Below are 72,089 nucleotides of genomic sequence, written 5' to 3' on the forward strand. Positions count from 1 at the left end.
CTCACTTTATCCATTGAGGTTCAGAATGATTGGCATCTATAGGAACTCAGAGTTCAGATGGTGTTATTGATTCTCCTAGTTCAGTATGATGATTCTTGAACACAGCTTCTTTATGAGTCTTGGCCGTGGCCCTAAGCACTTTGTTTTCCAGTATTACCACCAGATACATAAATGCCACAGACACATAATTGGGTGAACCTTTTCAGATTGTGACTCAGCTTTGCTAAAGTCCCCAATTAGAGGTGTCCAGGGTTCTTAAGCACACTCTTTTTTTTGCTTTGGACCTTGACTTTAACCGCTCAGTCTCAAGTTTTCACTTGACACTTACACGCCACAAGCACATGGTTAGGGACAGCTTGGTTTAGCCGCTTAGACCAGGATTTTATTCCTTTTAGGCCCTCCTATCCACTGATGCTCAAAGCCTTGGGATCCTTTTTATTGCCCTTTCCTTTTGGTTTTAAGGGTTATTGGCTTTTTGCTCTTGCCTCTTGGTTTTAAGAGCTTTTGGCTTTTTCTGCTTGCTTTTCTTTCTATTATTTTTTTTCTGCAAGCTTTGTTCTTTGTTGCTTTTTCTTGCTTCAAGAATCATTTTTATGATTTTTCAGATTATCAAATAACATGTCTCCTAGTCATCATCCTTTCAAGAGCCAACATATTTAACATTCTTAAACAACAACTTCAAAAGACATATGCACTGTTCAAGCATTCATTCAGAAAACAAGAAGCATTGTCACCACATCAATATAATTAAACTAAGTTCAAGGATAAATTCGAAAGTCATGTACTTCTTGTTCTTTTGAATTAAAACATTTTTTCATTTAAGAGAGGTGATGGATTCATAGGACATTTATAACTTTAAGACAAAGTTACTAACTACTAATGATCATGTAATGAAGACACAAACATAGATAAACACATAACATAGAAAACGAAAAACAGAGAAAGTAAGAACAAGGAATGAATCCACCTTAGTGATGGTGGCGTTTCCTTCTTGAGGAACCAATGATGTCCTTGAGTTCTTCTATGTCTCTTCCTTGTCTTTGTTGCTCCTCCCTCATTGCTTTTTGATCTTCTCTTATTTCATGGAGCATGATGGAGTGCTCTTGATGTTCCACCCTTAGTTGTCCCATATTGGAACTCAATTCTCCTAGGGAGGTGTTGATTTGCTCCCAATAGTTTTGTGGAGGAAAGTGCATTTGAGGCATTTCCGGGATCTCATGGTGATGAGCTTCATACGCCTCTTGAGCTCCATGAATAGGCTCTCTTGCTTGCTCCATCTTCTTCTTGGTGATGGGCTTGTCCTCTTTAATGAGGATATCTCCCTCTATGTCAATCCCAGCCGAATTGCATAGGTGGCAAATGAGGTGGGGAAAAGCTAACCTTGCCATAGTGGAAGACTTGTCAGCCACCTTGTAGAGTTCTTGAGGTATAATCTCATGAACTTCCACCTCTTCTCCAATCATGATGCTATGGATCATGATGGCCCGGTCTATAGTGACTTCAGACCGGTTGCTAGTGGGAATGATTGAGCATTGAATGAACTCCAACCATCCTCTAGCTACAGGCTTGAGGTCCAATCTTCTTAGTTGAACCGGCTTGCTTTTGGAGTCAATCTTCCATTGAGCTCCTTCCACGCATATGTCCATAAGGACTTGGTCCAACCTTTGATTAAAGTTGACCCTTCTAGTGTAGGGGCGTTCATCTTCTTGCATCATGGGCAAGTTAAACGCCAACCTCACATTCTCCGGACTAAAATCTAAGTATTTCTCCCGAACCATTGTAACATAGTTCTTTGGATCCGGGTTCTTACTTTGATCATGGTTCTTGGTGATCCATGCATTAGCATAGAACTCTTGAACCATTAGGATGCCGACTTATTGGATGGGATTTGTTAGAACTTCCCAACCTCTTCTTTGAATTTCATGTCGGATTTCCGGATACTCATTTCTTTTGAGTTTGAAAGGGACCTTAGGGATCACCTTCTTCTTGGCCACAACATCATAGAAGTGGTCTTGATGGGCTTTGGAGATGAACATTTCCATCTCCCATGACTCGGATGTGGAAGCTTTTGTCTTCCCTTTCCCCTTTCTAGAGGATTCTCCGGTCTTAGGTGCCATCAATGGTAATGGAAAAACAAAAAGCTTATGCTTTTACCACACCAAACTTAGAATTTTGCTCGCCCTCGAGCAATAAAAGAAAGAATAGATGAAGAAGAAGAAGGAATGGAGGAGAGGGAGAGTGGGAAGTATTTCGGCCAAGAAGGGTGTAGAGGGGTGTGTTGTGTGAATTTGATGAAGAATGGAGGGCTTTATATAGGGAAGGGAGGGGGGAAAGGTTTCGGCCATATGGGTGGGTTTGGGTGGGAAATTGGTTTTGAATTTTGAAGGTAGGTGGAGTTTATGAGGTAGGTTTATGGGGAAGAGTGGATGGATGTGAGTGGTGAAGGGTTTTTGGGGAAGAGTGTTAATGGGGTTGTGTGAAAGAGAGTGGTGAGAAGAAGTGAGTGGAGGTAGGTGGGGATCCTGTGGGGTCCACAGATCTTGAGGTGTTCAAGGATTCATCCCTGCACCCATTAGGCATGTAAAAATGCCTTTGCACACAACTCTGGGCGTTCAGCGCCAGGTTGGTGGCCATTTTGGGCGTTCAATGCCCATTTGTGTGCCATTTCTGGCGTTGAATGCCAGAACCATGCCTGTTCTGGCGTTCAGCGCCCAGAAGCTGCCCATTTTGGGCGTTCAGCGCCAGAACCATGCTCTGTTCTGGCGCTGAACGCCAGACAGATGCTCCTCCAGGGTGTGATTTTTCTTCTGCTGTTTTTTATTCCGTTTTCAATTTTTATATTTATTTTGTGACTCCACATGATCATGAGCCTACAAAGACATATAACTAAGAAAAATATAGTTAGATAAATAAAAATTGGGTTGCCTCCCAACAAGTGCTTCTTTAATGTCAATAGCATGACAGTGGGCTCTCATGGAGCCTCACAGATGTGCAGAGCTTTGTTGAGACTCTCCAACACCAAACTTAGAGTTGGATATGGGAGTTCAACACCAAACTTAGAGTTTGGTTGTGGCCTCCCAACACTAAACTTAGAGTTTGACTGTGGGGGCTCTGGTTGACTCTGCTTTGAGAGAAGCTTTTTCTGCTTCCTCTCCATGGTTGCAGAGGGAGATCCTTGAGTTTTGAACACAAGGGAGTCCTCATTCCATTGAAGGACTATTTCACCTCCGTCAACATCAATCACAGCTCTTGCTGTGGCCAGAAAAGGTCTTCCTAGGATGATGGATTCATCCTCTTCCTTTCCAGTATCCAGGACTATGAAATCAGCAGGGATATAAAGGCCTTCAACCTTTACTAATACGTCCTCTACTTGTCCATACGCCTGTTTTCTTGAATTGTCTGTCATCTCTAGTGAGATTTTAGCAGCTTGCACCCCATAGATTTCCAGTTTCTCTATTACAGAGAGGGGCATGAGGTTTATCCCTGAACCGAGGTCACACAGAGCCTTAAAGATCATGGTGCCTATAGTACAAGGTATTATGAACTTTCCAGGATCCTGTCTCTTCTGAGGCAATGTCAGTTGATCCAGATCACTTAGTTCATTGATGAACAAGGGAGGTTCAACTTCCCAAGCATCAATGCCAAATAATTTGGCATTCAGCTTCATGATTGCACCAAGAAACTTGGCAGTTTGCTCTTCAGTAACATCCTCATTCTCTTCAGAAGAGGAATACTCATCAGAGCTCATGAAAGGCATAAGGAGGTTCAATGGAATCTCTATGGTCTCTAGATGAGCCTCAGAGTCCTTTGGTTCCTCAGAGGGAAGCTCCTTATTGATCACTGGACGTCCCAGGAGGTCTTCCTCCTTGGGATTCACGTCCTCTCCTCTCCTCACAGGTTCGGCCATGGTGCTTATGTCAATGGCCTTACACTCTCATTTTGGATTATCTTCTGTATTGCTTGGGAGAGTACTAGGAGGGATTTCAGTGATCCTTTTACTCAGCTGGCCCACTTGTGCTTCCAGATTTCTAATGAAAGATCTTGTTTCATTCATGAAACTTACAGTGGCCTTAGACAGATCAGAGACTAAATTTGATAAATTGGAAGTATTTTGTTCAGAGTTCTCTGTCTGTTGCTGAGTGGATGATGGAAAAGGCTTGCTATTGCTAAACCTGTTTCTTCCACCATTATTAAAGCCTTGTTGAGGCTTTTGATCCTTCCATGAGAAATTTGGATGATTTCTCCATGATGAGTTATAGGTGTTTCCATAAGGTTCACCTAAGTAATTTACCTCTGCTATTGCAGGGTTTTCAGGATCATAAGCTTCTACTTCAGAAGATGCCTCTTGAGTACTGTTGGATGCAGCTTGCATTCCATGCAGACTCTGAGAGATCATATTGACTTGCTGAGTCAATATTTTCTTCTGAGCCAATATGGCATTCAGAGTATCAACTTCAAGAACTCCCTTCTTCATAGGCGTCCCATTGCTCACAGGATTCCTTTCAGAAGTGTACATGAACTGGTTATTAGCAACCATGTCAATGAGTTCTTGAGCTTCTGCAGGCGTTTTCTTTAGGTGAATGGATCCACCTGCAGAAGTGTCCAGTGACATCTTTGATAGCTCAGATAAACCATCATAGAATATATCCAGGATGGTCCATTCTGAAAGCATGTCAGAAGGACACTTTTTGGTCAACTGTTTGTATCTTTCCCAAGCTTCATAGAGGGATTCACCTTCTTTCTGTCTGAAGGTTTGAACATCAGCTCTAAGCTTGCTCAGCTTTTGAGGAGGAAAGTACTTGGCTAAGAAAGTCGTGACCAGCTTATCCCAAGAGTTCAGGCTGTCTTTGGGTTGAGAATCCAACCATAATCTAGCTCTGTCTCTTACAGCAAAGGGGAAAAGCATGAGCCTGTAGACTTCAGGATCTACTCCATTAGTCTTAACAGTATCACATATCTGCAAGAATTCAGTTAAGAACTGAAAAGGATCTTCAGATGGAAGTCCATGAAACTTGCAGTTCTACTGCATCAGAGAAACTAATTGAGGTTTCAGCTCAAAGTTGTTTGCTCCAATGGCAGGAATGGAGATGCTTCTTCCATGTAAATTGAAATTAGGTGCAGTAAAGTCACCAAGCATCTTCCTTACAGTATTATTATTTTCGGCTGCCATCTCCTCTTCCTGTTCGAAAATTTCTGAAAGGTTATCTCTGGATTGTTGTAATTTAGCTTCTCTTAATTTTCTCTTCAGAGTCCTTTCAGGTTCTGGATCTGCTTCAACAAGAATGTTCTTGTCCTTGCTTCTGCTCATATGACAAAGAAAAGGGCATAGAAAATAATAATAATAATAATATGGATCCTTTATACCACAGTATAGGGATCCCTGTGTGAGTATAAGAAGAGGGGGAGACAAAGAATGTAATATAATGGAAGAAACACAACTGTGAGGATGGAAGAGGTGTGAGATGAGATGTTAGCAGATGAATAAATAAATAGAATAAGATGAGAGAGAAGGAATTTTCGAAAATAATTTTTGAAAAAGAGTTAGTGATTTTTGAAAATAGTTTTTGAAAAATGTTAGTAATTTTCGAAAATTAAGATTTAAAAGTTAAAAATTAAAATAATTAATAAATTAAAAAGAAATTTTGAAAAAGGGGGAAGATATTTTCGAAAATGAGAGAGAGAGAGTTAGTTAGGTAGTTTTGAAAAAGTTAAGAAACAAACAAAAAGTTAGTGAGTTAGTTGAAACAAATTTGAAAATCAATTTTGAAAAGATAAGAAGTTAGGAAGTTAGAGAAGATATTTTGAAATCAAATTTTTGAAAGAGATAAGAAGATATTTTTGAAAAGATATGATTGAAATTGTTTTTGAAAAAGATTTGATTTTTAAAATCACAATTAATGACTTGATTCACAAGAAATCACAAGATATGATTCTAGAACTCAAAGTTTGAATCTTTCTTAACAAGTAAGTAACAAACTTAAAATTTTTGAATCAAAACATTAATTGTTTATGTTATTTTCGAAATTTTAATACAAAAATAAGAAAAAGATTTTTGAAAAATATTTTTGGAATTTTCGAAAATAACTAAGAAATTTGAAAAAGATTTGATTTTTGAAAAAGATTTTGAAAAAGATAAGATTTTCAAATTGAAAATTTGATTTGACTCATAAGAAACAATTTGATTTTAAAAATTTTTGAAAAAGTCAACTCAAATTTTCGAATTTGATGAGAGAAAAAGGGAAAGATATTTTTTTTATTTTTTGAAATTTTTATGATGAGAGAGAAAAACACTAAAGAGATGCAATGCATGAAATTTTTAGATCAAAACATGTGATGCATGCAAGAATGCTATGAATGTCAAGATGAACACCAAGAACACTATGAATGTCAAGATGAACACCAAGAACATAATTTTGAAAAAATTTTAATGCAAAGAAAACATGCAAGACACCAAACTTAGAATTCTTTAATGCTTACGCACTAAGAATTCAAGAATGCATATGAAAAACACCATACAACACAAAACAAAAAATCATCAAGATCAAACAAGAGGACTTACCAAGAACAACTTGAAGATCATGAAGAATACTATGAATGCAGGAAATTTTCGAAAAATGCAGGATGCATATGCAAGTGACACCAAACTTATGACATGACTCATGACTCAAACAAGAAACACAAAAAATGTTTTTGATTTTTTTTTCTAATTTTTTTTGGATTTTTTTTTTCGAAAATTATATGGAAAAGAAAAAAATAAGGATTCCAAAATTTTTAACATGAATTCCAGGAATCTTGCATTCTTAGTTTAAAGCTTCAGTCCAGGAATTAGACATGGCTCACTAGCCAGCCAAGCTTTTAATGAAAGCTCCGGTCCAAAACACTAGACATGGCCAATGGCCAGCCAAGCTTTAGCATGTAAATCAGGAACAGTAGCAGGTGGATTAACAACAACTAGCTTGCTCTTGATAACAAATTGCTGCCTCAGTCCAAATAAATTTAGACATGGCTTTACAGCCAGCCAGGCTTCACATGCTTCATGAAACACTAGAATTCATTCTTTAAAAATTTTGAATAAATATTTGAAAACATTTTTATTATTTTTTTTTTTCGAAAACACGTGGAAAAATTTTTGAAAGATTTTTGAAAATTTTTTTGAAAACAAAACAAAAAAAGAAAATTACCTAATCTGAGCAACAGGATGAACCGTCAGTTGTCCATACTCGAACAATCTCCGGCAACGGCGCCAAAAACTTGGTGTTGTTGCCGGACCCAAACTTGGCACTGATGTTACCGGACCAAAAGCTTGCCGAAAACTCAAACAATCCCCGGCAACGGCACCAAAAACTTGGTACGCAAAATCGTGATTACACTTTAATTATGTAAAATTTATCGCTCTTTCTTTCCCTGGTAATGGCGCCAAAAACATGATGCCAAGACCATGGTTCACAACTCCGTGTAACTAACCAGCAAGTGCACTGGGTCGTCCAAGTAATACCTTACATGAGTAAGGGTCGAATCCTACGGAGATTGTTGGTATGAAGCAAGCTATGGTCACCTTGCAAATCTCAGTTAGGCAGATATAAATTGATAATGGTGTTTTCGAATAATAATTAATAGAATAGGGATAGAAATACTTATGTAATTCATTGGTGAGAATTTCAGATAAGCGAATGGAGATGCTTTTCGTTCCTCTGAACCTCTGCTTTCCTGCTATCTTCATCCAGTCAGTCTTACTCCTTTCCATGGCTGGCTTTATGTGATACATCACCACTGTCAATGGCTACTTTCGGTCATCTCTCGGGAAAATGATCCAATGCCCTGTCACGGCACAGCTAATCGTCTGGACTCTGGAGGCATCACCCTTGTCAATGGCTTCATCTTATCCTCTCAGTGAAAATGGTCAACGCACCCTGTCACGGCACGGCTATTCATCTGTCGGTTCTCGATCATGCTGGAATAGGATTTACTATCCTTTTGCGTCTGTCACTAACGCCCTGCAATCGCGAGTTTGGAGCTCGTCACAGTCATTCAATCATTGAATCCTACTCGGAATACCACAGACAAGGTTTAGACCTTCCGGATTCTCTTGAATGCCGCCATCATTCTAGCTTACGCCACGAAGATTCTGATTAAGAGATCTAAGAGATACTCATTCAGTCGAAGGTAGAACGGAAGTGGTTGTCAGGCACGCGTTCATAGGGAATGATGATGATTGTCACGTTCATCACATTCAGATTGAAGTACGAATGGGTATCTTAGAAGCGAAACAAGATGAATTGAATAGAAAACAGTAGTACTTTGCATTAATCTTTGAGAAACAGTAGAGCTCCACACCTTAATCTATGGAGTGTAGAAACTCTACTGTTAAAAATACATAAGTGAAAGGTCCAGGCATGGCCGAACGGCCAGCCCCTCTGATCTAAGAACCAAGCGTCCAAAGATGTCAAATACAATAGTGAAATGTCCTATTTATAATAAACTAGCTACTAGGGTTTACAGAAGTAAGTAATTGATGCATAAATCCACTTCTGGGGCCCACTTGGTGTGTGCTTGGGCTGAGCTTGAGTGTTGCACGTGTAGAGATCCTTTCTGGAGTTGAACGCCAGCTTTTGTGCCAGTTTGGGCGTTCAACTCTGGTTTTGGCTCCTTTTCTAGCGCTGGACGCCAGATTTGGGTAGAAAGCTGGCGTTGAACGCCAGTTTACATCATCTATTCTTGGCCAAAGTATAGACTATTATATATTGATGGAAAGCCCTGGATGTCTACTTTCCAACGCAATTGGAAGCGCGCCATTTCGAGTTCTGTAGCTCCAGAAAATCCACTTTGAGTTCAGGGAGGTCAGAATCCAACAGCATCAGCAGTCCTTCTTCAACCTCTGAATCTGATTTCTGCTCAAGTCCCTCAATTTCAGCCAGAAAATACTTGAAATCACAGAAAAACACACAAACTCATAGTAAAGTCCAGAAATGTGAATTTAACATAAAAACTAATGAAAACATCCCTAAAAGTAACTAGATCCTACTAAAAACATACTAAAAACAATGTCAAAAAGCGTATAAATTATCCGCTCATCAATTTCAAACTCCTTTTTCTCATAACCAATGATGTGCATACCTCACTGCAATTCCTTTGAGAGATAACCCAGGATTTAAAACTCCCGATTTTTATTGAATTGAATTCGTGACAAACAAATTAAACTTTGACATGGGTCATTTGTTGGTTTAGAACTATACTATCGATGAGATTCTTTTTGAGAAATTCTAAACCAACGTTTGGCCTGCGTCAATTAGTCTAGTCACAAATGAATCTTTTGCAAAAAGAAGATTCAATAAAATATTCCAAATCCATGCCACCTACACAAGCGGGCCTCTTGGAAAGGTAAGGGTACGTTTGGTTTGTGTTTTCATTTTCTACTTTTATTTTCAGTATTTTCTTTTTTTGCACTTTGTGAAGGAAAAAGTAAAACGAAGAGGTGAAAACAGAAAACATAATTTTATTGTTTTCACTTTTTCCTTCACAAAATCTAGAAAACAGAAAATATTAAAAATAAAAACGCAAATTTTTGCTAAAATAATTGTTATCCTTGACAACTTCGCATGCACTAATGCTAGTACTTCTCTATCGACTTAGACGAACCTAGGTTGTTGTTGCATCTTCATAATAGTTTCAATTTTTGCTAAAATAATAACAATTACACTTAAAACGTCTCAACAGGCATTCATAGAAATTCATGCATCTTTTTTGGCCTTATAGGCTGCAATCAAATTAGGTCCAACTAATGTAATGGGTATAATACCTTATTTTTGGATTGAAGATTTCCTTAGGGTAATATTGATTGATTTTCACTAGCTTTCTGATTTTAACATTTCAAATAAACTAACACATGCTACTGATTTTAGAAAAAAATAAACACTGAACCCTCCTTAAATAAGTCATCTTTCCCTTTTTTGTTTAACCTATTTATGTGCTTGTCACAAAAATTAAGTGACAACTTTTTTGTATAATCTAGAGGGTCCCTACTTTTTCCTTTTTCCTTTGTCCTCTACCCATTTAAATTTAAATTTGTAATGTATAAGGTCCCATTAATTCACGATTCAATTAATTACAAATCATAGTGGTATCAGGTCAAAAGAAAACATCATTGTTGAAGTATATGCAATTGAATTCGGTCACAAATTAAATAATATCCCCTCAATAACAAAAGTGGTGCAATTCATCTGAGAAACAAAACCCTCTGAACCAAATTAAACTATTCACATCGCATCGACAACTACAACTAGTAACTTTGCTTAATAACTTTCGACTCAACATTTTCCCTTGTGCATGCAAAATTTCCCCAATCAATAAAAGTTTTTTTTTTCAAATTCATGCTACACAAAGTTGAAAGTCTCATAACATAATCTCATTGTTGGCTCATACTAACACAAACAATGCAAAATGGGACGAACATGACTCTGTTATTAACATTTCAGTATCATCTTCTAAATTATCACAAGATTTATACCCATGTAACGGTAAGCATGTATAATCAACACATCTGAAAACCACTATCTATTTTAATGTACAAATATCATTATGCAAGTAAAACTTCATTACAATATTCGTGACACAATGTTATAAAATGCAAACCAATTCGATCCCACGAATTAAGCCCTTATTGTAAAAAAAAAATCAATACCATGCTTATCCCAACAAAAACATACAAAAACCTGCAAAGCCTAAACACGCATAAGCTCGACTTGGCTACAACGTAAACGTGCACAACCATTACCTCCTATGACTCCACCCTGAGTAGAGATGACATACTAATCCTTAGTACAACAAAAACCTGATGGACCGGTTGCACGACCAACAACAACCCTCACCAATTGTGTCCACCGTAACAAATATCACCTTAATCACAGCCATTGCACTATTTAACATTATATCTCAACTGACAACTCACGTGGTATACCACATTCCACTCACAGAGGCTGTTATACATGAACATCTTCCTATATTTTATATTAACTTTTCCAAATCAAATGTGTTTAATATCAAATATTTCAATGAATCAAATGAATTAAATGATGATTTTAATGAATTTTAAAATATTGTTAATAATCTCATTTTAAAGAAGTAATTTTTAAAGTCGTGAAAAGAGTCATCAAAGATGGCAAAGACCTTCCTTTCTTGTACAGCTCAAAAGGAGATCCAGCCTTGCTTCCTAGAACTAAAAGCTTTGGTAAGTACAAAAAGGTTAAAGAAAACTTCAACAGAAGGAAGGACGTCGAGTTCATGACAGAGGAGTTGATAAATTTTTAGAAAACCCCAAGAGTTGGAGTGGAGTTGGGAAGGAGTGACTTTACAGAGCCTAAACCCTCTCTTCAGGATCAGCAACTATGACCTCATATCTACGCTTATCTTCCCAGTTTTCACACAACCTATGATGCCTACGAAGGGTCTCAGCATACTCATTATCAATAACAGGAACGGTAGAAAGAACAAATACATTTACCCAAGTTAATTCGGATGAGACTTTAGACGACATATTGAGCTTTACTGGACGAGACATAAAAGCTACACCTACAGTACAACAAAAGAAGATCATCACAATAAGTTGGAAAGTCGGATACAACAACACAAGTATTCAGGCAAGTCCGCAAGCGGTCAGGTCGTCTTCAACAAACCCAAAGAACGTTATATTCTTACAACCTCTTGTACACAAAACAAATACAAAGCATTGCCAAACATAGAAATAGCGCCATCTTCGATAGATAAGGTGGCACCATTTGGGGCACAAGGAAAAACCTCACACTCAGATTCACAGTGGCAACAACAATTAAAATTTAAAGAAAAGAAAATTTTTAAACATGTAACAAGTGAACAAAGAATCATCGCTGAAATGAAAAAAATGATTCAAGACAGAAGCATACCATCAAGAATGTAAATACAGAGAAGGAAGACCAACCTTGATTGAAAAGCGAAACGAAGCACACACAAGCAAGCAAAAATATGAATGTTCCTCTCAAAGTCTTTAAAAGATAAGTAAATCTTGAATAAAAGAATGGTCACAGTAAAGAAGTTGAAAAATATGAAGAGAGGAAAAGAGATGAACAAAAACGTTTCAGAGGGAGCGAAAAAAGAAGAAAGAGAAACCGTTTGGGTATTTATAAGACACTAAGGGCAAAAGAGTAAGATCATGCCCTCTTATTTATGGCGCACGGTTACCAAGGTAACCATAGGGTAACGTGCGCAAAACTACGAAAAGACCTAACACCTCAACTTTTAAAACAAGTCGAGTAGCTGACCTAGCCCCAAGGAAGGCGGTTTGCCCGAGCTGATGTTCTAATCCACAAGAAACCAATCAGACCTACAAATGCTCGAGTTTGACCTCGTAAAGCTCAGATTTAAACAAGGGCATTGTTCATACCCTGACCCAAAAATATAGCTAGGTCCAAAATGAATAAAAGTCCACCCAAGAGAGTTGGCCTCATCTACACCTACCCGATCTCATAGAGGTCAGGCACAATGACAAACAGCTCAGCTCTACTTATCTGAACAAGTAACTAATTTTTAAGATATCTTTCACTCATCTAGAAAAAAAATCTCAACAACTTTCCTAGAAAAAATGAACGGTCATCCACCATCCTAGGTGGAACTACTCTAAAAGGTGGGTTATCTACTTTACTATAAATACACTGACACTTTCAGGTATATTGAGGACTCAATCTACTAAAAAACCTGCTTAAACCCTTACTAACTTAAGTATCGGAGTTCCTTGCAGGCACCACCCCTACCTCCTCACAAGGAACTCGGACGGCGGCACCTCGACACCGAACGCTGTTCTAAAAGGAGTCTGAACCTTATATTCAAGCCCAAAAATAACCCAGTTTCAAATAAACTCCAGAAAAATTGTATAATTTTAAAATTTTATAGATTTAACTATCTAATTAAGTGACAACCTAATTTTTTACCATATATCCATAGGAATTAAATTCGTTAAAAAAAAGTATAATCAAGACACTTAGAAATATTAAATTTTAATATTTAGTTTAATATATTCTGTAAATTAAAAATTTAAAAACTTACTTTAGTTGGATCAAAATTTTTTGAGTAAATAACTATTTTCGACCACAAAAGATTTAAACGCCGATAAAACTAACCATAAAAAAATAAAGTAAACCTTGTTTCATAAATTATGGGCTATGCTACACATTTAAATATTTTTTCATCCAAGTTTTATTCAAGTAGGTCCAACACCAACAAAAATCACTCATTAAAAGAGTGTCATTACATGCGCTTTATCTTCTTCTCCTCCCCCGCGCTTCTTCTTCTTCTTCTTTTTCTTCTTCTTCTTCTTTCAAATACACGCATACGTCATCTTCTTTTTTCAAATTCACGTATAACTCCTCCTCCTCCTCCTTCGTTATCATAATCACCAACAACACCAACATTTTATTAATAGATTATTTTTTCAATCGATTTAAATGGATACAGGTGTTCAATTGAATTGAATTGATAATCTCTAAATTGTAGCCAGAGGTATTTCGAATTTGATTTTATATAATGGATTAATGTTTGTTCATTCAGTACTATACAATTGTTTTACCATGAGTACGTGTTCGGTTCATTATGTCAAAAGCTGTTTGAATTTGAATTTATATAATGAATAATGTTCCATTCGTTTAGTATTATACATTTGTTTCACCATAATAACATGTCCGGTTTATTTCTGTTTTGCACAGTTCAAAACTCTTCCTGCTCATCTTCTGCGGAAAAGACAAAAAATACAGCAACAACAATAAAAGAATGATAATGATAAAGAGAAAACACGAGAAGAAGAAAGATCGCGAAAAAAGGAAGAGAATAAGAAGGAGGAGGAAAGAAGGCGAAGAAGAAGAGGCTAAACCAGCGTGAGAAGAAGAAGAAGAAGAAAAGAAGCATGAGGAAAGTAGAAAGCGAAAAAAATGCGTGATCTAAAATTACTAAAATTGCTTGGATGAACTTGAATTTAAAATTATTTGGATGTGGAGATATCTCATAAATTATCCCTCTTATTATCTTTCACACTTTTTTTAATCTCTTCCAGAGTTGAATTTTCTCCTCCTCTGTACACATCCACCTTCTTTTTGCTTTCCCAACAGAACCCTTTTACCCGCCGATTTCCCTCCTCCTCCACGAAACAGCAGAAGAAACAACCATCGGAGGCTACTCCACTTTTTCTGTTCCAGGTGCAGGGGAAGAGTGATGTGGTTTTGGCGGTTGGGGTGCAGAGGATGAGGAAGTGCACAAATCTCCGAACTCATCGTCATCTACAACTCATCCCTGTACGGACCTTATAATTGACGGCCTCGATGACGTCGCTGCCGTGCCACTGGAGCCAGTCGTAGGCGCTAGGGTTCCCCTTGGCAGCAATGCTGAAATCACCCCAAGGGTTTCTCTGGATTTGAACCGCGGCAAGGAATTGACTTCTGGCGTGGACGCTGGGACAAAAGGCGATTGTGGCAGACGGTGATCCGAATCAGGAGGGAAGGAGCAAGACTGGGGAGAGAATGCTGCATTGCCTTCTGATGGCGAGACGAAAGATGCCGAGTTGGCCAAATCCAGCAGTGGAGTGGCTACGCCACTCAAAATTGGGTATAGCGGTCATGGTTATCATCCATTCCATTCACAATATGAGATTAGTGTGTTGTGCTGATTGTAAAGCAATTACTTGTGTTGAGGTTTTGTTTCCAACCGCCACAACCACATCCCTCTACCCCTGCACCTGGAAGATGGACATGAGCGACGTCTTCGAACTCATCTCTCCCAGAGCCACTCGCCTCTCATCGCAGTTCCCGCAAAGCGCATGCTCTTTATAGGGTGACTGTGACTGAAAAAAGGAACATTGGAGCAAGCTCGATGAGGGATGGTGAAGCGGAGGAATTAGATTCAGGGGTGAAACTATTTTGTTGGAGGATATGTGTGTCCAAGAGGAAGGGGCTTTAAGGGACTTGGAGGAGTCGGGATGTTCGGATAATGACGTTGACAGGGAGCCGTACCAGGTAGAGCAAGGTGGTAGTTGGGTTGCAGATTTGGAGATAAACAGAGTAGTTTGGGATTTGGCGATGGAATCAGGAGCTGTTTCTTATGACGAAGAAGATGATATTATGGCTACTCTTCAAACTCAGAATGAACTTATTGTATAGAAAAGGAAGCAAGCAAAACAAAAAAAGAAAGCAAGAAGAAGTCGTCCTAAAAATCGGAATAAGGTGTGTAATACAATTTTTAAATGATTTTAGTTTTTGGAATGTAAGGGGCATACGGGGTGTTGGAAGCTTGGGTATGGTGAAAATTTGAAGACAAAATATAGTTTGAACATGTTAGGATTAATAGAGACGAAAAAGCATATGAATACAAAGTTGATGCAGTGTAATTTTGGAAAAATGATGCAGTGGGTTGGGTTCTTGTGAGTTTCGGACGGTGCTGTTAGAGGTTTTTTGTTGTTGTGGGACGTACTGATATTTGACTTGCGTAACTGATGGTTGTGTGTGAAAGGGGTGTTGAGTGTTAACGAACAAGAATTTTAATTGTGCGTTCTGCTGGTTGAGTTTATCTATGGTTTGTGTCAAGTTCCCATTGATGACTTAGTGAGGTTGTGCAAGTGGAAGAAAGGAAATGAGCTAGTATGTTTACAGTATCAGCAGTAGTTTTTTAAACATGGATACAAGATATGGAGCTGGTGGTTCTAGAGCTAAATGATCGGAAATTTATGTGGTTCCGGGGTCAATCGTCCAGTTGCTTTGATCGGGTATTAACGTGGATGGATTGAAGAGTTTTCTGAGACGATGTTGAAAGGCGAGCAAAAAGGTTTATCTGATCATTGTCCTTTGATTGTGGAGAATAATAGATTGCTAGGGAATTCGAGGCTGTTCCGGAGTTTAAATTCTTGGTTCACTCGAGGGATTTTTCAGCTGTTGCGGAATTTTTCAACAAATCAATTAGGAGTTACAAGAGTGGACTGAGATTTGATCTTTTAGTTGTTGATGGCATTGGTAGATACTATGGAGGGATATCTGTTTATTTGATTAGCATCTGTTTTTTGTTTAATTGCTCTAGTTGTGTTAAGCTTTTTCTTTGAAAAAAAAATAGTAATTTTATTGTTCACAGACAATTGAGTTGAAAAATTTAGAAGGTTGAAAATGATAAAAGAGGTAAAGGTAATTTGGATATTTTAATTAATTTTATAATGAAATTAATAAATATTTATTTTTGTTGAATATAATTCATCCATCTTTTATAGACACGTTAATTTTATTTTTTTTATAGACACGTTAATTCATCTTTTATGCGTCTAAATCTTTAATGATTGAAAATGGTTATTTACTCTTTAGTATTTTTGTAAATCAATAATGGATGTCATAACTCATAAGGCCAATCAATATTCAAACCCTTTGTCTCAATAGTTAAGACCAGTTCCTTGTTTTTCATGCATATGCCAAGTTATGTGAACGGAAACACACGGCCCTGAACATCGAATTGTTATGTTCAGGCATAGAAGTCTAGAAAGAACTACTTTAATGTTCTGCCCTTTATCCCTGAAAACTTCAAATTGAGAAGCAAACTCCTGCTAACATTTTTGCACTGAAATTCTACGGAGTTGATTATTTATAACATACAATATTCCCATATCCGTATAATTGACACAGTAAAGTGAAAAGTGGCAAAGGGATGGGGAAAAATCATGCTACAAATGCATGTTAATGCCAAGGCCATCATCAATGCTATTTATCTTCTAAATAAAAACCACCTCTCATAAACAACTTTAGGAGAGAACAATAGGTTTGCCACACAGCTGCTCCAACTCAGTTTCTAAAACTTCGTACAAGTTTGCTTTGTTCCGTCTATAAATCCAAACTTTACTCCCTTGATCCCAATCAAACCTTGAGGGGCCACTGCATAAGATATGGATTTTTGTTTAGATAGGTCTTAGAGAGTGTATAAAATGTACAAAGATGTCATTTTGTTTTTATGCTTAGATAGCATAGCAACATTCTAGGAAATTAAGATATCACTTAGCGATGAATGTATTCTGGTGATGATTATAAATGCAGGGAAGGAAGATTCAATAATTGTAAGAAATTATCTCGTATGGAATTCGCTGACTTGATTGCTTCGGAAGTTCGGATACACTATTGGATATGTTAAGATAACACCATTTATACATGTAAACTATGAACAATGAATCTATTCACTAATCTCAGTTTACTTAAGGAACTGTGAATTCTTTATGAAGTTAGATAGATAAACATGTTTAAATGATCTTTGGCATAAACTTTCACTATGTTCCCACACTGTCTAGTATCCAGCTAAGGAGCAATTTAAATAATTGTACAGTGCTTCATGAATCATGAATTGTCCCATCTCTTTGTAAAACATGTTAATATACTTCAATCATGCAGATTTTCCTCAACAAGTGCACCATCATTAACACTTGAGACAATACATTTGGGGAAAAATATTATATTGAATTTTTAAAACCCAATTTCCCAACTAATCACATTTCTTTAGTTCTTTCTCATGTATAAAGACACCAATAGAAATATATGTATGGCAGACGTATTGCAACGCATAACTAACACAGTTTGGTTATATATCTACATGCAATCTATTGTATGAAGACTGATGTAAAGCATAGTAAAACATTCTAAAAGGATTGGAAGTGCACTTGATCGAATACCTTACAGGAGAAGACAACCAAAGTTGCCTATTTGGTGTTTGTTTGTTCAAGACATAGGTGCCCAGATTGCCGAGTTTTACAGTCAAAACATCATTCTGAAATGAGAAGCAATGTCAAATCAATCAACAAAACACCCAAGCAAGAAGCAACTTGTTAGAACAATAGATAGAAATTAATTAGGATCATTAAAATAATAGTACAAAAAATCAATTATTCAGGAAAGACCAAATTGTGTTTTAAGTTTTATCCAACAAAGGGTGTTCATCTCTCATCAAGTTATAAATGAAATAATTCGAAACAATTGCAGTTACACCAAGATAACTATTAAACACTTTAATCTTTTAAATACAGACGACTTCCATGATACTTCTTTTTCATAATCAGTCCCTTATAAATCATTTCAATATAATAAAAAAGCAATACCCACCCCATAGTCTATGTCAAATCCATCAACTTCAACATCATCTCCGTAATCCTGCCAAGCAACAAGAAACCAGAAATAAAATCTTCAGTTGGGACTTTGGATCATATAAAATCGATGTTTTGACATGTTAATGTACCAATTGGAGCTAACATTACTCTCAAATGAAGCACATTAGGCCTAGTTTTATCAAATTTGCAAATTTATTAACATAAAGCAAATGCTAGGGATACCTCAAGTTTCTCCTGTAGGCTATGTATAGTGGAATCAGCAAGATTGTGAAATTCACCCTCCTGCAGTAGAGAACTGCATTCACATTAATCATTAGCAAATTCCATCTCCACCCACTTTTAAGAAAAAAAAAATTAACAAAAAAAAAACTTTACAACCATTTCTTTCAACACTAAAAGATCCCATCTCCATAAATGCTTTCAATTTCAAAAGTAATGTATATTAAAACTAGCTAGAAATTTGAAACAAAAATAACCCCAAACAAACAAACAAAAGTTTCAACTTTGTTTCAATTGTCTCAGGGAATCAAATAGGAAATGACAGGAGCTGAACAAACAGAAAAGGGTGGATGACATACCGGTAATCAATGGCGGCGGGGCCCTGAGATTCATCTAGAAGTTTCGAACTGCGAGAACAGAAGGTTCTGGAAGAAGGTGATAGCGGCGGGGGTGGAAGATGCGCGTTGTGGCACATTTTACCAAAGATTTCTGATGAAGCTTTAACATAGAGAATCCGGAAAGAAGAAGGTGAGAATTGCGAGAAGGACCTAGAGAGACTTGCTCTTGCTCTCTTCAGAAGCAACTTGGTGGCCATATGGCGTCTCAACGGTGAATCTTGTTTTCGCTGTGTTCCCAAATGAATGAAAAAAAATTCCCAAAATGGGCTTCAAGAGCCTAACAGGCCCGAATCGTATCCAATCCCCCCAAAAACTAAGATCCTAACGCCGTCAATCCAGTGAGCAATGAGCCGGAGAGAGCTTAGCGGCAGATTGGCTGTAAGAGGAGGATCTTTTTCCTCGAAAAAAAAAAGGAGGCCAGGAGGGGGCAATTAGTTTTACATACAATTTATCTAAACCTATTACAAATTAAATCAATCAGTTTTACATACAAATACAATTGCATATTTCATATTTGCATCAATTTGTCTCTTGACTCTCTTTTAAACAAGGTTGCGAGAACTAGACCGGTCAATGAATCGGTAAGGTGACTGGTTCACTAGTTCAGTGGTTCAATCAGATTCAACCGGTTTAATTAAATATTAAATAAATTTATTAAAAATTTAATATATAATTTCAAATATTTAAATTCAATGATTTCTAAACTAAAAATTTAAAATTTCACAATTTCACATAATAAATTATTCATAATCTATCATTAAAAGCTCACAAACAACTTCAAACATCAAAGTTTATAACTAAAAAAAATCAAAATACACATGAATGACAAACATATAATATTAGACTCCCAAAAAAACAACACTAACAAACTATTAACTAAACAAAAACGCTATTCATCATAATCATCATTAAGTGTTCCAATATCTCCATTATAAATAAGTAATCTAAAACCACCATCTTCAGAAGTACCATCAAAAGAGGTCGTATTTGAAGACTCAATTACAAATTTACAACACCAAAAAACATTTCAATATATAATTTATTAACTCTCTGAAATAAAAGACTAAACAAACAAGTTTTACGGAAAGAAAAGACCAATAAGCACAATTTCAAATTAAGTTTTCAAGGTTAAGAGTCTCTATAGAAAGAGACATTGTCAAAATCCATATGGATGCAAATATCTGAACAACAGTCCTAGAGAGTAAGCAATCCAGATGCAGGCTAAACAACTCATCCAGGAATTACAATTGTACTGAAGTTTGCTATACCTTACATAGAGAGCACATTTAGAATGCCAATAGTTTATGTATAACATTGTAGCTACAGTAAGTAGTAAACAGAAAAATAATAAACTAATATCAATCAATATACATTCTTTCTAATATTGTTCAGTCTTCTCTAGCTCTGTTTGGTAAACATAACTGCAGCATCAATATAAAGAACAAGCCAATCAACCAAGGAAATTAACTCAGAGAAACAACAATTAACTTAGAAAACAAGAATAGTTAAAAATACCTTCCAGAGCATAGAGCACAGAGGCAAGGGAGAGGGAGCACGATGGACACACGAGACGGAGCGTGGGGAACTGGAGCAGGGAGGGCTGGAGCACGGCAGATCAGGGGCTGTGCGACGGAGGAACGAGGACAAGAGAAATTAATATAGAATAACTATATAAAAATAGAGGAGGTGCTATCTCAAGAACATGAAATTACTGTACAAGAGAAATTAGATGTCACTCAAGAACAAGGAAGGAAACACTCGAGTTTCAAGGGCTGTCTTCAATACTAGTTTTCCTTCCTTCCTTGGAAAGAATCTTATTCATATATAAAAACGTTGATCTGCTATAGTAGAGGGAATTCTTTCCTCATTTTGATCCTCTTAGCCGTTGCATATATCAAGGTTGAGACGGTTGGTAATAAAAGAGGAAACTTCCTTGTTTTTCTTGATAATAATGTGCAGCATCTTTTTTTTATTGTGTTTGATCTGATATTGAAGAGTATTTTCTTAATGTGACTGATTTGCCTAAGATCTTGCTTGTTGGTTGATTTACATTGAATACTTTTCAATTAAGACTTACAATACTCATAACAGAAAGTTAGAAAATAAGACAAATTCAAATGTTGGTCATCATCAAAATTTATTTCAATTCTTGACTCAACATTTTTTTTCTTGATGATATACATTTTAAACTGCACAAAGGGATAAGCTAAGCTAACTTCCCTAAAAGTACAAGAAGCTTTCACTGTCTATGTGCTTTATGATAAACAAATAAACTAGAAAATCAGCACAAGAACAATCTAAGCAAATCCTCCAATAATCAAAGTTCAATCAAAACATATGAAAAGGTCATAAACCAGTTTAATTTCTCCCTCTTTTTGTCATCAAGGGGGAAAACAAAAAGCACCTACACAAGAGAAAGTGTTCTAGCAGACTAGCAGTCCAGAATCAAAAGAAATTAAAAAAAAAAATAGAATATAGAATAACTATATGAAAAAAAAACTCACCTCAAGTACAGAAGTAGAACTAAAGTCAGCAGTCAGGGATAGGTTGGGTCCATTCCACCATTGCAGAGGCAGGCCACCAGCGAGGAGAGGTGGCCACACAAGCAGAGATAGAGGAGGCACAAGGCGGAGGCAGAGAAGGCGAGCCACAGCGGAGCCAAGACGGCCGGGACAACGCAGACGGAGGCGCGCAGGTGGACGAAGCAGATGCGAGCAGCGACTGGCGGCGCGGAGACAAGGCGGTGATCGTGCGGTAACGGTGAGTGAGGTAGAGAGGCGAGAGTGTATGTGCTTCTGTGAGAGAAAGAGAGTGATTGAGTTTGGGGATAGGGAGGGGGAGCCGTGGGAAATTAGGTTTTTTTTTTTTTTTTTTTAAACCGATAGTCAAGCTGACTGTAATTGATGGTCGGATGATCGATTTTCGGTTCGTCCAAGTAGATTGGTTTGGTTTTTACAACAATACTTATAAAGAAGAATAGGAACGGTCAAAAATAGTTCGTGATATTACCCATAAAAAATAAAATATATGTTGTTGAATACCTTAAACATTACACATATATGAAGTTTTTAAATTTTTTTTTTTGCTAATAATAATTTTTGATAGTATAGTTAGCAAATTCTTTTGTTTTTAGAATAATACTATATGATCAGTAAATATTATCATTTTAGGTTAGCACTTGATTAACAATAATTTCTATCCATATTTATCGGAGTTCGCACACAAAAAATATATAGTTTGCACATATATTTATTAGAGTTTGTACACATAAATTAATACAATTTGCATCCACACTTTTCATAATTTTAACCCGAAAATCGAATTCATCCCTAAGATTTTTTTTTTTCATTCAAATTTGTCCATAAGATTCAACTTGGTTTTAAAGTCGACATTTCTTTAATTTTTGGACAAAAATACCCTTGTATAGAAGCACACTTTCTCTCACTTTTTTCATAGATCCACCATTTTCGCCCGCTAAAATTTTTGACAATCTCAAATTCAAACAATTTCAGACAAGAACTGAACATCTATACAAGTAACAAGAAGAATCAGTAACAACAAGAACAACAAAATATTAACAAAGGCCGAAGAAGAAGAACTAGCAACAACAAGAACAATTAACAGAGGTTGAAAAAGAAGAATTAGCAACAATAAGAACAATAATTAACAGAGGCTAAAAAAAATTAGCCACAGATAACAACAAGAATCATCACTAGAGACTCAGAACACAGCAACAAGAGGCTAAAGAATAAAGCCTAAGGAAACACAAATGGGGGCGACCATCGCCGTGAGCATAGCTAAAGGCAACACGAGAAGAGGACGACGAAGACAAGGTGATGAGCACGATGGAGGAAGACCACGACAGGAGAAGAACGTGGCGATCGGCTAGAGAAGAAGCTAAGGGAACGGTCGACATCTCTGCTGTACCCTCCTTCTTTCTCTCTTCCCTCGTCTTTTGATTCTTCATTGCTGTGCAGTCCATCTCTTTCTCAGCCTTTCTCTTCGCTTCTTCCTTCAACAATGACGGCGACGATAGCACCTTGGTTTGCTGACGCTGACTTCTCTTTCCTCCTCCTTCATTTTCTCTTCTCTTCCCCTACTTCTCTTTCTTCCGATCTTTCTTTCTTTCTCAGAGAGTAAAAGAGTATTTTTGTCCAAAAGGACAATTTTAAGACCAAGTTGAATTTTAGGGATAAATTTGAAGGAAAAAAATATTGGGGACGGATTCAATTTTCGGGTTAAATTATAGGGACCAAAATCGTAATTAACCATAACATATATTTTTTAAAAGAGAATTTATTATTTGTGCTGATTAAATGATAACCAAAATTAATATAAGTTGTTGCTCCCAAAAATTTCTCTTGTTTTATATTGTAGTTACTAGTTACAATATGGTATGCAATTTTATTAACAAGTTTTTAATTATTGTTTAGAAGTAGTTAGTTTTTATTTTATGTTAATTAAATTTTTAATTATTAGTAATAACTCTATTTTTTGATAGTGTAGCAAACAACTTATTTTTTTTGTTAATAATATGGTGTTGCAGTTTTATGTTACTAATAGATATTATGATAGTATTAATTGATAAAATGATTATTATATAGATATTGGGCTATGAAAAATTGCAAATAAGCCTAACAGGAAAAGTCTCTCGTAAAATTTAGGATTTTTTTTTTACTTGTTAAACTAAAAAAAATGTTAGCAATGTGTTTGTATTATTTTTATATGGTTAAAAGAGAAAAAATTATTGTGATTTATGAGGACACATGAGATATTTGATCGAGGTGATACATGTTTTTGTCATTTTTATTACTGCTACTGTAGTTCTTTGTTGTCCTCTTCTTTCGCTACTCCTACCATCTTCTTCCTGCTTTATCTCTACTCACAATAGGTCTTTGACTCCCAATTGCTTCTACTACCCACAGACCAAATGCACAATGTCACTATTTCTCTCTCTTTGGCCACTACAACTAACAAGTCTTATTCAAATCGGTAATAACTAATGACAGAGTTTTACTTTGGTAATGTGGCCATGGCCCCCCAAACCTTTCATAAAAAAAATTAGTAGTTCTATTGCATATAGTACTATTTGTTTTAATTGATTTTTTTATTTTTTAACTCAACTAACAAATATATAATATTGGACTAATCTATAGAATAAGTTTGGATACAGGATGTAGCGGTTTATAATATGTATGTAATCTGCTACAGGATGAACGGATTACATTGAAATTTGTGTAAAATAAAAACCTTTACAGGGTATTACGGTTTTTAAAAAAATTTGGCTATGTATAAACCGCTATAGGGTTTAGCGATTTATGTAGAAATAAGGTGTAGGGTAATCTGTTGTAGCCTGTAATAAATTATGTGTACGTAAATTCTCTAACATTAGACATGTTTTCCAAAACTTGTGTGTTGAATATAGGCTATGGCTTAAATAAATGGGAGTATAACAAAGACTATAAATAGTGAAACAAGTTGGAGTAAATCACTGAATGCAAGAAGTTCTATCATATAACAATTTGTCATATCTTTTATTTACTTATTTTATTTGAAGTCTATTAGGTATATTTTGGTTGTTAGATTTTATGATATTTTTGGTATAATTTTGTATTATTTATGATTTGTGATTGTACTCGATAGCAATAAAGAAGGGGATAATTTATAAATTAAAACTCTTCTCCCCAAACTTGGGTGGAGTATTAATAAACTATCTAAAAAAAACAAGCTAAGCTAATTCAACAAGCATCAATTGTGACCATGCCTTTGAAAAGAAAAACAAAAGTCATACTATATGGAGTAGTTTATTCTTGTTCACTTAAAAAAATTTTGAATTTTGTAACAACATATGTTTTTGTTAAAAAAATTATAACAAAATATATATGGTGTTATAAAATGTGATTATTTTGCATTAATATGTAATTTTTATTACAAAATATCATAATTTGAAATAAATTTAATTTTTTTATAACAATTTTGTTACAAATATAGTTTCTGGTGTAAATATAACTGATGACTCGTATTCTCAACTATATCAACAAACTATTATGTGATGTTTACCAGTTTGTAAAGTAATTCTGAGAATAAATTGATTTTTTTATTATTAATTTAAGTTAAAATTATTTTAACATAAAAAAAGTGAATTATGTTTGTCAATTTCATGGAAAAATAATAATAACAAAAATTTTTTTACAGATGCTGGAGCATTATTTTATCTTTGACTTCTATCTAAATCAATTTTAAGACAAGAATATAATCAATTCTGAATTGGTTAAAGAAGATAAAATTTGAGAGTAATTTGGACAACAGTTTGTAACCCAGTTAAGAGAGCATCTCTTCTTGATTTTTCTTGTGTTAATTCTCCCAACGGATTATGTGTACATGGATTTCTCTATATATCCTTTTACTTTTCTGAATTCTTCTAGAGTAATGCAATAAAGCTAGGAAACTCTTCTCACTATCAATTATGAAAATGACACTCTACTTCTTCACATTTGTCTTCCACTGGCATATATATAGAGAATCTCACACATAATCCGCAGGCGGTAGCAGATTACCCTACACCCTATTTCTACATCAACCGTTGGATCCTATAGCGGTTTATACATGGCCCAATTCCTTTAGAAACCGCGATATCCTATAGCGGTTTCTACTTTGTACACATTTCAATGTAACCCGCTATACCCTATAGTGCATTATGTGCATGTTGTAAACTGCTACACACGGTAGCAGTTTACATAAATTAAAAAAAATACAAATATGTAATTTGTTTTAGAAAGTCACAAATTATTTACGTAACTTACCCTAATTTTATCTACTAAAAGTATCACTTAAACAAATTCAAGTACAAAAACCTTTTCTAATTTTGTCGCTTGCGGTCTCGGTGAGTGAGATTAGAATCTTTTTTAGTCGAATAGTCATTTTTTGTGCAACTAGAACACTAAAGTTTTGAGATTTATCACTCGTGGTAATTTTTATTTCTTTCTTTCTTATACACTTAATTTAGTTTTATTTTATTCTTTATGAGTTTTTTTACTGAATTTGTTTAGATAAAGACATTTAAATATTCAATAATTATTGTAATTTTTAATATTTATCATTCTAACTATAATTTCTCTAAATATTTTTTAGTTTATCTATTCTAATTTTTTTTTACAACTATATAAGGAAAAATAAAAAAAATTGATACAATTTTTAAAAAAAAATGCTAATATTCAAAAACAATAAAATATAACTTACAACAATAATTGTATTCATAATTTTTATCTGTAAAATTGTTCATTTATTACCACACTAGTAACAAATTTTAAAAGTATTTATATTTGTAAATTTTATTTTAATATAAATATCATATAATTTTCCTGTTAAATTCATCATTTGCAAAAAAAAATTTTCAAGCAAGCTTCACCACGGGCAGTCACTACAAAAAATAGTTTAAAATGCATTAAAATATTGCAATTTTGTAGACTCGTTGTAATATTTGGGTAATAGGGTGTAAAAATAGATTAAACGCATAAATCGCCATTTTATTTAAGTAAAAATAGCTATCTACCATTTTAAATAATGAAAAATGACATTATATCCTAAAAAAATGGCAATTTTAAACTGTCATTTTAACCAATCAAAAATCACATTTTTACTCGGTTAAAATGGTAGTTTGAACCATCATATTAAATGTGATAAAAATTGCCATATTTACCTTGGTAATTGTAGCGATTTTTTAAAAATTATTTTTTAAAAACCACCGCAATAATCAGAATGGCACTCTCGATTACAACAGTTCTTAAAAATGTCTTTCTTGGGTATAACAATGGTAATTACCTCAAAAAATTACCGTTTTAACCATAACTTTTTTTAGTGAGTGACTTTTTCGGCTAAGATGGAGACAAGAAAGAAAAAGACGATGGTGTACGCAATATAATAGAGGCAAAACCCATCTCATAAGAGTAAAGAGCAGCATATGGCACAAAGAGATACCATACAGATACCATCTAAAGTGGTTCTTGATAGAATGTCATTAGAATCTTAACTTCATTTTTCTATGACTTTTGGCCACTTTGGGGGTAGGGATAAAAGATGGATGTTGGTTGGTTCTGGTAGGAGTGACTAGAGTCTAGATTACTTATCAACACATCACAAACATTAACGGGAGTATGATCAATTTAGATATAAATATTAGTAAATATTAGTGCACTACTAATTGAGGATGAAGTTGAGAATTATCTGGTGGATGCAAACAATGATGATGGTGGTAAGCCTAGTGCAGGTAATCTACTTGTGTTACATTAGATTGAATTCATTTTAATATTAGATGTTCTTATAGTGTAAGAAATCTAGTTGTGTTTATATTAGAAATGCATTTTTATTTTATCTACTAAGTTTTGTTGGTAATGATATGAACTAATAAAAGGTATCAATTTATGTGTAGGTAATGCAAATATCGATGTAGATGGTGCTTTAAGTCCAAATATTTAAAATAAGGACTATGATATCAAGATTGGTCCATTACGGTGAAGCAAAAAATAGACATATCCCTTTGATAACTAAGAACATAATAGTTAAAAAATATACAAAGATGATAAAAATATAAAAAAAATTGAACAAATAGAATATACTTTTATTTGGGTTTGCATGATTGATTGTGATGTTTGAAGATATGATTTTGAGTTAATGATTAATATGAATTTGTTTGTAATGCTTTGTTAATTAATTTTTAGGATTAATATTGAGTTGATGATTAATTTGAATTTTTTATGCTTTGTTGGTTAATTAATAGGGTTATATTTGTTCATTTGTTATGTTATGATTATATAATGATTTAGAATTAATTATTCTATAGTTAATAATGTAGTTACTAAAATGTTGAATTATAAATTTTGTCTAAAATCTTATTTTATTTTAATGCGTCATTGTTTGATATATAAACATTAGAAAGTAGAGTAAAAGACATATCGGTCCCTAACCTTTTTAAAATTGGACATTTTCGTCCCTTAAGATTTGAAAATACTTTTAACCCCCTCACCTTGTAAAATCTGGGACAATTGAACCCCTCCATTGATTTGGGTTGGAAAACGTCACCGGAGAAGGCTGATGTGGCTGGGGGGAGTGTGACCTGTCCGTTTAGGTTGCTGAGCTAGATGGGATATTAAAATTCGTAGGACAAATCGATCCCTCACACACAAAACGACGTCGTCCCCTTCCCTTACCCCTATTCAGATAATGTTATTCCTATAACACCCAGAAGCCACACCTGTAATTACTGAAAATCCTACCAGAAGACAAACAGTTTCTTTCTCCCTCCAAAAAAAGAACATCTTCAACTCGTTGAGAAGGTGTTGTGTGCTCAGTGGATGTTGCGGGTGGCGAAGGGTTTGACAGGCTTCGTCTGGCAAGAAGCTGCCGTCTGCTACAGAGGTAAGGGTATTAGTGGAATATACTGTTCGTTCGTGTTTAACTATTTGGTAGAATATAATGCATCGGGTTGGGGTTAGTCATGATCGCATACTCTGTTTCGGGGATGAGACTGGAAAAAATTCTATAGGGATTTAACTGATTTAAATTTCTCAGGCACTTGATCTAGGGTTTAATGTGTGATTGCTATATCTGTGCATAATGCAGATGGTTGATATATATGCTGTACCTATTTTTCACCATAGAGGTCATTTTGGTAGAGGACCCAGTGGCACTCTTGAGTATATTGGTGGGAAGGTTGAGAAATTTCCAGAGATGGATTTGGACTTTGTGAATTTTGGGGATTTGGTTACACTATTCAAGGGTCTAGGCTATGCAACATACAGGGCAGTGTATTGGTATGACCCAACCAGCAATGATCTTGAGTCTGGACTGCACATTCTGAGAGGGGATGCAGGAATAAATGAAATGCGAGAGAACAAGCTGAGAAATTCAACTAGCAACGAGTTCTACATTTACTTCGATCACCCTGTTGATGAGCCGCAGATTGTGAAAGAAGATGCTGTTGCCGAACAAGGGCCAGAAGAATTTGATGATGCAGTTGATGTAGACAGTATCATGCGGGAGCTTCACTCATCACCATCAACAGCAGGGGATGGGAATGGTAGTGGGGAGGACGAGCTGTATAAACCTCCTCCGAATGGCACTGGAACTAGTTCTGATGATGACTCTTCTAGCTGTGATGAGGAGAATGATGTTATGAAGAAAAGAAGAACTCTGAAAAGAAAGGAGAAAGTGCTACCAAAAAGAAGGGTCAATGTCAAGGAAGGGCCAGGGACAGAGTCAAGTGGGAACAAGAGAGGTGCTAGGAGAAAGACTGCAGGTGTGCCTGATGGCAAAGGTACCAGGCCAGCTGCCAAGCCCAAAGGAACTGGGCCTAGTGCGAAGCCCAAAAGAAACAGGCCTACAGCCAAGCCCAAAGGAAGTGTGCCTAATGTCAATCCCCAAAGAACTGGTGCTACTATGCATGCTGAAGAAGATGTCCCATCTGTACAGCCCAATGACAGGCCTCCAATAGGGCTCTATGTGAATGAGGAGGATTCAGATGATGATGACCCAGTTTATGAGTATGCATCTGAGGACCTTCACACACTAGTATCCTCAGAGGATGAGGGAGACAAGCATGAATTTCCAGTCTTTAATGAAGAGTATGGGTTTGGAGAGGGGAGATTTGAGGTGGGTACCAAGTTTGCAACCATTGATGGTTTCAAAGAGGTTGTCAAAGATATGTTCATAGCTGAGGGGAGAGAACTGTTGTGGATAAAAAATGACAAGGAAAGGGTGAGAGTTGCCTGCAGAGGTGAAAGCTGTCCATGGCTAGCACATCTATCTTACAACAAGACACTGCTATGCTTCTAGGTTAAGACTTACAAGTCTGAGTACACATGCGCAAGAGATCTGGGTAGTAATGCTGCTGATCAACACTGGATCAGTAAGAAGGTGGAAAAGAGAATGGGAAGTCAACCTCATATGACAACTAATAAGGCAATTGATTTCCTCAGAGAAGAGTTTAACTTAGTTGTGCATCCGAAGATGGTATATAGGGCAGTAAAGGAAGCAAAGGAAAGGCTAGTGGGAAACGAAAAAGAACAATATGAAAAGCTCAGGGATTATGGGATGGAGATTCTCAAAAGTAATCCTGGGTCGACAGTAAGAATTGATGTAAAGCCTATCCGTCAGTCCCTCCCTGTCTTTGACAAGATATATATCTGCTTCGAGGGCTGTAAGCAAGGCTTCAAGAGTGGATGTAGGCCTTTCATCCATCTAGACGGAGCCTTTCTTAAGACATACCATGGAGGCCAGTTACTGTCAGCAGTGGCCCAGGATGCCAACAACCAGTTCTATGTTGTGGCATTTGCTGTTGCAAGATCTGAGACCAAGGAGTCATGGAAATGGTTCCTGACACTAGTTCAGGAAGATCTGGGTGATGCCTCCCAATTCGCTTGGAACTTTATGTCCGACCAGCAAAAGGTAAGACTCTTACTTTCCTTTATGTGTTTAGTTGTTGGTGTTTATTGAAATAGCCTATAATATGCTTAGTTATTGGTGTTTATTGAGATAGCCTATAATCTGTTTAGTTGTTGGTGTTTATTGAATTAGCATATACCCTGTTTAGTTGTTGGGTTTGTTATGGTAGGCTATAATGTGTTTAGTTGTAGGGTTTGTTAGGGTAGGCTATAATGCTGTTTAGTTGTTGGTGTTTATTTGTTTTCAAAAATATATTTGAATAGGGCCTGCTACCAGCATTAAAAGAGGTGATGCCAAGGGCACATCATAGAAACTGTGTCATGCATATATGGAAGAACTTTATTAATCAGTTCAAAGACATGCACATTAGAGACATTGTGTGGGAGTGTGCTAGGTGTACAACTGAACCAGAATTCAAGGAGAAAATGGATAGGCTGAAGGGGGTTAACAATGCGGCATGGGAATATTTGATGAAATTTGAACCTACCACTTGGGTTAAAGCCTATTTTAGTCATGGACCCAAGGTGGATAACCTGACTAATAATATGTGCGAAGTGTTCAATGCAAAGGTAGTAAAATACAGAGTTAAACATGTGTTGACAATATGTGAGGAGATTAGGTGCTACTTAATGAGGAGGATGACCAAGCACATTAGATTGTTAGAACACCATAGTGGTAAGCTAGCACCAGTTCAGGAGAAAAGGTTGCAGATGAAGATAAAACCAAGCAGTAGGTGGATAGCTGATTGGGTGGGGGATAATGAAAGAAAAAGGTTTGAGGTAACCAGAAAGAAGACGAAAGTGGATGTGGATCTAGTCAAACACATCTGTTCATGCAACACATGGCAATTGACTGGTAAATAGTTTAATCCAATTAATATGTGCTCGTCTTATGTAAAGTTATGCTGGTTTACATGTAAGTTTTACTGATTATGCAGGCATGCCGTGCATACATGCTATTGCTGCTATCAGAAAGAGGCATGACCAGGTTGAGGATTATGTGCATCCATGGTTGTGTATGGAGTCCATTCACAAGACATATGCACATTGCATCAAGCCCGTTCCTAGTGAAGAATTCTGGGCTACAACTGAGCAGCTGAGGCCTGCCCCGCCACCTATCAAAAGGCCTATTGGGAGGCCAAAGGTGCACAACCGCAACAAGGACTCTGCTGAGGCTCATATTCAGGGAGACAAGCTGAAAAGAAGCTTCCAGGTTACATGTAGCAAGTGCAACGAGAAAGGGCACAACTATAAAACTTGTAAAGGAGCTCCAAGCAACCCCAACTGGAAACCAAAGAAGAAAAAATCCAAGGAGACAGTTGACAACTCACAAGCTCTGGTGCTGCTTCCCCTTTCACAATCAGCCCCTCAACCAGAGGTAAGCCAGCACAAAAAATACTTTAGGACCATTTTATACTTCTTATTAGAGAGTCACTTCTAAAAAATTGGTTAGGTTAAGCACTAATTACCCTATTTGGTTACATTGCTGTCTCTTTGTTACATAGGATCAAAATCAATCACAGGGTGAAAAATTGACTGAACCTAGTGCTGGGGAGGCATCTGGGTCTGCACCAGTTTCTGCACCAGTTCCTCCATCCCAGCTGCCAAGAATGGACCAACCAGTCTCCAATGCTGCTTCACCTACTTTCAGACCTAAGTAACCAATTGTCCGACCCCCAACAAGTGCAAATCCACCACCAAATCTAACACCACACACAACAAACTCAAAGCAGATACACCAGCAGGGGACCCTCGAAGGAGACCTTGAAAGCAGCTACCAGTGCCACAAAGAGAATTCTCAAGCCTCAGAGGAAGTGAACAAAGCAGCATGATTTCTGTGTTTTTTATTTTTGGCTAGTTATTAGCATGACATTAGACAATGTTTTTTAGAAGAGTAATCTTGGAAAACTTGTTTACATGCCAACCAGACATTTTCATATTTTGGATTTAACTCATGCTGTTTAGCAATGTTTTGGATTAAATCAGATACATTGTCATTCTAACATTTTGGTTAAAATCTATCCAGAATTACTATCTTGTATAATGCTTGGAATAATGTTTAGATGTTCTAAATACAAAACAAAAATGGATTCAATCCACTAATACACTTTTCATTCAAAAGCCACCAATGGCAAGTTCCATTACAACTAATTCCATGTACATCAATCATACCCCTTCAACATACATACAGCAACAACAACAACTACTATACCAATCACAGTTATATGCCACAAACTCAATTTTTTTTTGCTTTCAATAGACAACAGCTTTCTCTCTAACTCTTCTATTTTTTCCTCAATATCTTGATTTCCAAGCAGCTGTTCTTCAACGGCTACTCCCTCAGCTTCATCCACCGCACCCAAGGCTTCAGGCTCCACGGCCCTAATTTTTTCAAATGTTCATCCATCCAGACAAAGTACCGGCAGTACGGTTCTTTAGCCTGGAACAAAATTTCAATGAATCACCCATCAACACCCAGCACACTATAACCCAACTATTGTAAAAATCGCTCACTTACCTTGAATAATGGACACCCAAGAAACACTCTATTAGGGTTACTAGTCGTTCTTGACTTGTACATAATGGCATAAACGCCACAGTAGCACTTGGGCGCAATCGCAACTCGCGAACATCCTCCTAGCACAGCGCACGAAGATCCCCTCCTTGTCTTGTACATGAAGAGCTCCCTTCACTCATCATGGACGATCGCAGCATCAACACCCATGTCTTCCTCCAAGGTTATCGATCAAATAGGGGTAAGGGAAGGGGACGACGTCGTTTTGTGTGTGAGGGATCGATCTGTCCTACTTTGTTGTTGTTTTTCAGATGCAGGTCGCAACCCACCTCGGTGAGTTATTTGATGGTGACAGAGCGGAGGACCTTATTCCATTTTTGTTGCCATTTTGGCCACTTGACTAGTTCTTTCACTTTTGTGTTTATATTGCCTTAGAGGCTTACTTTGAGAGAGGTACTTTGTATAAGCTGCTTTACTTTCAAAACTCTATATGTCTGTATATTCTAGTCGACTTAAACTCCGCGAGCTGCGGCTAGTTCCTTATAATTATTATACTCTTATATCTATATATGTTCTATTCTCTTGCATCTATACCTTGTATCTTATGCGTTAGCTTCGTGTGAACGTTTTGCGCTTTTGTAATTCTATTTTTGAGCTTAATCCTTCATCGGGCTTCTAAAATATATTATTTCCTTCTATATAAATATGTATAAGCCTTAGAATTGTCGTAACTTTTGATTAACCTTTGCTAAGGCTTAGGGTAATTTGGGTGTTATAGTATTCATTCTGAGACATAATTGGTTGGCTCATGCCAAGTCCAACCTCAGCCTGACCTTCATGTTGAACTTTTTGGTGTTGAATTAAAGGTAGATTGTGTAAATCCTGAGTAATTAGTAAATAATTCACCAATAAATTAATTATTTAAAAAAATTAACTATAAAATTAATATTTGATCAGTTAGAAGAGTAGAAATATCAAAAATACAAATTTTAACACTAATTTCAAAAATTTTAGCCTAAAATTAGGCCAACGGACTAAACTGGATGAACCGGGTCCAAGTAAGCCCAAGCCCACACACTTACCCATGTATATAAGCTTTATTCAGCTCGCTCTCCCCCTTCCATCAAGTGAAACACGCTGCATATTGAGGGGAGGAACCAAAAACCAAAATCATCTTCCACTTCAATCTTCCATCGACCATAACTTCTAATCTGAAGCTCCGATTGATGAACTGTTTGTGGCCACGCATTCGTCTCGGAGTCCTCTTCATTTCTATTTAAATAAAGTAGTAAGAAACTTTGTAAATTATGAGCAGTTTCTTTCCCCTTTTAAATTTGCATTTTAGTATGAATCTTGAGTGATTTTGATGATTTTGGTGGTTTATGTACAATTTAACACTAGATAATTGTTGGGTTTTGCCTCAATCATCAATGGATAAGGTAAGAAAACTCTAAACTCTTGTAGTTTATCCAATTTGATGTGCCCTAGTACTAATTTGAGTAAATTATATGAACTAATTTGAGTTTATGTTGAATTGGAGTTGAATTAGCAAATTGGAGTTCTTGGGACAAACCTTTGGGGACTGGAATCATTGAATTTGATTTGGAGTCTTTGAAACTTGAAGTTTGGCATTTGAGCTTAAGAAGGAATCGGCCAAGGTATGTTTTTGGTTTCTCGTAGTTAATGTTTAATGTCACGTGAAAATTTAGGCAAGTTGACCGTAGGATAAGTTGAATATGTGAACTTGTTAAGGTTTAGTGATTTGGTGAAAGTATTGAGTTTAGTTATGTGAATGTGTTGATAATTGATGATTATTATTATGAATGAGGTTGGTGATAGTTAATGATGATTGTGGTGATTAACGATAATGATATATTATTGTTGATGATAATAAGTGATGATGATAGAGTGTGTGGTGGAGTTATGGAAGGAATGGAATTAAATGAATTATGATGATGATCGGGGGTATTGTGGGGGTATGAGTATGAATTGGTTGAATGGGTATGAGTTGATATATGAAAAATGTTGTTGGTTAATTATTGATGAGTATTGATTTTAAGTATATTAAATTGAGAACTTTGAATGAATTGAGAAATTGAGAATTGAATAGTTTAAATTGGTTGAATGATTGATTAATGCTTGATGAGTATTTGGTATTGATTTTGAGTGTTTTGGAATTGATTCAGTTTATAGTGGTTTGGTTTGGAAATGAGAATTTGGAAAATAGAGGTTTTGAACTTTTTTGGGCAAAACTTGATTTTTAATGAACTTCAGCGGTTCATAACTTTAGCCTCGAATTTTGGATTTGAATGGATTTTGATTCAAATTAAATATAGTTTTAAGAGCTTAAAAACGATATAAATTTTATAGAAAACGGAGTTTTGTAGAGGAAGTTATGGATGTCAGAAGTTGGGTGCTGAAAACTAAACTTTTCCTAAGTTGCAGAAAACCAGGGTTTCTGGTGTGTGTTCGTACGCAAGCTCGTGTGCACACGCACAGACCAGGGAATGCATTTCGGCTCGTGCGTACGCATGAGAGGTTGTGCGTACGCACACCCTGAGGATTTTGCAAGTGTGCGTATGCACAGGAATGGAAGGCCACAATGATGCGTGCGTACGCACGACATGGGGAGTACGCACAACACCCTGTTTTATACTAAAATTCTGTTTTTTGTTATTTGACCTCTCTGGAAAGTCTGTAAACCTCTGAAACCACTATTTTGATGAAAATTCATCGTTTTTGAACTATCGGCCATTCCTCTGATTTTCCAAACCTTTTTTACACTTGTTTAAGGTTTGTTAGCAAGCTCTTAAGCCTTAGAACGATGGTGAGTATGTCAAATAAGTTGAGAGAATTTTTGGAAGGGTTTTGCGAAATGATAACTAAATTAATGAGGCGTTGGTAATGGTGAATGAGAGGAGATTGATAAAGATGATGAAAGTAATGATGAATAGCCATTAAATGAGATATTGTGACCGGGTAAGAGGCAGTGGTATTGTCCACTTGCTCTGGGTAAGTGATAAAGAAGGAGAATAAAAAGAATATTAAAAGTAATTACGAGGATAATGATTATGATTGAACAGTGTGACGGATACTATATCCCAAGAGTGTGCTGGACATTATATACCTGATAGATAGTGACTGTGACTATGATGAGGTGGATTGACAAAGGATTATGTTGAGTTGTGATTTCTGCTTGTAAGATTGGTTGTGTGTAATATGTTCTACTTTTGTTGCATCATTTTCTCTCTGTTGTAAAGTGTGTTAGGCACTTTATCCCATGAGTGTGTCGGGCACTATATCCCAAGAGTGTGGCGGGTACTATATCCCAAGAGTGTGGAAGCACTTTACCTTGTGAAGTGTGTCGGGCACTATATCCCATGAGTGTTGCAGGTACTATATCCCAAGAGTATGGCGGGTGTTATATCCCAAGAGTGTGGGAACACTTTATCCCGGGAAATGCAACGGGTACTATATCCTATGAGTGTGATGGACACTATATCTTGAGAGTGTGACGGGCACTATATCCCAAGAGTGTGGAGGCATGTCAGAGAGACGATATCCGAGTTAGCTACTGGGTGTGTTGGGTTCTGGCAAAGTAACTAATACGTGAGCTCACGGCCAGTAGGACAGGCATACATCACATGCATTTGTCTGTATTGTTTGAGCGTGCATTACTTGGGTTTGCCTAGTTGATTATCTATGCTTATCTGCTATATGTTCTATCTGCTATGACTGCATTCTATCTGTATTTTTCCTTATCTGCATTGTATGTGTTTGTAACTGAGAGATCCCTTGTTTGGTGGAGGAGTGACGATGGTTGTTCTACCGGTGATTTGAAGGGTTGGAGGAGACAGAAAGTGAAATGTTGGGTTGACAAGAGTGGAATAGTTAGATTAGAATTTGGATCCCTGGATAGATTACCAAAAACTTATGGTTTAGTATAATCTTTAAGTTTAAATCTAAATGTTGGAGTTTTAGGATTGCCTCTAGCTTTTCTGGGACCTTTTATACTAACCATGCGAGCACTTTACCATACTGAGAACCCCCGGTTCTCATTCCATACATGTTATTATTTTTCAGATGCAGGACGTGATGCACCTTGCTGAGCGTACTGGATGTTTCTTGGAAGCAAAGATCTGTATTCTGGGGTTTTCTATTTATGTATTAGCTTTTATATAGATGTATATTCTCCACTGTTGTATTAAAAACATGTTTTGTCCCTTTTAGAGGTTGACTTTCAAGAACTTGGAATTGTATTTGTCTTTTGGTTTATTTGTGGGTTGTGTATATATATATATATATTTTAGCCGACCTTTGCTTCGCATGTCGAGTTTAGAGCTTGATTATGTATCTATCTTTTGAAACTCTGTTTATATACTTGTCTCTTTAGTTTTTTGTATAAGCCTTTTATCCTATCGCCTTTCGAGTGTGACGCGTTTTTAGTCTTGTTTTGATCTTTCTTCCTTCTAAGGCTACTAGTTAAACTATTCTTCATATATATTTACGTATTTTTATTTTAGAGGTCGTAGCACCTCACCACCTTTAATTTATGTCTTAGGTGTAAAGTTCTGTGTGGTAGGGTGTTACAGATTGTCATTAGGTGCACCAACTTGATATGGTACATCAGCAGGTGGAATAGCATGGGCAGGGTTCACAACTGGAGCAGCAGTGGTAGGAACGGTAGGGTTGGAATTTCCACCTTTAGCAGCAGCAGCAGCCGCTTCTTCAGCCTTTCTCTTTGAGCAATTTCTCTTGGTGTGAGCTTTTTCCCCACAATAGCAACATGAACCTTCTTTATAAATTCTTTTAATCTTAGTCTTTTGCTTCTTGCTTCCATCGGGGCCCTCATCAGCATCCTTTCTACATTTTTTCTTAGATGCTCCTGGCATCTTTTTGAATTTCGGAGCTTGTAGTCTATTGAATGGAGACTTCTCCCACATTGCTTGGCCAGGAATAGGATTTAAATGGAATGCATATGTGTCATTATATGCATCTATTGTCAACCACTTGTGGCAAAATTCATCAGGATATTTTCCGGCCTTAGCCAATACAACACAAACATGGACACAAGGCATCCCTACACACAGAATTACAAATGATACAACCAACAATATATCAATATATTTGTATCAGAAAACCAAAACATGGTATCATATAAGATGAATCTTGATCATGTAACAAAAAAGAATTCATTAACTACCATTTAGTTGCCAAAAACCACATGAACATAACGTCTCTCCCAAATCAACTACCATATTGGTTGGGTGGCCAATGACTTCAAACTTTTCATACTTTTCGTCTCCAAACCATACAAGATTTCAACTCTTTTATTCCTTCCTTAACTTCTCTAACCTACTACACTGTATTGAGGGTAAAATTCCAATGTGGCTCCTAAGTTTCACCTTATTCCTAACAATTGTCCTCATAGCATACATTCTAACTTCTTCCAATAGTGTGATGATAAGTTTGGCTCTGGCCTCCTTAGTCCGTGAGTTTGAAATCTCATAGGCATTGTTGCAAATATTGTTCATCTTGGGTACATTATTGAAAAAAGATCTACTCCATGCATCCTTTGGCCACTTGCTCAAATATGACCATGCCTCTTCATTGAGCTTCTTAATTCTTCTCATTTCCTCAATTTGCCCTTCTTGTGTTGTTGACCTTGCACATTTCCACAATAATCCTCTAAGCTCATTGTCCTTCCATTGCTTGTTAAAGTTTTTCCACAGATGCCATACACAAAATCTATGATGGGCATTTGGAATAACTTCCCGAAGTGCTGGAATCATCCCCTGTACAAAGTTAAACAAAAAACCACAAAATGTAGTTACTGTCGAGTCTCAGAAAGGTCCTTAAACTAATTTAAATAAACTCAAACTGGTCTTTAAACTAATTTTAATGAACTCAAAATGGTCTCCCATAACAAGCTAACACAACCACGATGTTAAAATAAGAATAAATTAGTAACAAGGCCAATCCACTACTAAGTATGGTTAAATATAATATTATTAAACGTGATTAAACATTACCTTTTATCAATGTCTAATTCAATTAGTAAGACATAACATGATTAAACATTTTCCATTACGAATATCTAATTCAATTAGTAAGACATAACATGATTAAACATTACCTTTTGCATGTTAAAAATGAAGGACCACCCAAGTTGGTAATCATCAAGATCTTCAAGTAGCAACTCCAAGAACCATTTCCAATTCTCTTTGTTCTCTACACTCACAATTGCATAGGCTATTACATAAATTTGGTTGTTCGCGTCTTATCCAATGGCTAATAAGATTTGTCCACTAAAACGTGTCTTTAAAAAATCTCCATCCAGCCCTATAAAAGGTCTACACCTAGTCTTAAATCCTCTCTTGCATCCATCTGAACATATATATATATATTTTCAAAAATAGGATCTTCATCAGGGCTTGGTTGAAGGATAACCCTAATTTTAATTATGGACCCAGAATTGCTCTTAAGAAGGGTCATACCGTAGTCTCTAACCATATTATGTTGAACAGTTGCATCTCCATATACTATGTGCCTTGCATCTCCTAAAGCCCTCGTAAGAGAAGATTTATTAAGATCTAAGTCACATTTGTTCTTAAAGTAGGCAAGAGTTTAAGAATGCTTTAGATTAAGAAACTTCCTTAACTTCTTCACCAGCTTACATACTAACCATCTTCTGTTTGCCAGCCTGTTTTTACATTCTCTTGCACAGGTATGATCATTATTAAAGGTTTTTATCTGCCAGCAAATTCACTCACTATCATTTGAGTCATAAACCACCCAGTCACAATCTTTGGTCTTGCACAGGGCTCTATACCTAACAGTATCATTCTTCTTATACTAAATTCTCCTACCTTCCTGGATACAATACTCCCAGATAGGCTCTTCAAATTCCTGCTTTGTGTTAAATTTCATACCAACTTCAAGCCATAGCTCCCTAAATCTAGCACCTTTGTTAAACACAGGAAATACATCATCAGATTCCACCTCAGATAGCTCGTCTTCAGAGGCTGGAGGTTTCTTCATTTCCTCCAAATACCGTGAATCTCTTCCATTCGAATAATCATGATAGCCATCATGAGCATCATACGCTACGACCACATCATGTATTGCATCAGATCCACCAAAAAGTAATTATCATTCTCACCGGAATCAGACTCTCCCACCACTAAACTATCATACTCTAACAAAATCTTTCTCTTCTTTTTACTTATATGGCCCTGTGAAACATGTTTTGATTTGAATTTCTTTATTTTAGCAGCTGAAATCTTCAATGAATCTTTGTCTTCATTTGAGCTTTCCTCACCCCATGCTTATAAAGGCTGTCTTCCGCGCTATTATAGCTATCATGGCTGTTCGATGAGGAATCTATCTCTATATGAATTGCCTTCCCTTTAGATGATAATATTGTTGGAGACCCTTTGCTTACTTGCCTTATCACATGCCTTCTAACATATCCTTCACCCTTGTTCAAATTCATTTTTGCTCTACTATCTTTGAATTCAGTTAATTTCTTAGGCTGGTTTGATTTGTTGAATTGGGTTGATTTATTGGGTTGGGTTGGGTTAATTTTTTGGGTTCAGTTGATTTCTTGGGTTATAACTTTGGGTTGCAATTAGGCTTGGATTTGGGCCTAACTTCAGTTACTGTGTTTGGAGTTTTGATTCGGGTAGAGGTGGATATTAGGATAGGAATTAATTTTGGATAAGAGGTGAGTGTTGGTATTGGGGGCATGGGTGGGTATTGGGATGGGAGTTGGTTTTGGAGTAAAGGTGGATATTTGTGTGGGAGTTAGATTTGGGGCAAGGGTAGGTATTTCGGTGGATGGGTCGATTCATCTGAATACATCAATTCTTTTTCCTTAGCTGACTTAAATGGTTGTTGTTCTTCAACATAATCCAGTTCAGAGACTCCAAACTCATAATACACATGAGCAACTCCGTTGTTTCTCTTAGCATAGAAGCACATTTTTAGCATCTCATTGTCATTAGTCAGGATCTTCAAACCAGTTGTCAGGAGCATGTTGGGAACCAACCACCTACATTGCTCGACCTTATCATAGCCAAGGTGTTTGTAGTAGTTCCTGACTGAAAAAACATCCAATGTGTCTGTATCTAACCCAAGTAACTCTAAAATTTGCTCTTTGTAATATGTCAAGCTTCCATCTTCATTTCTGTTAAATGATCTGCCGTGGTAATATATAATTTTAATGAATTGATCTCCCATCTGCACACAGAAAATTTAAAAAATGATCAACAACAACAATAACTAAAACTAGTGTGCTTGATATATATATATATATATATATATATATATATATATATATATATATATATATATATTGTTATGTCAGTGCAACTAAGTAGAATTCTCAATTCATTCCACCACTACAATTTCAATAGTAAATATAAAAAACCAACAAAATTCACCTCAATGTTTATTCATAATTCAATTGATTTAAAGAAAGAGAAATGCAATACGACAAAAGAATATAATTTGACTACTCTTTATCATATCTTGACAAGGTTAGATTTGGTAAAACATAAATTGCATTGTTATTATGAGACAACAACAGACCAAAAATAGTTCATTTAAAAAATCAGATCAATTACTCTATATATGATTAATAATTAAATCTTCTGGATCAATTACTCCATGTTACAAAATACAAGAAACAATTGATTTAATTAACTTGGCTACATATAGAGATTAAGACTTTGATAAAATTGCACCTCTCTTTTAAATAAACAAGAGGAAGAATCAAATGTAACATATTGCATATGACAATATGATTCTATCCTTTTATTTCTTAATCCACTGATTCTCAGATAAACACACTAATATTAAAACCCTAACCCAAAAAAACTCCCCTAAAATACTTTAAATCAAATAATGGTATAGAAACAGAAATGATTGAAGATCTAACTAATAAGCTAAAAAATTAAATGGTAGTCACTGAAAACATAAACCTTAACAGAGAATAAGCACAAAATTAACATATACTAACATACAAAACAACATGCATTTAGTTAGAATGTATACAAAAGAAAAAGAGGAGGAACCAAAAGTGAAGCAAAAAAACAAAGTATTATCATGGGTATAGAAAAATTTTTTTCACTATTTTTCTTACCTCAAACTTAGTCAACGTAGGTGAAGAGAAGACGGCCGATGCAATGTGAAGTGGTTGAAGAGAAGAGAACCGTGACTTCAACGAATCTGATAAGTCAGACTCGCAACAACGCCATTGAAGAGAAGAGAAAGAAGAATAGTCCTATTATGAGGAAAATATGGTGTAGTGCTTGTTTAATTAAAACGTTTGCCATCTCAAAACATGATACGGCATTGTTTTGGGCTCTTTAAGCGCCAAACTAAAACGACGTTGTTTTAGTGGAGTCCAGCGTAGTATTCTATTGTACACGTCATCTCTCCAATAATGACTCTGTGATAAAAATTTAAAAAATTTAGAGACTAAATAAAAACAATTAAAACTTTAAATACTAAATTAAGATTCGATTATAACTTCTGAAACCAAATCGAATATTTTCTCTAAAAGATCTAACTATTTTTTTTCAATAACTAATTAATCCAAAATTAAAATCATTAAGGAACTAATTTTCACGAGGTTGTGCTCAATGACAATCCCAACCTCAACCTCAGGCAGCGTTTGGTTCATGTCCATGTCCACTAGAGACATGGATACGGTGGAATGTGTACACTGTTTGTTTGTTGAGACACAAAATTTTGATGGACACAGTTACACACAGATGTATATGAAATACATGTATTTTGTGTATCTCCTTCAAGCTGTGACATTGAGACATAACCCATGAGACACAAATTTTTTCAATTTTATCCCTAGTTATTTTTTAAATTCCAATTTTATCCTTTACCCTATCTTCATAACTCTCCCTCTTCTTCTCCAATTCATTCCACCTTCCAACCTCTATTCTACCCCTGCCTTCTCCTTCCACCATTGTCACCGCGATCACTACCGGCGTCGCCATCGCTTCCTTCCTTTGTCCGCCTCTCTTCCTCTCTTCTTCTGCTGCCACCCTCATCTCCCTCTCAGCGTTGTTGCCATCACCATCGTTGTGCTGCCTCCCTGTCGCCTTCCGTCATCCCCATCGTCGTACCGCCTCCAGATCTGCCTTGGTTCGCCTCTCTTCTTCGTCGCTTGTGTCGATGCCTCTATTGCCTTGCCTTGCCTCTAGATCTACCTTCACCTACCTCCATTGCCTTTGTTGGTTCGTGTCGGTGCTGACGCCTCCGTTGCCTCTTCCTGTATATAGATCTGTCTTCACCGCCTCCATATCTGTTTTTTAAATTGTACTTGTTTTTTGTATTTTTTTCATTATTCTTTTTCATTGGATATATTTTGTTCAAGTTTCTTTTCTTGGATATCTGTTTTAATTTTTTATATATAAAAAAATTATTGATTTGATTATTGGATTAAATATTTTAATGATATTTCATAGTTATTTAGATTGAGGCTGAAAAATTATTTGCAGTGATGGTAGAAAGCAATGTTGGTAGTGATGTTACAGTGATAAAGGTAAATATGATATTTAGTTAAGATCAATGTGTCTTGTACATCATTACCAAACATAGCAAAAAAAATTGTGTATTTTATGCTATGATGCATGGACACTGACACGGACACGGGACACGACACGACACGGGACACGCCGACACGCGGATTTTAAAATTTTACATGACACGGGGACACACATACATATAAAATATAAAGTATTTTTTAGATAAATTGTAATGATATTTTATTGATATTAAAATATAAATTAAAATTTTTAATTATTTTTAATGTCTTATTTTAATTATATCAAGTATTTAAAATATTTTTTGTTTTAATAAATAATAATATATACTATATCTAAATTTATTTTAAGAATATATGTTAAGAATAAGATTGGACACGCTTATACGTCATGGTATTTAGATGTGCCAAAGCATGTCCGGAGAAAAATGTTTTATTTTTTATTAAGACACAGTTGAACACAGCAGACACGCGTGTCGAACGAGTGTCGGTGAGTGTTGTATTCGAAATGTATTCGATACGCGGACATAACAACTCAGCGAAGTGTCCGTGCTTTATAGATTTTGTGTCTGTGTCTTCCCGTGTATTTGTGTCTCAAAGGTAGCGTTTGTTTTGAGGTACTGAGACACAGACTGAGAGACTGAGACTCAGTATTATGTTTGTTGGTTCAGAGACTGGTACTAAAATTTCTGTTTCTGTCTCTAAAATTTCAGTATTTCAGTACTTCCAAAAAATAGGAACACAGTGGACTAAAATTTTTAAAGATAGATACTGAAATTTTAATGACATTTTATACCTAAAATACCCTCATTTTAATTAATTAATTCTAATTTTACTCTTTTTACAAATTAAATTAGAATTTTATTCTTGTTTCAATTTCTATCTCCCATTTTACACCAAACAAAATACTAAAATTTATTTCAATCTCTGTGTCTCTTAGTCTCTATCTCTCATTCTCAGTCTTTTTGTCTGCGTCTCTCCATCATACGCTACCAAAGAGACTATCCAAAACACTGCCTCAAGTCACGCTCTCCCAAGAATCCCAGCTTCACTTAGACACTCACTCTCACTTCTCTACCTCACTCGCCGCACGGTCACTGCCGAACACAACGGCAGCCAACAACGGAGGTCGTCACTCGTCTCTCTCCTCGCCGGCTCCTATGTTTCTCCCCGCGCCGTCAGTGTTTGCTCGCCTCTGCTTCCTCCGCTCGTCTCTGCCTCCTCCGTCTGTCGTCCCGGCCGCCTTGTCTTCGCCGTGCCTCGCCTGTCTCTGCCTCCGCCTCGTGCCTCGTCTGCCTCTGCTCCCCCGTCGTCATCGTGTTGGCAACTCTTCGAAGCTCAGCTCGTGCCGAAGCTCTGCTCTCTCTCGCCGGTGGCTTGCTCTGCAACGGTGTAACACTGCAACGACCCGAAGTTGGAAAATCGTCCCTGACTCTGTTTCTGGCTTTCTGCTTCTGCTGTAGGTGAGATTATTTATTTAGTTATTCTTATTAATTTTTTTATACTTTTTTTTTTGCTGTTTTAATGTATTGATGCTAATTGTATTTGTATGTACAACTGGTTGATTTAATTTGTAATAGGTCTAGATCAATTGCATTTGTAATTTTGTATGTAATATTGATGCTAATAGGTTCTGTGAATCAAGAGATTGGAACTGGAAGAATTTTTCATTGATATTTGATAGTTTTATTAGATAATAGGTGCTGTGCGTGTGGTTCTTTTATTTACTTTTTATTTTTTTATACGTTTTTCTTCCCTCTGTGATTAGGCTTCGGAGGCTTTTGGTGGAAAGCCTGAAAAAGGGTTTAGGGTTTTGTGCTGATGGAATAAGATAGGTGTTTTAGGAGAAAACCCATTAAAAAAAAATTGCCATACATGTAATGCAGTCTTGTGTGTTGTGTGTCATCTAATCATCTCCTCAAACGCCAAACACCACCGTTTTGGCCTTCCTACCTGACTCCAACAAAAGCTCCTCCTCACACACACACACAGAATTGTAGCATTATCCTATTTTTTTCCTTTCCTTTTAGGAAGATATAATTACCATGGAAGCTCAACAAATCCTCTCTAGGTTTTGCCCCAAACCCTCGTCACTCCTGCTACCCTCTCATAAAAAGCTTCATACTTTACCTTGTGTTGGGCCCAAGAACCTTGGGATTCAGAGATTGGGGTGCAGTTACACTGAGGGAAAGAAGAAGAGGGTCTTTTGTGTAAGGAGGACGATAGAAGAAGAAGAAGTGAAGGAGGTGAAAGTTGGGGCCACTATGCCGGTGAGGAGGAAGAAGCTGGCAGTGTTCGTGTCCGGTGGAGGGTCCAATTTCAAGTCCATACATGAGGCTTCGTTGAAGGGTTCACTCCATGGTGATGTTCTTGTTTTGGTCACAAATAAACATGGTATGCTTCGAATCCTTGAACTTTTTCATTGCTTCTTTTATTTTAATTTTTTTATATTTCTGTTATTCTTCAATGATAGTTTTTTTAAATGAGATTACTTGGATTAAGGGTTCGAATGTTTCAGCTTATTTTGGTAAAAATAAATTACTTTTTGTTAACTAAATAAAATTCTTTTTCATATATTTATATGAACTTTTAAAAGAATTAGAGAGTTTAGTACTTTATTAATTTATTTTATATATTACGGATGAATGAGCTGAACTCAATATTTCTATTAGATGCTGCAATCTTAGAATACGTTCACCAATCATTAGAAACTATGTGAATCTATTCATGTACTGATGTACATACTGAGCTTAGTTTAGAGGACAACTACCAAAGATAAATAAGCTGAACTGAACCTGTCTTGCATGATGTGTTATTGTATTTGTGCCATCATTTCCAGGGTGAAATGTTGAAGAAATTTGATAAGGGACGAAATCATTGTCATCTTTTTCCTTCATTTAAAACAAAAAGGAAGCAATTTTTTTCTTTTTTTTTTGTTGATTAGAACATTTGCTCTTCCAAAGTGCACTTTATCTTCAAGTTGGAAGTATGTTAACCTTTTGTGTCTTGGTGTACTGAAAGTTTCTTTTGTTCATTTGTTTTATTCCAGATTGTGGAGGTGCTGAGTATGCAAGAAATAATGGTATCTCAGTTGTTTTGTTCCCTAAAGTAAAGGATGGATCCGATGGGCTATCTCCAAGTGAGCTTGTTGACACACTAAGGTGCGGTGCGGTGCAGTGCAGTGCTTCTTTGTTAAATTTGCTGCAATGGCTTCTTTGGTTTACTCTTCAATGTGTTAATCTGTCTCTTTATTACAATTTTATGAAATACTTTCACATTCCTTACGTGCAAGATCAACCATGTTGTATAAAAATGTCTTTTTCTATAAAAATAGAGGTAAGTATACCAGAATTTCTCAGAAACAACAAAATTTAACTCAAATAGCTCCTTTGGACCTCTTGGACGGAGCCACCAAATCTTCCAAGTGAATATGCACTTGCAGAAAATATGATTATTGCTTTGAATGCTTTCCACCTTCTCAATCTGAAATTGTTCAGTGCAAAAATAATAGCTTTATCAACATAGATAAGAACATCATTTTAGCTAATTTTTCATCCTCATATTTGCATGTGTAGATCTCAAGCATCATTTGCATCTTTTGTGGATATCACTTATCATATGAAGAAACTCGAGTTGTGATTTATGGGAAATTTCTACATGATGTGTCCAAGAACATATGCTATAAATTATAAACTTGTTATTTTGTTATCTTTTATGATTGTTGTGTATCTGTTGTATTGGCTTGTAACCTTGTATCTACAAGTAAAAATCTAGTAGACTGGTTGGTTTTCATGAAACACAAGGCAGTCTGTCACAGGATTTGGAACACTCTCTTCCTAATCAGTACATCGGAAGTGCCTAAGTAACCTAAGTAACAAAGGGCATAGTATACTCCGTGAAATTATTTACCGATATGAATCTATTAAACAATAGAGTGTAAATTCTTTTTCCTCTTTTTTTTTTTTCCGGTTCGTTTCTGGTACTGTAAGTCGTGTCATAAGGCGGATGTGTTACTTTTAGATTGAAAGGCATCTGCATTATTAGTATAGAAGAGATGCCAAAAAAGCTGCAACTTTGCATAAGCAATAATTTTGATATTCCACGTAGATGTGGTTATACTATTGAGTCTTAACGTAGTACTTTTTCTCTTCATCAGGAGTTTCCAAGTTGATTTTATTCTTTTAGCTGGATTCCTCAAACTTATACCTGTTGAATTGATTCGGGCTTATGAAAAGTCCATATTAAACATTCATCCATCACTTCTTCCAGCTTTTGGAGGCAAAGGATACTATGGTCTGAAGGTGCACAAAGCAGTTATTGCTTCGGGTGTAAGGTACACTTCTCGCCAAACTTCTCATGCTGTTTCACTTGAATTGTCACACTTCGTATGGGAGACAGGTGTCTCTGCTTCATTTTTTCTGGGTTGGTTAGATATTCAGGTCCTACAATTCATTTCGTTGACGAACATTATGACACGGGGCGTATCCTTGCTCAACGTGCTGTCCCTGTACTGGCTAATGACACTGCAGAGGAGTTGGCTTCCAGGGTTCTCAAGGAGGTAATAGCATTTTATATGTCTTTAAACAAGTTCAATCCTAAATGAAAGTTCAGCAAATTTATTTGCCACAAGAAGCATGCATGAACCTTTACATTGATGTAATCAAAAGCCTAGCGATTCGTTGTTGTCTTATGTTTTCATTTTTGAACTTAGGAACACCGGTTATATGTGGAGGTGGTCAAAGCTTTGTGCGAAGAGCGTATAGTTTGGAGGGAAGACGGTGTCCCTCTCATTCGAAGCAAAGATAACCCCAATGAGTTCTGCTAATTATGGTGTAAATTTAATTTGCCTTTCAATTACACTTTCGTTTCATAACATTAGGGATAAATGACATTGATCTCCCATGAGGTTAAGTGATATTACGTATGACACTTCTTAATATCGTAGCTATCAAGGGTGTCTGTGTATTGAGAGCCATATAATCTAAATCTTAAGGAGACTAGTTTATACTTTTGCCAATAGTGAAGTGCTGTGTGTAATATCACTTAATCTCAATTCTCAAGGGTGGTTGATATCATTTACCTTAATATTAAGAGTAAGGATTGAATAACATTGAGTGTAACCTTGAGTAATTAGACTTTTGTTTCTGCTGCAGGGGATTTTGCTAGCTATGGAACTTCACAAATACATAAATAATTAGGTAAATGAAAGAATTAATAAATGAGCAATTAGGGGGGCGATCCTTCAAGGGGTCCACAAACCCTTGAAGAATAATCTAATAATCTAATTAGGAAGCCACAAACATTTCTTTTATTGTATATATAAACTTGTTATAATTTTTCTTTCCCAATAGATGATGAGGGCTGATGACTTCATAATTTTGGACCCCTTTTACCCCATACAAACTAGAAACATGGCATCTCATTATTGTTATTTTTTTGGGTGAGCTCTATGACATCCAAATTCAGTTATATATATTTGTATCACATTCGTAGTTTATTCATCATTTGATTAAGTCTCTCTCTATCTCTGACTCTCCTCCCCGTCGGGGCCAATTTTTTGGGGCATATTTATCCTTGAGTTTTGATTCACTTGTGTGGGTCAACAAGGATGTGTTTGGTCGTCAGAACAAGACAAGATATGACATTGAAAATAAAATATAAATGATAGGCATGAAAATTAGCGTTTTTGTATTTTGTTTGATGATAAATTAAGTATAAGAAAGAATAAATTATGAAAGTCTATTTATTTTAATTTTTTTCCATACAAAAAATATAAAAAGAAAAATATAAGGATAAAAAATATAATTATGAAAAATTAATAAGAATAATAAAAAATAAAAAATAAATTGTGATTTTTGTTAGTGTCTGTGTTCCTTCTATCCTTCTTATATAAAATATAATAATTTAGTATCTCTTGATACAATTTCAATGTTTATGTATCGTCAAATATGATTTTGTATCTGTGTTTATAAACACATGCAGTCTAATAGATGTGAGAAAGTTGGCCTTTTTATTTTTTATTTAAATAAAAATTTTATTATTTTCCCATGTTTTGCTGGATTCATACAAGATTTCTTTTTTAAACAAAAAAAAAAAAATTTGACATGTATCAATTTGTAAAGAAATCAAAAGGTTTTCAAATGTGGGCATTATCTCTATGTTCCATTATTTCATAAGCAAGGTAGCGAAATACCCAAAAATAAAAATACCTATCTCCTCTTTATAGCAAAATGTCAACAATTAAATCATATTTTGTATCATAAGCTGTGAAATAATAGTATTTTGAGTTAAATTTTAAAGTGGTCCCTGAAGTTACATTTTAGACTCAAAGTAATCCATAAAGTTAATAATTATCTATTTTTGTCCCTGAAGTTGTACTATGGGACGCAGAGTCGTTCTTCAGGCACATTCCGTCCATCTGGCACCATCGGAAAGCTGATGCCATCGGAAAGCTGATCTGAACTCTAACAGTCAGTTGGTGTGGATTAGTAATCTTTTTTCGTGCAATTTGGTATTTAAATCAAAATTAAAAACCTTATTCCCCAAATTTAAGAATCCCTCTCTACAGTATCCCTCTCTTCTCTTCTCTTCTCTTTCTACGCTAGGAGGTTGTTCAATAAGATTCCGGACGAGGTGAAAAACACGTGACATGGATTGTGATTTGATGGGTATGCTAGGAATGGGGATATGGAAGCTGCCAGGGAGATCTTTGAACAGATGCCAATGAGGAACTGCTTTGTGTGGTCATCTATGATTTGTGGTTATTGCAAGAAGGGCAATGTCGAGGAGGCTAAGGTGATTTTCTAGGCGTTCCAAAACGCAAGGTGGAGATTTGGAATCCAATGATTGCTAGGCATGTCCAGAATGGATTTGGTGAAAAAGCACTGCAGTGTTTTGAGGAAATGAAGGGTGAAGGATTTTGGCAGATTGAAGGAATCAAATATAAAGCCTGATTCAATAACCTGTCTCATTGTGCTCTCTGCTTGTGCTCATGGTGGTTTGATAAATGAGGCTTTGGAAATAACAACTAAAATGGAAAGATATGGAATTGAAATAGGAATCAGATATTATGGATGCATGGTTGATCTATTGGGAAGAGCAGGGAGGTTAAAGAAGGTAAAGAGAATGCCAATGAAATCGAATGAAGCTGTTTTTGGGGCACTGGTTGGTGCATGCCAGATTCATTCAGACGTGCAAATTGCAGAACAAGTAATGAAGTTAATTGGTGCAAGCACTGTTTCAAGTTCTGATTCTCTCAATGTACTTCTGTTCAATACCTATGCAGCTTCTGAAAAATGGGAGAAATGTGAACAGATGAGGAGGATTAGAGTACATACCTGATTTTGATAGAATCACATTGGTCTATCATTTTTCTTTCTTTTTTATCCATTGCGCTTTTTCTTCGGATAAGAATTTCATTTCCAACGTTTGTGAAATATTCAATGTTCAATCTCGTTAGCCATAGTGATGTTTTACATTATACTTTTTAATCTAAAACATCAAGCTATGTAAACTTCCAAAATGATTGAGTCTAAATATTGTTTGTCAGACCAGACCTAGCCGAATAAAGAAATTAAACTTTTAAAATAGCTTGAGTTTAAAGTTATTTAATGTTAAACCAACCAGACTATAGGCCAGTCACTTGATACGCTGTTGGCCTTTTTCCACTCTTAGCTATTAATTTTATTTATTCTAATAAAAAAAATATATTTAACCAATAGTGTAAATGCAATTAGTCATAGGTAATAGTAATACACAAGGATAATGACTAAGGAGAGAATTTTAGAGGATCATGACAATTAAGGGTGTGTTTGGATTTGTATTAGAAAAGAGAAAAGCGTGTTTGAGTTTTTTGAACGTTTTATTTTTATATTTGGCAACTTTTTTGTGTGTAATTGGATTACAGTTTGTAAACAGAAGTTTACATAAAATTGATTTTGCAAACTTGATTTTGATGAAAAGTAAATTTATGTTAACGTGATCTATATTTGGCAATTTTTATATCAAAATGAATTATAGTAAAATAGATGTTATTTGAATTATATTATTCAAAATCACATTTAGATAAAAAATTACTAGAAGAGACATCAATTTAAATAATTTTTTATATTATCCTATCATTTTACTTTAGATATTTGAATAAATCTTATTAATTTATTTTATAATAAAATTAATATTTACTTACTAAATTAAAGTAATATATAAAAATTGACAAAATATATTTTAAAACATTAAAACACTAAAGGGAGTACTATACATTTTATAATGTCAAATAAAAAAAATATTTTATAATTTTTTTAGTACCGTTGGTATTCTTTAATTTAGTATCATTTTAGATTATAAATTTTTATTATTCATGACTCTTTTGTTACTTATAATTAGTATATAATAAAAACAAAAATAAAATATAGTATGAAGTACAATAAAAAAAACGAAAAAAATTTCCTACAAACATAGTATATAATAATTACAATCAACAACATATATCATATGAACAAAAAAATTACAATAAAAAATAAATAAAATTCATATGAATAAAACTAAATAAAAAAATAAAAAAATTTTATACACAACATAAATATAGTACAATAAAAGATAGAAAAAAATTTATATAAACAAAAAATAATAACATAAAAGTTAATAAAAATAATAATTTATATCAACAATAGTTGTCATATGAATAAAAAAATACAATAAAAAAGTAACATTAGAACACTAAAAAAATAATATCAGAACACAAAAAAATAATATAAAAATATTTTTCATATAAATAAAAAAATATAATAAAAAACATAAAAATCAAAATATGAAAGAGAGTACAAAAAATAATAAAAAAATTAAAATATTTATCTTGGCAGTGATTGAAACAAATCTGAAAGATTTTGATAAAAAAAAAATTGGAACGAAGAACATACACAAAGAACTAATGTGAAAGTTATATGATTACTTGCATCCTTTTTATAGAAGAAAATGAAGGGTAGGGTTGGTAGAAAAAGAATAAATTTTTCACCTAATTTAATCAGCCTTCCCCAACGTGAACGTAAAAGCTAGAATTTTTAGCTTCACGTGAATGTATGTTCAGAGGTAAAAGCACTTCTGGATTCAGAGTTCCAAAAAATTGTCAAACATAAAAATTAGACGTTCAAGACACTCAAACGGCTTCTCTCTGAACCCAGAAGTGATTTTATAACACCCTACCACACAGAGCTTTACACCGAGGATGTAAAACAGAGGTGGTGAGGCGTTACGACTTCTAAAAATAAAGTATATACGTATAATAATTGGAAGAATATAATATACGAGGAGCCTTGAAAAAAGGGTAAAGCAAAAATTGCAAAATTAAAAGCGCAACATTCAAGATTAAGGATTACTTTTGTATGAAAAAAGCTAGGGTTCATAAACATATATATATATACAGAAAGTAAGAACAGAGGGTCAAGAGTACAAAATAATAAGCTCCTAACTCAGCCTGCGAAGATAAGGCTGGCCGGAGAATATTTACACACATATATACATAACCCACAATCCAAAATGTATACATAAAGTCCTAGTTCTCCATACGCCTCTAAGAGGTATAAAAGTAAAATAAGTATATATATAGGTCAAGAGTACAAAATAATAAGCTCCTAACTCAGCCTGCGAAGATAAGGCTGGCCGGAGAATATTTACATACATATATACATAACCCACAATCCAAAATGTATACATAAAGTCCTAGTTCTCCATACGCCTCTAAGAGGTATAAAAGTGAAATAAGATATATATATATATATATATATATATATATATATATATATATATGAGGAGAGTCTATACAGATATAACAAAAGCTCAAAAGTAAAGTCCCAAAATATCCACTTCGCCGCAGAACTCCAGACGTCTAGCGAGGTGCCTCTCGACCTGCATTTGAAAAAAAAATAATATCATATGGGATGAGAACCGGGAGTCCTTAGCATGGTAAAGGTGCGACGTACATAAGATATAATGTCCTGGAAATGCCAGAGGTAATCCTAGAATACCGACACTCAGATTATAAAACTTAAAGGACTAAAACAGAAACCATAAACGGGTGGTTATCTAAGGTTCTAACTTAACTCAAACCGTACTATAACCCTCAAACCCTCCGCCTTTCCTCCAATCTTCCAACTCCGGTGCACAGACAAGCAAAATAGACAAATCAAGTACATACAGAAAGCATAGATAACAAGTAGGCAATTAGCAATTAACATGAATAAAAAATTAAGCAAGCCAAGACAATGCACACTCAAACAAAGCATACAAATGCACATGATGCATGCCTTTTCTACTGGCCGTGAGCTCACGCGTCGGTTAACTGCTAGAACCCGACACACCCGGTAGCTAACCCGGATACCGTCTCTCGACTGCGCATCTCTAAGAGGCATAAAATTAGGGGGTTAGTGCCCTACCACCTTCTCCTGGAGGCATACACCAGGGGAAAAAATTGGGGGATTAGTGCCCTACTACCTTCTCCTAGTGAGGCCATGCCATACTGGTCGAGCGATTAGTGTCCTACCACCTTGTAGACAGAGAGAGAAAGAATGTGAGGGAATACGTCGAGGGATTAGTGCCCTACCACCTCCCTCACATCCCATAAAACACAATCACTATAAATGCGGGAGAATGAATCGAGGGATTAGCACCCTACCGCCTTCCCCACATCTCACAAAACACAATCACAAGGGGTACGGGAGAAAAAGATAGAGGGATTAGCGCCCTACCGCCTTCTCCGCATCCAACACATCAATATCATCATCATGTTCATTCATTCTCAAGTTCGACGTTATTACCTCTTTACATTATTCATAATCATTGTATAATCATTCAGTATAGCCAAGGCATTATATATACTTCCGTTCTCTGCAGTTTTCATATTTAAATCATCATTTTTCAACCTTACTTTATCTCCAAGTTACCACCCCTTCCTAGCTTCTTCTCATTAGTCATTACTAGGCATAATATTAAGATTTAGGGCTAAGAGAATGAAAATAGAGGTTTACAGGTTTGGAATTAGACTATAAAACACAAAATCCATATTTGCTAAAATTGGGGCCATGCGTACGCGTGGGAGTGCAATTTAGCCCATTTTGTGTACGCATAGCCTTGTTCGTGTATGCATGTACGCTGGACATAAACGACGCTTTGCGAATGAGGGGTATGCGTACGCATACACTGCAGTTTGATCAGAAATGGCTAAGTCTGCAGAATTTCTGTACATACCGAACTTCTGGCGCGCATAACTTCGTCGTTTTAAAACATTTTTCATCCGTTCTTCGAACGGCGTAAACTTCACGGACCCAATTTTTATATGAAATAAGTTTAAAACAATTGGGGGGTCTGGAATCCGAGTTATGGCTCACCAAAGTTTGGCTAAAAATAAGATTTTTCACAATTATTTATAAACCTCTATTTTCACCAAAACAAACTCAATTCCAACATTCCACTTACACAAATAGCACCACAACATACCGTTTTCAGCCCCAAACTCTCCATATTCTATCATAATCAAATCACACTAATGCAATCATTTATATTCATTTATCTATGTCCATTATTCTCATTTATCACCATAAAAATCATCATTCATCAATACTATCATCACATCAACTACATTTACGCCATAAAACCAATAAATTTGTTATGCCTCATCAAATCACACACATTCATGGTCAACTAACTATCAATCAAGTTCATCAACACTCCATCACCTATACATATTCATTATTATTAGTAAACCATCATTTAGCATTCAATTTCCATTGTCAACACAAATCACCAAGCCAATACTCAATATTTTTCAAAAATTATCAATTATCATCAAGGGTACTAAGTACTTGACATCCTCATGCATTCCACCTAACCTATGGTCATCTAACCTAAGTTTTCACAAGACATTATATATTAAATACGAGAAACCAAAACCATACTTTGGCCGATTTCCCGATAAAATTGGAACACCTCAAGCATTTTCCGCACCCCAAGCTATCAGCCTCAGCTTTCAAAATTGATCTCAAGCTTCAATTTCCTTAAATAAGTTCCAATTTCACAAGTTTGACCTCTAATTAATTTTTCACCAACAATATTCAATCTAATCCACATATCACTATAATTAATCTCTAAACTCAAAATCTCAAGAATTCACAAGAGGGTTAGGATTCTTACCTTGTCCATAGCTCAAGTGAGTCAAACCCAACAAAACTCACAAGCTAATTTGAGCCTAAACATCAAAATTATACAAAATTTAACATACTTTCACATTGAATTTCGAAATTGGGAAGGAGAAAACTGAAATTGAGAAATGGTTTCCATACCTAATCAATGATTGGAATTTTTAGAGCTCGTCGCGCTGATCGCGTGGCCGCAAACGGTGCGACGATCAGAGCTCCGAATCGAAAGTTATTTGGATTTGAATTTAATCAAGGGTTTGTGTTTTGAAAGAGTGTTCTTCCCCTTTTTCTTGAGTTTCCCAGCGTGGAAATGATGATGAAGAAGGGAAATGAGCTGAAGCTCATTTTATTCATGGGTTTAGTTGGGCCCTTAGGCCCATTTTGGGTCCGATTTGACCAGTTCGGCTCGTTTGGCCTAATCTTGGGCCAAATTCTTTAAAATTAGTATCAAAATCCTTATTTTAATTAGATCTATCACATAAAACTATAAAATTAATATTTCTAATTTTTTTATTAAAAATTAATTTATTGATTAATTTTTCGCTAAATTTACGGAGTTTACATCCTACCCACCTAATTAAGAATTTTGCCCTCCAAATTCATATTTAATTACCTAAAAAGAGGTGTGGGTAGTGGTGTCATTTTGGATTCAATACATTTCGGTCTTAGTCACTTGGTCTTAAATGCTCACCGTTCCTAATCTTGTTGAGATAACTTCCAAGAAAATGCAACTTCCCTTTTACAACCGTCTAGGTCTTCACTTCTCTCTTCTACATAATTCTTTGGTTAGCATCGCACAGTTATAATCTTAGTTCGAATTTACTAATCTTTTTCCCATTATTTCAGTTATCACTTGGGACCTAGGGTGCTAAATCTTCTGGGGTTAGATAGATACCAGAGTGACTAACGTACCGCACCACCTTATAATTTTTCAAATGTATAATCTCATCATTTTGTTCGATGATTAGTTTTTCTCTGATAGGTGAAAGGTAGTGGACTTGTCATTCGATTTATGACTATATAACAGTATTAAATTCTTCAATCCCTGCTCAAACTCTTCCTACCGGGGCGTCATCCCAACATCATGATGTTGCATCCGCTCTCTTCCTATGTCCTCAGGTAAGGTGTTATAGTATTTCTGACTGGTTCACTAGGTTCAGGCATGATAAATTTTGGCACAGAGGTCGCTCTCTCTCTCTCTCTCAAGGTTCGAAACTCCTTATATTTAGGCATCCGTATAAATGGTGCGTCCTAACGCATCGATTTAACCTCAGACAATATGGTCGGCAAAATTAAGGCTCTAAATCTCTTCTCGTTGTGGTCTACTACACATTCCATCTTCCGTATTTAAAATTTTTGCTCTTCATGGGTTATCACCTTGATATTTATACTTAGGAACTATACTAGATGTTTATCAAGCTTGAGGTAACTTTTGAAAGACATCAATCTGAGAGACGTTCACACCGCACAAACGGTGTTCACACGGAATGAAAAAGGACATTTTGTATGGTGACCGTACTAAGTCTCAAAACGAATGACAACATGCACAAGGAGAATAATCAAGGTGCATAGTAGGAAAGGAATTCAACTTGAACTCGTGATAGAGAGAACAAGGAATATCGAGTCAAGTAAGCCTCAACTGACTCTTGGAGAATACAGATTGCGAAGGTGAGCAACTCCACTCACAACGAATTTCTCAAGTTCAGAATTTACGCAAGTATGCCTAGACAACGTTCATGCAAGTAAGGAGTAAAATTTGAAAGATGGTCAATTCATTACGAATGTTGCAAAACTTATCGAGTAATCGCAGACTGTTTTGTATGACCAAATGACGAGAGCTGATAGAGTTGAGAATTATGGGAGATAGCGAGCAGGCTTATGATGAGATTGGTTCTAGTTTGTTTGATGATATTGTAAGGGTTGAATTCGTGATTGATTGTGATGAAAGTTGACTGTATGTGAGTTGAGGACAAGTACACGGCTGTATTTTTCAAGTTACAATGTGTAGTTAAGGCATATAGGAGTTGAGTAATTTAAAAGAATAATCCACTCTAAATGCTTATTGGATTTTATAAGTAGATGAAAATGTGAACTAAGGATTAGAATTGGGAGTGATACTGAATAGCCAACTATGATATTGAAATAGGTTTGAGTAGCGATTATGGAAATGTTTGGACAACTAACTTGGGTTGTAACCATGGTACATGGATGACTTGTCAAAGGTGACATTGTGATTGGTTGTTATATTGAACTGTAATAAGTTGATTATCGAAAATCTTCTGTCTAATAAATTTTTGAAGATTCAAGAAGGAATCCAAAATAGAAGTTCCAATGTAAGTCATAAAAGAAGGGCTAGGTTGGATTGCGAAGAAGCATCGACGCAATCCCTCAGTATGAGTCTTTCTGTTGTTATCTTCCTCTTCCACTGACATCACCGGTGTCTCACACTGTGAATGCTTAATTGAACGAACTTCATTTCTACTACTCACTTCATCTAGCTCTCTAAGTTCAGTTGACTTTAACAGTGTTATCGCACATAAAGTAATCAAGAATGATTCGGTCGTCGGCTCCAATCTTTATCGCTACTTTCTCTCGCCACTTAAACATTTGGCAGCTAAAAGTTAAATCCGTGTCATGCCCCTTCTCGCAGTTTTTGTTCTTAGGTTTAACACTTAAAATCCTAGTTCAACTTAACTACGGGTAAATGCAATGTCTCATTTTTTATAACATAATTAAAATTCAGATATCAGTTCCAACTTACCTCCTCCTTGTCATGGTCGACCGGCATCTTGACCCTTCTTGCATGGACAAACTATAGCTTTGTGCCCTGATATGCCGCACTTGAAGCACCTCAACTCATCGGAATGTGTCCTTATCTGTTTTTCCCTTCCATTTCCGTTATGATTGTCGTTCCGCCCGTAATTGTTTTGGCCTTGCGGACGTGGAGGGAAGTAACCATTTCTCTTAAAATTTTGACTTCTCGGCTTAAGATTCTTTCCTTGGTTCCTCTGAAAAGGAATCCCTTAGTTTTCCTTCTCCACTACTGCCCTCCTCACACACTCCTCAGCCACCCGGCTCTTATTCACAAGCTCAGAAAATACTCTAATCTCCATCAACGGAGTTCAGAATCTCGCTCCGAATTCCTCCCTCATACTTTATGTACTTCCATTAAGAAAAATCCTCTGGAGCACCTTGGCAAATGCGAGAAAACCGGCATAGTTCTTCAAACTTGTTAGTGTACTCAGTAACAGTCATCTGGCCTTGTTTTAATTACAGCAACTCAAGCTCCTTGGCATTTCTAACTGAACTGGAAAAGTACATCCTATAAAACTCTGTCCGGAACACCTCCCAAGGTATTACAACACCATCAGGCTACAGAATACGTCGTGTTCCCTGCCACTAGTATTGGGCCTCACGTTGTAACTGATAGGTCCCGAACTCGACCCATTGTTCCTTAGGAACCTGCTAAGCCTGCAGAGCCCGCTCCGTCACTTGAAGCCAGTTATCCACTTTAGTAGGGTTTGTGGTCCCCCTGAAGGTCGGAGGATGCACCTTTAGAAAAGAGACAAGCGTCATTGGCCCCTCATCACCATTGTTCCCATTGCTCCCATTGTTCATCTGATTTCCTAATGCCTTGGCTGTCGCCTGTAAAGCCGTAGCCATGTTTCCTAGGGTAGCCTTAAAGTCTACAGGGTTGTTCCCTATTGGTTCAAAGTTTGCATTGCCTAATCTACCCCTGCCTCGCCCGTGACCACGTCCGCGAGTCAACATCTGGTTCCTGTTCACACCAAACAAGTGATATCAAGTTTATCAGTCTCAATATTGCAAGTTTTGTACTTCCAAATCCTAAATGCATCCTCAAGGACATTCATGCCATATTTATCAATTAGATAACCTAATTTAGCATGTATAAACACTCAGAGTATGCCCAGAAGCATAGTCATTTCGTCCCTCACGCACTATAGGAACGAACTGCTTTGATACCATAATGTAACACCCTACCACACAGAGCTTTACACCTAGGATGTAAAACAGAGGTGGCGAGGTGCTACGACTTCTAAAAATAAAGTATATACGTATAATAATTGGAAGAATATAATATACGAGGAGCCTTGAAAAAAGGGTAAAGCAAAAATCGCAAAATTAAAAGCGCAACATTCAAGATTAAGGATTACTTGTGTACGAAGAAAGCTAGGGTTCTTAAACATGTATATACAGAAAGTAAGAACAGAGGATCAAGAGTACAAAATAACAAGCTCCTAACTCAGCCTGCGAAGATAAGGCTGGCCGGAGAATATTTACATACATATATACATAACCCACAACCCAAAATATATACATGAAGTCCTAGTTCTCCATACGCCTCTGAGAGGTACAAAAGTAAAATAAGTATATATATATATATATAAGGAGAGTCTATACAGATATAACAAAGCTCAAAAGTAAAGTCCCAAAGTATCCACTTCGCCGCAGAACTCCAGACGCCTAGTGAGGTGCCTCTTGACCTGCATTTAAAAAATACCAATATCGTATGGAATGAGAACCGGGGGTTCTCAGTATGGTAAAGGTGCCACGTACATAAGATATAAGGTCCTGGGAATGCCAGAGGCAATCTTAGACCATCGACACTCAGATTATAAAACTTAAAGGACTAAAACAGAAACCATAAACGGGTGGTTATCTAAGGTTCTAACTTAACTCAAACCGTACTATAACCCTCAAACCCTCTGCCTTTCCTCCAATCCTCTAACTCCGGTGCACAGACAAGTCAAGCACATACAGAAAGCATAAATAACAAGTAGGTAATTAGCAATTAACATGAATAAACAATTAAGCAAGCCAAGACAATGCACACTCAAACAAAACATACAAATGCACATGATGCATGCCTTTCCTACTGGCCGTGAGCTCACACGTCGGTTAACTGCTAGAACCCAACATATTCGGTAGCTAATCCGGATACCATCTCTCTACTGTGCATCTCCAGGAGGCATAAAATCATGGGATTAGTGCCCTACCACATTCTCCTTGAGGCATACACTAGGGGGAATAAATCGGGGGATTAGTGCCCTACCACCTTCCCCTAGTGAGGTTGTGCCATACTGGTCGAGGAATTAGTGCCCTACTACCTTGCAGACAGAGAGAGAAAGAATGTGAGGGAATACGTCGGGCGATTAGTGCCCTACCACCTTCCTCACATCCCATAAAACACAATCACTATAAATGCGGGGGAATGAATCGAGGGATTAGCGCCCTACCACCTTTCCCACATCTCACAAAACACAATGACAAGGAATGCGAGGGAAAAAGATCGAAGGATTAGCGCCCTACCACTTTCGCCATATCCAACACATCAATATCATCATCATGTTCATTCATTCTCAAGTTCAACGTTATTACCTCTTTACATTATTCATAATCATTGCATAATCATTCAGTATAGCCAAGGCATTGCATATACTTCTGTTCTCTGCATTTTTCATATTTAAATCATCATTTTTCAACCTTACTTCAGCCCCAAGTTATCACCCCTTCCTAGCATCTTCTCATTACTAGCCATAATATTAAGAGTTAGGGAAAAGAGAATAAAAATAGAGGTTTAGAGGTTTGGAATTAGACTTTAAAACACAAAATCCATATTTGCTGAAATTGGGGCCACGTGTACGCGTGTGAGTGCAATTTAGCCCATTTCGTGTACGCGTAGCCTTGTCTGCATACGCATGTACACTGGATAGAAATGACCCTTCGCGAATGAGGGGTATGCGTATGCATATACTGCAGTTTGATCAGAAATGGCTAAGTCTGCAGAATTTCAGCCTTACATACGGAACTTCTGACATGCATAACTTGCTCGTTTTAAAATATTTTTCATCCGTTCTTCGAACGGCGTAAACTTCACGGACCAAATTTTTATATGAAATTAGTTTAAAATAATTTGGGGGTCCAGAAGCTGAGTTATGCCTTGCCAAATTTTGCCCAGAAATTAGATTTTTCATAATTGTTCATAAACTTCTATTTTCACCAAAATAAACTCAATTCCAACATTCCACCTACACAAATAGCACCACAACATACCACTCAGCCCCAAACTCTCCATCTATGTCCATTATTCTCATTTATGACCATAAAAATCATCATTCATCAATACTATCACCACATCAACTACATTTATGCCACTAAACCAATAAATTTGTCATGCCTCATCAAATCACACACATTCATGGTCAACTAACTATCAATCAAGTTCATCAACACTCCATCACCTATACATATTCATTATTATTAGTAAACCATCATTTAGCATTCAATTTCCATTGCCAACACAAATCACCAAGCCAATACTCAACATTTTTCAAAAATTATCAATTATCATCAAGGGTACTAAGCACTTGACATCCTCATGCATTTACACCTAACCTATGGTCACCTAGCCTAAGTTTTTATAAGACATTATATATTAAATACGAGAAAACAAAATCATACCTTGGTCGATTTTTCGATAAACTCGGAACACCTCAAACATTTTTCGCACCCCAAGCTATCAGCCTCAGCTTTCAAAATTGATCTCAAGCTTCAATTTCCTCAAATAAGTTCCAATTTCACAAGTTTGACCTCCAATTTATTTTTCACCAACAATATTCAGTCTAGTCCACATATATCACTATAATCAATTCCTAAACTCAAAATCTCAAGAATTCAAAAGAGGGTTAGGGTTCTTACCTTACCTATAGCTCAAGTGAGTGAAACCCAATAAAATCCACAAGCTAATTCGAACCTAAACACTAAAATCATACAAAATTCAACATACTTTCACCTTGAATTTCAAAATTGGGAAGGAGAAAACTGAAACTGAGAAATGATTTCCATACCTAATCAATGATTGGAATTTGTAGAGCTCGTCGCGCTGGTCGCGTGGCCGTAAACGGTGCGACGATCAGAGCTCCGGATTGAAAGTTATTTGGATTTGAATCTAATCAAGGGTTTGTGTTTTGGAAGAGTGTTCTTCCCCCTTTTAGTACACTTTTTCATATTTTGATTTTTATGTTTTTTATTGTATTTTTTTATTTATGTGATAAATATATTTTATATTATTTATTTTATTGTTCTGATGTTATGTTTTTAGAGTTCATATTACTTCTTAATTTATGAGTTTTTTTTATCATTTACTGTACTATTTTTTATAGGTATATTTTTTATGAAGTCTTTTTTTTATTTAGTTTTGTTTATATGATTTCTTATTTATTTTTATTGTATTTTTTTATTCATATGACAAAAATTATTGACCTTTTTTTAGTACTGTGATCTCTTGGATATTTTATTAATTTTTATGATATTTTATTATTTTTTATTTATATAAATTCTTTTTTTCTATCCTTTGCTGTACTGTATTTATGTTGTGTATAAAATTTTTTATTTTTTTATTTGATTTTATTTCTATAAATTTATTTATTTTTTATTGTAATTTCTTTTTCATAATTTTATTAGAAGACATTCTGAAACTGATATTGAATTTAATCAATATGAACATGCAAACATTCTTGATGGAGAAGATAATAGTTATGTTGGTAAAAGTTTTGATCAAATTTTAACTGTTAGATCTTCTGCAGAAATAGACTGTGTTCGAGACTCGATTAGGGATCAAATTATCAATCACATGCAGTAAAAATAATAGTATTTTTATGTACTAATTTTGTATAAGATATTTTTTATGTATTTTATTAGTATTTTATCTTTTAATTTAATATTTATTAGTGTTTTTATGTATTAAAATTTATTTTGTCAACTTTTATATATAACTTTAATTTAGTAAGTAAATATTAATTTTATTATAAAATTAATTAATAAGATCTATTTAAATATCTAAATTAAAATAATAGAATGATATAAAAAGTTATTTAAATTGATATCTTTTTTGATAATTTTTTATCTAAAAGTAATTTTGAATAGTATAATCCAAACAACATTTATTTTACTATAATATATTTTGATATAAAGATTGCCAAACATAAATCACGCTAACACAAACTTATTTTTTATCCAAATTAAGTTTACAAAATTCAATTTGTAAACTGTAATTCAAACACACACCAAATTTTACAAATTCTAAAAATGGGTTCAATTCTCAAGTTTTGGTGATACCAAGGGCTCTTTATGTTTAGTTAACATACACATTTGTTTTTGTTTCCTTTCCCATATAAAATTGAATTATTTGCATCAAGCTGTTTATATTTTATATTACACTTTTTAGGTGCAACTCTCTTTCAAATACTACGAGATAATGTATATATATATATTAAATTATTTTGCCCTGTTGTAATTTTTTATAGAATTATGCTAATTATTAATTTACCAAACAACGTGTAGTCCAAATTGACACTTCTCTTCTCGTTGTAATAAAGAGGACATAATTTGAGGGGTTACATTCATATATTCAACCACTTGAAAAAATATTAAAACTATCACTATTTGTCATGATATCACTCATCTTAAAATTTAAGTTGGTCGAAAAAAATAGCATAAATAATTATATCTCTAATAATTCATCTTAAGTAAGAGTTTGTTTTGAATTTGTTTTATTTTTGCATAAACCTTTTTTTCTCTTTTTATTTATCTTATGCTATATTGGTACTTTTTTTATTTTTAGAGTTTACCAAATATCGAACTCTAGACCTTTATCATATATCATGATACCACTTATTTCCAAAATTTAAACTGATAAAAAAAGACAACATAAATAATTATATCTCTAACATTATTCATTCATTTAGCTTAATACAATTTCCATCATTTTATAATATTTGATAATAATTAAAAATCATGTGAATAAATTAAATTAATCTCATATAAAAAGACTTGTGTCTAAAATACTACAAACAATTTTATGTGCATTACATGCGTCATTTTTATAAATCATTAGATTTTATTAAAAAATGAGAAAATGAAACAAAAACTTGTATTGATGGTTTTATTAAAAACAGAACATATTATTACATAAATAAATAAATATATAAATTTTATTTTTGTATAATATATTTCAAATGACAATTAAAAATTTTTAAATTTTAAATAAATAAATTTTTTATTCACTAAAGTCGATGAGTATTGAGTAAAATATTTATTATTTTAAAATAAATTCATATTAAGATGGCATTTTAATTAGAGAATATAAAATATAACATAAATTAAATTAAATTAAATTTATATTATTTGACAGATGTCTAGCTAGATTATATCATATTAAAACTAAAAACATATTAAATAACTATTTATTAAAAAAAATTTATGTAATATAAATTTAAATGGTTAATGGTTGTGATTGGGGTATGTAGCTGGTTGTTGTTTTTCAATGCAAGTAAACAAGTTTGATGTTGATAAAAAAAAGATCTTAATAGACACTATAAAACCTTAACAGAATACTGTAAAATCCTACATGGCACTACTCATTATTTTACATAAATAGTGAATTAAATTATTTGATTTCATTTTAGATGAACTCCATCTTAGTTAACTATGATACTATATGTACAAGCGTTTTTTTAACTAACTCCAACCAAGTAGACATAAGACATAAGTTTAGCGAAATAAAAAATGCATGCATGAGTCACCGTTTCTTCATTTTTATGTTTCTTCAGCACAGAAATTTTTGTTGGAGAGCACAGAAACTTATTGATATAGAACATAAAATTTTTCACATAGCACAAACTTACACTACAAAAAAGGACAAGAATAGTGACCGATTTTAGCGATTGAAAAAATTGGTTGCTAATAGCGACCGATATAGAATTTTCAGGACAAAAAAAATGTTGGTTGCTAAATTACATTCAGCGACCGATAAATTTTAAATACAACCAAAATAAAATTAGTCGCTAAAATCGGTCGCTATCTTTTAATTTAGCGACCGAATTAGTAACCAAAACAAAAGTAATGTATTTGGGATAGTTGATCACAAATTCGGTCACTATATTTTATTTTAGCGACCGAGTTTGCAATTAATAACAAAAAGAGTGAGCAAAAGTTTGGTCGCTAAATCGGTTACTAAGATACTAGTCACTAAATCGGTTGCTAATTGTTAAGTTAGCAACTGATTTTAGCAACCAATAGATGGTCACTAATAATCACTGAATTAGCAACCGATAAGTTTTATAAAACCAGAATAAATTTGGTCGCTAAAATTGGGCGCTATTTTTTAATTTAGCAACCGAATTAGCAACCAAAACAAAGAAAGGAATATCCTTGGGACTCTTGGTCACAAAATCGGTCGCTATTTTTTAATTTAGCGACCGATTTTGCAACCGATCGATAGGTAAATAGACTAAAACCTAGTTGGTTGCTAATTCGGACGCTAAAGTTGTGGTCACTAAATCGACTACTAATTTTAAATTAGCGACCAATTTTATAAGCTAACTAGTCACAAAAACGGTCGCTAATTTTAAAAAAGATATTATCTGAATTACTCTCACCCTAACTCACCAACACCATTCTCATCTTCTCCAATCAGATACCATTGTCGTCTCCAAGCGCCATTGTCGTCTTCTTTGCCGCCGTCTTCTGCGTCTCACCGCCGTTTCCTGAGGTCCCGTCAGCGTCGTCTTCTGCGGTCTCGGCGCCGTCTCCTGAGGTCTCGTCACCGTCTTCTTCTGCAGTCTCGGTGTCGTCGCTTTCATCGTTGAGATCTCGGCGCCGTCTTTTGTCTTTTGATATCTCAGCGCCGTCTTCGTCGTCTTCAAGCAGGTAATCTCCTAATCGTCGATTCCGATCCATTCTGTTAGGTTTGGTTTTTTTGCCCCTGGTTAGGGGTTTTAGCGATGTGCTTTGTTGAATGAGAAATATTTTAATGCACGTATCTGTTTGATAAATTGCTTCTAGTTTTGAATGAGAAATATTGCACATGACCTGTTTGATAAATTGCTTCTACTTTTGAATATAAAATATTGCACATGATCCATTTGATAAATTGCTCTTGTTTTTGAATGAGAAATATTTCACATGATCTGTTTGATAAATTTCGAATCTCCTTTGAAAGTTAATTATCTCAGTGTTTAAAAAAAAGGATAGGAATTGTTTTAAAATTTGTTTGGCTGATAATTGAAGAGACTACAATGCACTGTATTGCCATTGATTTGTCATTGTAGTGAGGATTTTAAGTTTCCTTTGTAAGAGACTTCATAATCCAAGGGACTAGGATGAATTGCCGTTGATAATTAATTATAGTGAGAACAAAAGGAAAACAATATAATATAATCAGAGAGTTAAGTTGGCAATAAAAATAAACAGAATGAGTGTGGTGCTATGTTTTCTTTAACATCTTTTTTGTTTGTTTCTTTTTGCTCAAGAAGGTTCTTTCCAATCTGTACAAACAAATTTAAGCCAAATGGGGATTGTCTTTCTATGTTGATATGAAGTTATATATTTACCTGAGCCCTGCCTTTTCTACATGCTATATGCAATGGTGTGTTTCCCTTATTGTCAACAAAGTTTATAGTTGATAGATCTCCTTTGATTAACTCCTCCACCACCTTAAGATTCTGTCCCTTCACTGTCATATGAAGTGTCGTCTGCCTCAAAATTTTTAACGTATTTATTTTACATTTTGTAAACTAAAACATTCAAAAAAATTTACTTATTAATTAAACCATTTTTCTATTAAAAAATAGGTTGGAAGCCTTGTCTTTACTTTGCTAGAGGGTACTTGATGTGGGCGGAAATTAACCGATTAAGAAATCAATATAAATATACGTTGCGAGTATAGTTCTTAACTAGCAAAAATCTGCTTATCAATTTAGAAAGGTTGTCACAAAATTAGAATAAAAATACTGGGAGTATGAATCCCATGTCGTCTCCCAACGAGTTGACAAAAGAGTGCTATTTTATTAATTAAGAGTTTTCCGAGAAATTTTGAGAGTTGAAGACAGGAAAATAAAGGATTGTGAATTGAAGCAATATAAATTAAAAGAGATTTATATATTCAGAATAAAAAGCCTTGACCGGGGGTATGATTAATTGGAAGTTCTATCCTTGTTGGATTTTCTCAAGTGTAGTATCAAAAGGTTGTTATTTTCACTTAGTTAACCCTTACTAAATAAAGAAAAGTCAAGTGATTGAGCTAACTCTTATTCGCAAATCTTAGTCCTCTCCCTTAGGAAGGACTAGCGTTAGTAAATAGAGAATTAGCCAACAACTTCCAATTTAACTAATCACTTGAGCATTCCAACTCAAGGGTCTCCTTTTAATCAACCCCCAAGTCAAGTTGGGAGTCTACTCTGTCAACATGAATACCATCTTCGTGGTTTTATAAGAGAAGTAAAAAGGGAACATAGTAATTAAGATCAATTAGAAGCAATTAAACGAATAATAAGATTAAATGGAAAAATACTTCTTGCATTAATGAATTCTAAAAACAATCCAATTGTAACTCTGAACAAAGATTAAGGATATGGAAGAGTAAGAGAATAAGAAAACAAACTAGAATAGAAACTTCAACAGAGGTAATGACTCTTCTCAATATCCAAAGCAAAAGCATAAAACTAGAAATCTATGAATGTAAAAGAAAACCTAGAGGAAGAGTAATTTTTCTCTAGATTCCCAAACTAAACTAACAACTATGCTAATGAGAATCTGTGTTGAGTCTCTGCTCATCCCCTGGCTCTAGTATGTGTTTTTGGGCCAGAAACTGGGTCCAAACTCGGCCCAAAATTGCCCCCAGCATTTTCTGCAGATCGCGCATGTCACACGTGTCGTTTGGTGATTTTCCTTGTCACGCGCACGCGTCAGGCACGCGCACGCATCGTTGTGCGAACTCCAATTCACGCGCACGCGTGAGCCATGCGTGCGCGTCGCTCCTCGCTGATTGTCTCCTTTATTTCTTGTGCTCCTTCCATTTTTGCAAGCTTCCTCTCCATCCTCTAAGCCATTCCTGCCCTATAAAGCCTGAAAATATTGAACACACAGATCACGGCATCGAATGGTAGAAAGGGGAATTAAAATACACAAATTAAAGGCTTAGGAAGCAAGTTTTCAACCATAGGACAAAACTAAGAAGGAATTATAAAACCATGCAATTTGTATGAATAAGTGTGCAAAGACTTGATGAAACCACTCAATTGAGCACAAGATAAACCATAAAATAGTGGTTTATCAAACTCTCCACACTTAAACACTAGCATGTCCTCATGTTAAGCTCAAGGAGATCAAAAGAATAAACAGGAAAAAGTAAGACTCATGAAATGTAGCCTATATATATGAATGCAACTATATGCTAAAATGATTCTGTCTACTTGGTTGAAAGTAAATGAGTTCTTCAAGACAAACATAAATCAGATATCACTAATTAAAATCATACAGTAAAGACAAGTAAACTTGTAAGAAGATAGCTCATGAAAGCAGGGAACATAGAATCAAGCATTGAACCCTCACTGATGGTGTATATGCACTCTAATCACTCAAGTGTATGGGGTAATTCACTCTAGTTTTCTCTAGTCATACTTTCTAAACTTTGTTCTTCACCTAACCAATCAACAAATATTTAATGTACTAATGCAATCATCATGAGGTCTTTTCAAGGTTGTAATGGGGCTAAGGCAAAGGTGAGGATATATGTATGGCTAAGTGAGCTATAAATTGAATCCTTGACTAACCTAAGCTCTCACCTATACACACACACACACACACTCTATATAACTTCTAAAATTATGCCTAGCTATCCAAAATTTCCACTTTTTCATCTCATACTCATGCATCAGCTTTTCTTTTAATTTGTATCACATATGCATTGATCTTTTATTAACTTAACATTGGGGTAATTTTGTCCCCTTATTTATTTATTTATTTATTTAATTGAATATTTTTGGGGTTTTTTTTAAATGTAAAAGTAAACATAACATATCAATGCACAAGGATTTTTAATTTTTCTGGTCTCACATGAGTAGGTACCCAAATTCCTAATATTTTATCAAAGTAGAAACATAACACATTCCCTATTAACCCATGTTCCCACAGTTTCCCCACACTTAGTTGATATACAATCTCTATCTTAAGCTAACCGAAGATTTAATTGGGGTATTTAATTATTTTTCCGCTTAAGGCTAGTGATGTGGTAAAATATAAAACAAATGGGGATTAAAAGGCTAAAGTGGCTAACAAAGGTAATTAAAAGGGTAGGCTATTTGGGATAAGTGAGCTAGTAACAAATGATGGCCTCAATCATATGCATGCTGATGAACGAAAGATTGATGGTTTAGAATTCACAATAAATTCTCGTTGCAAGTATAGTTTCTAAACCAAGTAATAATCCTTTCATACAAAAACTTGTTTGTCACTTAAGCAAACCCAATAAAATTGATAACCGAAGTATTGAAACCTCGGATCGTCTTCTCAAGGAATTGCAGGGAGGTATGATTTATTATTGGTTGTGTAAAAGATATATTTTTGGGTTTTTGAAATAGGGAACAAGTAATTTAAATGGCAAGAAAGATAAATTAATAATTATAAAATCTCTTGGCAAGGTATGAGAACTGGAAATCCTATCCTAGTTATCCTTATCAGGTGTGATGAGAATTGGATTTTGCTCCCACTTAGTTAACCCTTATTTAATAAAGGAAAGTCAAGTGGACTAATTAATTTGATCCTCAAGTCCTAGTCAACTCCTGTGGACAGACCAGCTTTAGAGCGATTCGAATCAATCAGCAACTCCAATTTCAATCGACAGCTGAGTTTGATAACTCAAGTGTTACCAATTACTTAACCAAAGCCAAAAAGGGAAATAAATCTAATTTGAATTGGAAGCAATCATAAATAGAATAAAATAATTATTAATCTGAAATACCTCGAATTATATTAAATAGAATATTCAAATCTAACATGGAAAAGTTCATAAGCCAATTCGGAAAGATAAATATCAATTAAAGTAATGAAATAAATAAAAGTAGAAAATAAAATAAATTAATGGAACATTGAACCTGTGATTGGAGAGATCATAGCTTTAACATAATAGAAATCCTAAATCCTAATCCTAAGAGAGAGGAGAGAGCCTCTCTCTCTAAAAGCTACATCTAATCCTAAAATTATGAATATTGTATCTATCACTAAGTTGTTAAGTTGTTTGATTCCTCCATTCTCTGGCTTATATTCTGTGTTTCTGACTTGGATTTGGGCCGAAAAAGGGTCCAGAAATTGCTGGGGGCGTTTTCTGCAGATTCTTGTATGTGGCATCTGTCACGCGTTCGCGTCATTTGCGTTCTGCTCAAGGCGCACGTCCGTGTCATCCATGCGTACGCGTCGCTGCCATTTCGCGCTAGGCACGCGTTCGCGTCGCTTCCTTTTCTTCAAAACTCCGTTTTTGTGCTTTCCTTTCATTTTTGTATGTTTTCTTTCTGTCCTCTAAGCCATTCCTGCCCTGTGAGACCTGAAAATACTTAACACACAAATCACGGCAGCGAATGGTAATAAAGGATAATTAAAATTAATATTTTTAAATCATAGGAAACATGTATTTCACATATATCATAAAATAAGGAAGGGAAAGTAAAACCATGCAATTTACATGAATAAGTGGGTGAAGAATTGGTAGAAACACTCAATTTGAGCACAAAATACATCATAAAATATGGGTTTATCACATGCATATAAATACACTAAACATTGGACATATAGAGTGGAACAAACTATAGATTACAATTATAGAGAAGAAAACACACAAGAATAAAATGTTATGGTTCAATAGTGTAACCATGTAATTAAGCTCAAATCTCACAGGTTGTGTGTTCTTAGCCATAATTCATGTTCCAATTTATAGTCTTCAAACAAGTTTAACACAAATTTTTCAATTTAAATTAGTGAAATATTATAAAATAGGGTCTTGAAAGAAGTTTATTACTTTAACCAAGCAAACATACATGCAAACAATTATTATCATGCAATCTATTCTATCTAACAAAAGAAAAACTAAAATGTTGGTGTTAAGAGAGAGATTACCTCCGGAAGTCAGGTACTGACCGACCTCCTCACACTTAAAGCTTGGCACCGTCCTCAGTGCCATCAGTTAGGAACAAAGGGGGGCTGGTAACAGTATTTTCACAGTCGGGGTTGTCATGGCTCCTGGTGCTGGTAGTTGAGGTGGAGTCCGGAGTGTTTTGTTCTTCTTCAGGTGGGTGGTTGCCAACAATCAGCTCCTTGAGGTATGTAAATTGGTGCTTGTTACGGCGCTCCATTCGCTTTGCCTGCCAGTCGAGCCGGTCCAATCTCTAAAGTATCTGAAGGAGCAGGTGATATGTTGATGGTGCTTGTGATGTGGAAGGAGAAGGAATATCTCCGGCCGGGTCTGCAATTCGGCTAGTAGTGGTTGCTGGGAGTCTGATGTACTTCTCATTGGGGACATACTGATCGTCCCGCGGAAGTATGGTCTTGGTGTCCCCAGCTCTGTAGGAAACTCCAGCTGCCGAGACTAGATCTGAAACCAAGGTGGGAAAGGGTAGGTTGCTCGCAATCTGTACGTGTCCCATGGTATGCCGGAAGTGTCTTGGTAAGTTGAGAGGCTGATCTGTAAGGATACACCAGAGGAGAACAGCCATATCTGCAGTGAAGTAGGACTCATGAGTGCTCGAAAAGACGTAGTGGGACATAATCTGTGCCCACACTCG

The 72,089-nt window shown here is 35.5% G+C and overlaps 3 protein-coding genes, 1 non-coding gene and 1 pseudogene across 8 annotated transcripts; 4 read left to right on the forward strand and 1 right to left on the reverse strand.

The window, feature by feature from the left end:
* The first annotated feature begins 4,666 nt into the window (after positions 1-4,666).
* On the forward strand, positions 4,667-4,774 carry LOC148562462 (small nucleolar RNA R71). The gene has a single exon (XR_015887399.1). It is a non-coding gene; the product is annotated as a small nucleolar RNA R71 (small nucleolar RNA).
* An 11,799-nt stretch (positions 4,775-16,573) lies between these two features.
* On the reverse strand, positions 16,574-21,603 carry FH (frataxin-like protein). Of its 2 annotated transcripts, none has more exons than XM_088491834.1 (7): positions 21,255-21,603; positions 20,266-20,372; positions 18,712-19,141; positions 18,356-18,428; positions 18,129-18,176; positions 17,702-17,796; positions 16,574-16,916 (listed from the first exon to the last, which is right to left on the reverse strand). In XM_088491834.1, exons 3-7 carry the CDS (start codon positions 18,945-18,947, stop codon positions 16,787-16,789), a joined length of 582 nt encoding a protein of 193 aa, XP_088347960.1. In that variant the 5' UTR covers positions 18,948-19,141; positions 20,266-20,372; positions 21,255-21,603; the 3' UTR covers positions 16,574-16,786. The 2 variants fall into 2 exon arrangements, with proteins under 2 accessions (XP_088347960.1, XP_088347961.1); XM_088491835.1 differs by having other exon boundaries at positions 18,712-19,148; positions 21,255-21,573.
* Positions 21,604-28,362: 6,759 nt separating this feature from the next.
* Positions 28,363-31,849, forward strand: LOC148562463 (uncharacterized). Its single transcript, XM_088490894.1, has 4 exons — positions 28,363-30,192; positions 30,453-31,044; positions 31,127-31,566; positions 31,694-31,849. The coding sequence occupies exons 1-4, from the start codon at positions 29,674-29,676 to the stop codon at positions 31,847-31,849; spliced, it is 1,707 nt and encodes a 568-aa protein (XP_088347020.1). The 5' UTR covers positions 28,363-29,673.
* A 10,456-nt stretch (positions 31,850-42,305) lies between these two features.
* LOC107604753 (phosphoribosylglycinamide formyltransferase, chloroplastic) lies at positions 42,306-48,774 on the forward strand. Of its 4 annotated transcripts, XM_021104727.2 has the most exons (8): positions 42,306-42,375; positions 44,294-44,733; positions 45,039-45,664; positions 46,320-46,431; positions 47,427-47,603; positions 47,702-47,828; positions 47,982-48,100; positions 48,424-48,774. In XM_021104727.2, the coding sequence occupies exons 3-7, from the start codon at positions 45,316-45,318 to the stop codon at positions 48,093-48,095; spliced, it is 879 nt and encodes a 292-aa protein (XP_020960386.1). In that variant the 5' UTR covers positions 42,306-42,375; positions 44,294-44,733; positions 45,039-45,315; the 3' UTR covers positions 48,096-48,100; positions 48,424-48,774. The 4 variants fall into 4 exon arrangements, 2 of the variants coding, with proteins under 2 accessions (XP_020960386.1, XP_088348170.1); XM_088492044.1 differs by lacking the exon at positions 42,306-42,375 and having other exon boundaries at positions 44,315-44,733; positions 45,301-45,664; XR_015886188.1 differs by lacking the exon at positions 42,306-42,375 and having other exon boundaries at positions 44,274-44,733; positions 47,427-47,828.
* A 1,183-nt stretch (positions 48,775-49,957) lies between these two features.
* LOC107647178 (pentatricopeptide repeat-containing protein At1g77170, mitochondrial pseudogene) lies at positions 49,958-50,611 on the forward strand (annotated as a pseudogene).
* The last annotated feature ends 21,478 nt before the right edge of the window (positions 50,612-72,089 follow it).

Source organism: Arachis ipaensis, chromosome B6, assembly GCF_059453495.1.
Source record: "Arachis ipaensis isolate K30076 ecotype BB chromosome B6, ASM5945349v1, whole genome shotgun sequence".
Taxonomy (NCBI): domain Eukaryota; kingdom Viridiplantae; phylum Streptophyta; class Magnoliopsida; order Fabales; family Fabaceae; genus Arachis; species Arachis ipaensis.

Coding starts and splice junctions, on each gene's coding strand:
- FH (XM_088491834.1), bottom strand. CDS start 18,947: ATGGCCACCAAGTTGCTTCTGAAGAGAGCAAGAGCAAGTCTCTCTAGG. Junction 18,177..18,355: donor GCCTACAGGAGAAACTTGAG/GTATCCCTAGCA, acceptor GTTGCTTGGCAG/GATTACGGAGATGATGTTGA. Junction 16,917..17,701: donor TGGTTGTCTTCTCCTGTAAG/GTATTCGATCAA, acceptor TATCTTATGCAG/TGGCCCCTCAAGGTTTGATT.
- LOC148562463 (XM_088490894.1), top strand. CDS start 29,674: ATGGGAAGTCAACCTCATATGACAACTAATAAGGCAATTGATTTCCTC. Junction 30,193..30,452: donor TTATGTCCGACCAGCAAAAG/GTAAGACTCTTA, acceptor ATATTTGAATAG/GGCCTGCTACCAGCATTAAA. Junction 31,045..31,126: donor CAACACATGGCAATTGACTG/GTAAATAGTTTA, acceptor CTGATTATGCAG/GCATGCCGTGCATACATGCT.
- LOC107604753 (XM_021104727.2), top strand. CDS start 45,316: ATGGAAGCTCAACAAATCCTCTCTAGGTTTTGCCCCAAACCCTCGTCA. Junction 45,665..46,319: donor TTTGGTCACAAATAAACATG/GTATGCTTCGAA, acceptor GTTTTATTCCAG/ATTGTGGAGGTGCTGAGTAT. Junction 47,604..47,701: donor GTTATTGCTTCGGGTGTAAG/GTACACTTCTCG, acceptor TGGGTTGGTTAG/ATATTCAGGTCCTACAATTC.